General features: G+C 48.7%; 2 protein-coding genes and 1 long non-coding RNA gene across 10 annotated transcripts in view; 2 read left to right on the top strand and 1 right to left on the bottom strand.

Annotated features, from left to right (window-relative positions):
• Positions 1–3547: 3547 nt before the first annotated feature.
• On the bottom strand, positions 3548–7084 carry LOC122483875. The gene is made up of 3 exons (XR_006297487.1): positions 6991–7084; positions 5040–5044; positions 3548–3559 (listed from the first exon to the last, which is right to left on the bottom strand). It is a non-coding gene; the product is annotated as an uncharacterized LOC122483875 (long non-coding RNA).
• On the top strand, positions 5678–34848 carry LOC122483874 (inner centromere protein). Of its 8 annotated transcripts, none has more exons than XM_043581387.1 (20): positions 5681–5863; positions 9496–9646; positions 10041–10154; positions 11017–11819; positions 18264–18315; positions 19122–19179; positions 19282–19399; positions 20530–20581; positions 20972–21089; positions 21174–21308; positions 21858–21869; positions 26445–26554; positions 26685–26805; positions 27047–27169; positions 28236–28324; positions 28355–28444; positions 28655–28718; positions 28907–29014; positions 30454–30604; positions 32328–33966. In XM_043581387.1, the coding sequence occupies exons 2-20, from the start codon at positions 9507–9509 to the stop codon at positions 32540–32542; spliced, it is 2673 nt and encodes an 890-aa protein (XP_043437322.1). In that variant the 5' UTR covers positions 5681–5863; positions 9496–9506; the 3' UTR covers positions 32543–33966. The 8 variants fall into 8 exon arrangements, with proteins under 8 accessions (XP_043437324.1, XP_043437322.1, XP_043437323.1 ...); XM_043581388.1 differs by having other exon boundaries at positions 28385–28444; XM_043581381.1 differs by having other exon boundaries at positions 28236–28444; positions 32328–34848.
• Positions 34849–66207: 31359 nt separating this feature from the next.
• Positions 66208–70265, top strand: part of LOC122482849 (secretoglobin family 1D member-like) — a 10343-nt gene continuing 6285 nt past the window's right edge. Inside the window, exons 1-2 of the mRNA XM_043579141.1 lie at positions 66208–66328; positions 67845–68032. Coding sequence (XP_043435076.1) covers positions 66274–66328; positions 67845–68032 — 243 coding nt within the window. The 5' untranslated portion in view covers positions 66208–66273. The remainder of the gene's footprint in view (positions 66329–67844; positions 68033–70265) is intronic.

Genomic DNA, 70265 nt, shown 5'->3' on the forward strand with positions numbered 1-70265 from the left:
TCACATTAAGAAACACCACCCACATGAAGGGTGTAAAAAGAAAAACAAGACTTTCTGAGACTTTTAAGAAAGTCCATTTTATATTCTCCTAGATTTGTCCTGTATGTACTTTTCTTTCTCTTTCTTTCTTTCTTTCTTTCTTCCTTCCTTCCTTCCTTCCTTCCTTCCTTCCTTCCCTCCCTCCCTCCCTCCCTCCCTCCCTTCTTTCTTTCTTTCTTTCTTTCTTTCTTTCTTTCTTTCTTTCTTTTCTTCTTTCCTTTTTAAAGCTTGTTTATTTACTGTGAGAGAGACATGGGGCACCTGGGTGGCTCAGTAGGTTAAGCGTCCAACTCCGGCTCAGGTCATGATCTCACATCTCGTGGGTTCGAGCGCCTCATTGGGCTCTGTGCTGACAGCTCAGAGCCTGAAGCCTGCTTTGGATTCTGTGTCTCCCTCTTCCACTCTGTCTGCCTCTCTCAAAAGTAAACATCAAAAAAAAAAAAAAAAAAAAACCTTTGAAAAATAGGCAAAGGACTTGAATGGACGTTTCTCCCAAGATCTACAAACAGCCACCAAACATATGGAAAGATACTCTACATCACGATCAGGGAAACATATATCCAATTCGTGACATACCACTGCACACCTGTTAGAATGACTATTACAAGAAACACAAAAGGTAACAAGTGTTGGCAAGGATATGGAAAAAAGGGAACCCTGGTGTGCTGTTGGTGGGAATGTAAATTGGTGCAGTCACTGTGGAAAACAGCATGGTTCTTCAAAAAACTAAAAATAGGTCTACCTTGGGGTGCCTGGGTGGCTCAGTCGGTTAGGCATCCAACTCTCAGTTTCAGCTCAGATCATGATCTCATGGTTCGAGGGACCAAGCCCCCAAACAGGCTCTGCACCAAGAGCAGTTTCTCTCTCTCTCCCCCTCTCTCTGTCCCTCCTCTGCTCATGCTCTTTCTCTCTCTCTCAAAATAAATTTAAAAACTTAAAAAAAATAGGTCTACCTTGTGATCCAGCAATCCTGCTTGTGGGTCTATATCCAAAGGAAATGAAGTTATTATTCCAGAGGTATCCGCACTCCCATGTCCACTGTAGCCTTATTCGTAATAACAAAGATATGGAAACAACCCAATGTCTGTTAATGGTTGAATGGATGAGACAATGTGGCATATGGGGCGCCTGGGTGCCTCAGTCGGTTGAGCGTCCGACTTCAGCTCAGGTCATGATCTCAAGGTTTGTGGGCTCAAGCCCCACGTCGGGCTCTGTGCTAACAACTCAGAGCCTGGAGCCCACTTTGGATTCTGTGTCTCCTCCTCTCTCTGCCCCTCCCCTGTTCATGCTCTGCCTCTCAATAATAAATAAACGTTAAAAAAAAAAAGGAAAAAAAAATGTAGCATATATAGGAGCACCTGGATGGCTCAGTCCATATGCATGTGACTCTTGATCCTGGGGTTGTGAGTTCAAGCCCCACATTGGGCATAGAGCATAAATTAAAAAAAACAAAAACAAAAACAATATTAAAAAAAAAAGAAAATGGGGTATATAGAGAGAATGGAATATTATTTAGCTTTATAAAAGAAAGCTATCCAGGCATTTCTAACAACCTGGATGAACCCGAAGGACGCTGCACTAAATGAAATAAGAAAGACACAGAAAGACACACACTGCATGACCTCACTTATATGTGGAATCTAAAGTAGGCAAACTCATAGAAGTAGAGAGTGGATTGGTGGTTCCTTGGGGCTGTGGAGGGGGAAAGGGTGAGATGTTGTTCAAGGAGCACAAAGTTTCAGTTACGCAAAGTGATTAAGTTCTGGAGAGCTAATGTATGGTTATGGGAACATAGTTAGCAATTCTACTATATTGTGCACTTGGAATTTGCTAAGAAGGTAGATCTTTTTTTTTTTTTAATATTTATTTATTTTTGGGAGAGTGCAAGTGGGGGAGGGGCAGAGAGCACGGGACAGAGGATCTGAAGCAGGCTCTGTGCTGACAGCAGGGAGCCTGATGTGAGGCTCAGACTCACAAACTGGGAGATTGTGACCAGAGCCAACTGACTAAGCCACCCAGGTGCCTCCTAAGAGAGTAGATCTTAAGTGTCCTCACCACGAAAGAAAAAGAAAGAAAGAAAGAAAGAAAGAAAGAAAGAAAGGAAGAAAGAAAGAGAGAAAGAAAGAAAGAAAGAAAGAAAGAAAGAAAGAAAGAAAGAAAGAAAAGAAAGAAAGAAAGAAAAGAAAAGAAAGAAAGAAAGAAAGAAAGAAAGAAAGAAAGAAAGAAAGGAAGAAAAAGAAAATAACCATGTGGGGTGAGGCATATGTTAATTAGCTCGGCTGTGATTACTTCACAACGTGTAAATATATCAAATATCATGTTGTACACCTCGAATATATATGTTTTATTTCTCAATTATACCTCAATACAGAAACAAAGATATACCAAAAAAATGGATCATAGTGGATATTAAATTGCTATGGCATTTTGATGTCCTTAGATACATTTGAAAGGGTGATGCGTGAGTTTTAGAAAATTATATCCTTTACAACCATTTTAATGGTGAAAATAATCTTAAGGTCAATTTAAAAAAATGTGTACCTAGGTTTTAAAATGGTCTTAGTGGATGCTAGAATAAAACTATTCAAAGACTTTGTCTCTCTGGCCTAGAGACCTGGAACTATCAGTTTCCCCTGCGGGGCAGATGTTAAGAGGGCTTCCTAATCTCACAGAGAATCCACATTTCAGGCCCCACCTTTGTCTCCAAAGAATCTGGCAGTGGAGGGCCGCAGTGCTCATCAGGGTGGAGGCTTCCTCATTGCTTTCCAGAACATTCCATCACAGGCATCTTCATGCTAATCTCTACCTATAGTAGAGATTATAGTCTAATCTATGACTTCTTCTTTATTTCACTGTCAAATTCATCTCTAATATCCCAACATTCTAATGATATAAATATTGTCCATCATACTGTAAACTCCACGAGAGCAGGGTTATAGCTGCTAGGCTCACTGCTGGGTCCTCCGCACAGTGCCTGGAACACAGCAGACAGGCAAAAAAATTATTAAATTGAAATAAGAGGGGCAGCTGATTTTGTAGGGGAAGGTTTTTATTTTTTTATTTTATTTTATTTTATTTTATTTTTTAAGTTCATTTATTTAAGTAATCTGTACTACATTCAACGTGAGGCTTGAACTCCGGATCTTGAGATCAAGAGTCACGTGCTCCTCTAACTGAGCCAGCCAGCCGCCCCCAAAGTTATTATTTTAGACGTGCAGTATTGGAGATATGGGATAACAATTCAGGTAAAGCCCACGAGTAAGTCTAACTAATTCATTTTTTGCAGGGTAGCCTTTCTGTGATTTGAAGGCTTTTAAATAAATCTCTTTTCTCACATCTGTCCTTAAATAAGTCTTCCTACAGAGGAGGCAAACTTTTCCAGAGAGACACAAGGTTTGATTCCAGTTTTTTTTTTTATTTTTAATGTTTTATTTATTTTTGAGAGAGAGAGAGAGAGAGAGAGAAGGGAGACAAAGAGAGAGGGAGACACAGAATTTGAAGACAGGCTCCAGCATCTGAGCTAGCTGTCAGCATAGAGGCAGATGCGGGGCTCGAACTCACCAACCGTGAGATCATGACCTGAGCCCAATTCGGACACTTAACCAACTGAGCCACCCAGGTGCCCCGTGATTCCAGTTCTTTTGCTATGGTATCTCCACAGGTTACTTATCCTCTTGTTTCATCAGTTAAAATAGAAAATTCTACAGCTTGTTGGGAGGAGCTAATGCCTAGAAAAGTGCCAGGAACAAATACTGTCACAGAGTGGGCGCTCAGGAAACGGTAGCTGGGAGGTAAGGTTTAGCTGTTACTATCCTGGGTGTTCTTCCCTCGGTTTAACTCCACCGGGCACGGTTCCAGGGTAGACACAGGCCTCTGGGGCTGGGCAGAGCAGAACAAGGCTTCACTCCCCCGTTCACACACTTTCCTTCCATGTTCACACCTCTCAGTTTGCTTTAACAGGATTTGGGGCTTGACACTGGCAGCAGGACATCTCTGAAGGAGGCTAAAGAGAAACATGGGAGCCAACAAAGTATCCGGGAGTGGGGGGTAATTATCATTCCCCTGTGAAAGGAGACAATGGAGCTAGACTGGAACGGAATACATTCCATCAAGGGTCGAAGAAGGTTCAGAAGAAAGTAATGCCACAGAAACGTAGGAACTGGAAAAAGATGACCCAGCTTAACCCTTCTCTCTCTCTCTTTTTTTTCAATCTTGGTCAAAACATATAAAATGTACCATCTCAACCATTGTTTTTTAAGTTTACTTATTTTGAGAGACGGAGCACAAGTGGAGGAGGGGCAGAGAGAGAATCCCAAGCAGGCTCTGCACTATCAGCGCACAGCCCGATGCAGGTCATGACCTGAGCTGAAATCAAGAGTCAGACGCTTATCTGAGTGAGCCATCCAGACGTTCTCATCTCAACCATTTTTAAAAGTTCATTACAACATCACTATAAGCCCATTGTGCAGCAGACTCCTCTAATTTTTTTTTTTAATCTTGCAAAACGGAAACTACCTCTATTGAATAATTCCCCTTTTCCCTCCCCTCCCCAGCCCCTAGCACCCACCACTCTACTTTCCGTGTCTAAGAGTTTGACTGCATGAGACCCCTCTTACAATCAGAATCATGCAGTATTTGTCTTTTTGTGACTGGCTCATTTCACTTGGCAAAGTGTCCTGAAGGTTCATCCATGTTGTAGCCAAAGACAGCATTTTTCTTCCTAAGGGCTGAATAATAATCCATTGTATGCATATGCCACATTTTCTTCATCCATTCATTCATCAGTTGATAAACATTTAGGCTGCTTCCATCTCGGCTAATACTGCAATGAGCACTGGCATATAAATACCTCTTCCAGATTTAACTGCATTCTTTTACAGGTAATGGCAACCCTGACTCAGACTGACTGATTAAAGCAGAGCTTCACAACAGCGGCAATGTTGCCACTGGACAATTTTTTTTTTTTTTTTTTTTTTTTTTGCGGGGAGTGGGTGGGTGACCTGTCCTATGCAATATAGGGTGTTTAGCAGCATGGCCAGCCTGTACCCAGCAGACGCCAGTAGCCCTACCACCCGCCCCCAAAAAAGAAAGCGTATTCATACATTGCCAAATGAGGGTGGGACAAAAGTGCCCGGGTTGAGAACATTGCTCCAAAGAAACACTGAGGCCATTATAGATGGGACCCAGTCTGCTCCCATCCAAGAGATGGCAGACGGCTCTACAGAAATACAAAGTCCGGTGCGATTTACAAAGCATTTGCTTTTTAATTCTCAAAAAGGGCAGAGGGCAAAAGGATGTCGTGCAGCACGGAGGAGAAAGCTAAAGTAAGAAACTTGCAAAGCCGAAAGCTCCGGCGATGCGCACGGATCTAAGGTATCGGCCCGGCGGGGCCTCGCAGGGCATGCTGGGGCTTGTAGTTCCGGCGTGAGAGGCGCTGGGCGCGCATTCCCCACCCAGGGCGACTTCCTCTGGCGGCCGCCTGCCGCCGCTCCCGGAAGCTGAGCAGGTTAAAGTTTCAACGCTTCCTTTCCCCGCCTCTTAGTCCCGCAGACTGCCAACCCGAGTAGCTAATAGGCGGCCGGGCTGGAGCTTTCTCTTCTCTGATTGGCCTAGAGTTTTGTAGCGTCGAGACAAACTTACTGGGGATTGGTCGAGTCTTCAGTTTTGAAATTCGTAGGTTTCGCCGCGCTGTAGCGCCCCATCGCTTCTCCGAAGTGGTGAGCCCTGGAGATCCGGAGCCGAGGGTCTGGGTCCGCGGGAGGCTCTGCTGGGGTGGCCGCCGGACTTGGATCAGAGAAGCACTTAGGAGACGCGGTGCAGTCGAGTGAGTGCGCGCGGGGCGGCCGGCGGGGCTGGGGGTGGTTGGCGAGCTTTTACCCTCCCGCCAACTCTGGACTGGGGGCGTGACACCCCCGGCCCTTTGCCCCGCGGCCTGGGAATGGACGGGTCACCTCTTCCAAGTGGTGACCTGCCTTGGTCCTGGGGCCTGAGGTGACCCCTTATCCTCCACCTAGGTCACGAGGTTCCGAAAACGTAATCCCCCGCGCCCACCTCCCGGGTGCCTGGCATCCTGTTTTGTGCTAGGAAGCCCTTTGTTGACCTGGACGCGCAGGGAGCGCACACCAACCGGGAATTATGCCCGATGACATTTCTGTACAGTTAACCCACGCTCCACACTTCCCCCCCGAGCTGAGCAACGTTTTAAATTGACCATTTCCGGAGGCCAGTGTTGCCCCTCATTTTGTCCCTCCCCAGGGACGTTCACCGTCAGCGGTTCAGTACCATCCGGCGGCCGTGGCCTTTCCTGTAGGCCTTACCTTTCAGAGACTGAAATCGAGGAGGTGATATCCCTTGTGGTTAAGAGCACAGTTTAAATCCAGGCCCCGCCCCTGACATACTGGGTGACTTCGACTTAACTTCTCTTTGTCTCAGTTTCCTCATTTGCACATAGGTATCCTCGAGGTTGTAGTGAGAGTTAAATGGGATGATGCCCCACCTGAGTATGGAGACAGGACTCCGTGGAACAGCTGTTTATGATCATGACCATTTGTCACTAAGGTGTGGTAGACGGTTAAGTCTCCGACTTCCTGCACCTCAAAAAACAGGCATTGCAAAGGAGGCCGGTGGAGCCTCTGGTCTGGTGTAGGGTATGAGGGAAGTATTTGGGGAGGAAAGTGAGCTCCTTTCTCCCTTGGTGGGATGTTGGGTGTTCCTGGTTTGTGCACACAGGTTCTTAGATTGGCCGGAGATTTTTTTGCTGTTCGTTCTTTACAGGAGCCTCCTTGATATGCGGATCCCTCCTTTCTCAGTCACCTCTTTTCTAACTTACGGTGATCGTTTTTATTGTATTTGTTCATGTTTTATTTATTTTTGAGAGAGAGAGCTGCCCGTGCACATGAGCAGGGGAGGGGCGGGGGGAGACAGAGGATCTGAAGCAGGCTCAGCACTGACAGCACAGAGCCTGATGTGGGGCTCAAACTCACAAACCATGAGACCATGATCTGAGCCGAAGTGGGTCGCTCAACAGACTGACCCAGGTGGCCCAGTGACCCTTTTCAAATAGCCAAGCTGAGGTCTCTAAGGACAAACTTCCCCATGGAAGAAGCCCAAACACTTTTTTGCACTTTGCAAAAGAAGCTCTCATCAACTTTGCTGTTTTGAACAAATACTTAAAGGAAAGAAAGATAGCAGTTGTTGCTTGTTGTAGCTCTTTAGTGAACCTTGGTCTGGGTTTTGGCTTCCTTAAAACACTTTTCTCTTTCCTGGCCTCCAGCTGGGGTCCCGCACTTTGCCAGGGCTGAGCTCCGGGACAGAGCGGCGGGGTGGGGTGGGGCGGGGGGGGGGGGGGGAGCGAGGCCATGCCCGTGATTGGCTGGCTTCAGAGCTGTCTCTGTCCAAAGCTTCTGCCGCCCTGCCCAACTGGCCCTGCCCCAATTAGCGCTGTCCCTGTCATCTAACCTGTGTATGGCATGCCCTAACGTGTATAGAATGAACTCTTTTGGTGTCCTTGTGTGTATGCCTGGGAGAAGTACCTGTAGGATGTTTATTTCTAGGTGTAGAGTTGACAGATGGAATTGATTTCATTTAACAAGTATTCCTCTCATGCCAGGCACTGTGCCAGGCTCTGGGCTTTCAGTTGCAAGCAAAACAGACCAGGGTTTGCCCTCAGAGAGCAAATGTTTAGTGGGCAGAGACAGGCTGTAAGCAAAGAGATACACAGTCCCCCAAGTGCTATGCACAGAATTGAAATTGACGGATGGGATGGTGAGTTGCTGAGATCCAGGTGACGAGTAAGCTGTGCAATTAGGAGACAGAAGCTTCCAGATACAGGGCAGACGTTGGCTTGAGGAACAAAGGCTAGTGTGCCCTGGAAATCAGGCCTCCAGAAGTCTTGTGAAGCTGCCACAGGACCTGGTATTAAGCTCTATAAGGTGGCAAGGGATCAGTGACTTAGCTCCTCCTTCCAGGAGCTTCCATCTTAGGTGAGAGGCTGAGCTCTGTCAGCCTGGTTCTTGATTTTCAGGGTGTAGGCCAGGGTGGTGGGTCACTGCCAGGGCATAAGATATGCAATCTGTTATTATGGCTGATGACACATATCCATTCCCCTGTGGGGATATTTACTGAGCCCCTGCTGTGACTGTAATGAATACTTCTTCCTCTGGGGGTGGGGTGGGGGCTTCAATGATGATTTTATAACAACAGCCTTAAGGAGGATGCATGAGTTGCTGGTTTGGGGTTTTTTTGTTTTTTATTTTATATTTTTCATGTTTATTATTTTTGAGAGAGACAGAGACAGAGAGCAAGCAGGGAAGGGGCAGAGAGAGAGGGAGACACAGAATCCAAAGCAGGCTCCAGGCTCTGAGCTGTCGGCACAGAGCCCGATGCGGGGCTCGAACTCACAGACCGCGAGATCATGACCTGAGCTGTAGTCGGCCTCCCGGCCAACTGAGCCACCCAGGCGCCCCTGTGTTTTTGTTTTTTCAGAGGACATTGGTTTTGGGGCCCCTAGGTGGCTCAGTTGGTTAAGCGTCCGACTTTGGCTTGGGTCATGATCTCACTGTCTATGAGTATTGAGCCCGAGCATCGTCAGGCTCTGTGCTGACAGCTCAGAGCCTTGGAGCCTGCTTCGGATTCTGTGTCTCCCTCTCTCTCTCTGCCTCTCCCTGGCTCACCCTCTTGTCTCTCTCTCAAGAATACATAAACGTTAAAAAAAAAAAAAAAAAAGAAAGGAGGATGTTGGGTTTGTAGATTTTGTATTCTCTTAAAAATAAGACATTGCTTATCTACTTCCCTCTGCTCTCTCATCCATTTCTAAGACCTTTCAGCTCAAGGGAGAGGGTTGTGGGGACTCTTAGGAGACGAGCGTGTTTCTAGACCCCTGCTTTCTTACCGACTCCTTTGGAATGCAGAACCCTGTGTTCACTGGCCTCTTGAAGGAGCAGTTGGAACCCATGTTCTTTGGCCTGATGCGAGGGGTCAGCTTGTGTGTAGCTCAGGGTGGCTGTGTCTGGCCTTTGCCCACCCCACACAGGTAGTAAGAGGAGAACCCACAGGCCTGTGTTTGGGCAGGTAGAGAGGGGTCCTGTGCCGGCTGCAGCTTCTCCCTGATCCAGGAGAGCAGGTGGCCATGTCTTGTCACTTTAAGCCCCTGAAAAGGCCACTTGTAAGGACTGTTGCTACCAGAATTGGCTGGGAAGTGTGGACTTCTGGGGGCAGCGTGCTGTGGGTGGGCGACGAGCATTTTCTTTTTTGCAAAACTGACTGCCGGTGGGTTGGCATTTGGAATTCTGCATCTCTGGGTGGAGGGGAGGGGCTGTGGGCAGGAAGGGGCTCTGATTCAGGTACTGGGTGGTTGTGGTCGTCGGCGATGGGCGCTGCGGCCCGGCAGGCCCTTCCCCTGTGCCAGGTTCCAGCCCCCAGCCCTGAGCCCTTGTGCCTCTTGTCTGCTTTCACCAGACAGAGCCACCATGGGGTCCACAGCCCCGGGGCCCATTCACCTGCTGGAGCTGTGTGACCAGAAGCTCATGGAGTTTATCTGCAATGTGGACAATAAGGACTTGGTGTGGCTCGAAGAGATTGAGGAGGAGGCCCAACGCATGTTCACCAGGTAAAGGCAGGGCCGAGCTGGCAGGGGGCGCGGTGGGGACACAGCAGCCTGCTTCCCCACCTGACTTGCAAGACAGACAGGCTGCCGGGCTTTCCCCCAGAGTGCCTGGTGCTGGGGGCCGCCCTCACGTGATGGGAAGGGGAAGGAGAGGTGCTGAGCTGGCCCTCGGGGTGGCGCTGCGGACCCTTGCCTGGTAGCCTTGCTCCCCTCTGTGTCTCCGGGAGGAAGCCCTGCAGGCCTGGCACGGGGCTTCCACGTGGCCTAGGAGACCTTGGTGCTGGTCATCCGAGCTTGACTTGTCACTGCCAGGAAAGGGCTGGGGCCAGGCTGGGTTGGGGAAGTGGGCTGGCGGTTCCTGGGCAGCCATGAACATCACTTGCCTCGTACCAAACAGTGAATTCAGCAAGGAGCCCGAGCTGATGCCCAAAACACCTTCTCAGAAGAACCGACGGAAGAAGAGACGGGTTTCTTACATTCAGGATGAAAACAGAGACCCCATCCGGAAAAGGTGGGAGGAGGGTCAACTAGGCCTGTTGGGTCTGGAGGCTTGGAGCCCACCAGGAGACTTAGATCCGCAGGGGTTAACTGGGAGCAGAGGCCGGCGGGAGCAGTAGTGGGTACCCTGTGGGCCGTGCTGAGGGGTGAAATGCCCCAAGGAAACAAAGTGTGACCCAGGACCGTGGAGTCCAGAGTGTGTGTGTGTGTGTGTGTGTGTGTGCGTGTGTGTGCGTGTGTGTGTGCATGTTCATGTATGTGTGTTTGGGCCTTGGAGTTGGGAAGGATTTTTCAGAGGTGGGAGAAGAAAGAGAATCCATCCTTCCGTGTGGGTCAAAGCAGCCAGAGGTATGGACCAGGGGCTCTGCCTGTTGCTGCACTTGATAACGTCCATGGAAATGGCCGTGGGCTGCCGTGTACTGGGGGAAACAGGCTGGGTCTTGGGGTCAGGGGGTCCAGGGTACGCATTCTAGCTCTGCCCCTACACAGCTGGATGTCCTCGGGTTCATTATCTACCTCTAAGCCTTAGTTTCCTCATCTCTAAGGTGAGGAGGATGGTCCCTGCCTCTCAGGGCCACCTTGTGGAGTAGAGCCTCCAATGAGATGCTTGGCGCAGTGTGACCTCAATCAGCGGGAAGTTTGTAATGACTTTAGTCTTCCCAGCAGTTCTGTGAGGTCTGGTAATATCCCAGTTTATAGGTGAGGAGGCTCAGGCTAAGAGAGGAGCTGCCACGGGTCTCGGCTGGTATTCTGCCTCCAAGCCCTCCGGTTCCTACTTCCTGTAAGCTCCTGGGGAGCTGGTGCCCCCTGCTGGATTTTCGGGGGGTACCCCTTGCCCCGTTGGGTTGTCTCAGCCTCTGCTCTGCTGCCTCCAGCAGGTTGTCCCGCAGAAGGACCCGGAGCAGCCAGCTGAGCTCCCGGCACCTCCGCAGCAAGGACAAGGTGGAGAAGCTGGCCACGGTGGTCGGGGAGAATGGCTCCGTCCTGCGGCGGGTGACCCGTGCTGCGGCCGCGGCGGCAGCAGCCACCGCAGCATTGGCTGCTCCTTCGCCCACCCCCGAGTCTCCCACAGTGCTGGCCAAAGAGCTTGAAAATAGCCTGGCCCAGGGCCCGCTGTTGCCTGTGGTGGAGATCGGCGTCAGCGAGCGCCAGAGTGCGGAGCTGCACCTGGGCCGGCTCAAGTCGGCCCGGGCTCCTTCCCCGACTCCGTCCCTTGTAGCCACGGCTCCCGCCTCCCACAGCATCTTGATATCCGATGAGGAATCAACACCCCAGAAGCCGGAGACTGGGAGACTGGCGTCTGTCACCGTGAGCTCCCTGATGGCTACACCCCAGGACCCCAAGGGCCGAGGGGGCGGAGCCAGCCGGTCCGCCTCCAAGCTCAGGATTGCGCAGGCCTCCCCCGGCCCGCAGGATTTGGCGGGCTCTCCGGCCTCGCCGTGGCAGGAGCGGGTGCTGGCTCCCATCCTGCCCGATAACTGCTCCACGCCCACGGGCGCCCACATAGACCCGCAATCCGTGCGGCGCAGCCTGATTGCCCCGTCCTCCCCGGGCCGCCAGGTCTCGCTGGCCCAGAAGTACTCCCTGGTGGCCAAACAGGAGAAGCCAGTCCGCAGGTCAAGCAGAAGGATTGGCAAGAAAGCCACTGAAGAGCCAGCTGCCTCCGCCCGTATCATCTGTGAGTCTGGGGGCCCAACAGGAGGTAGGGGTGTGGTGAATGGTCCTTGGTGCCTGGCTTAGCTGGAGTGGCTCCGGGGAACCATCTAGCAAGGAGCTGTCCCTAGAACTTTTTGCGATGGGGTAAATGTGCCATATCTATGCTGCCCTATCTCAAGACCACCGCTAGCCGCGTGTGGCTGTTGAGCCCCCAAATGTGGCTCGCGTGATGGAGGAACTGAATTTTTTAGAGTTATTACATTTTACTGAGTTTAGATTTAAACTAGTGGCTATCGTATTGGACAGCGCAAATCTGGCCCAACCCTCTTATTTTACAAATTAGGAAACCGAGGTCTAGGGAGATTGGCCACAGTGTGGTTAATGGCCGTGCTGAGGCTCAGACCGAGGCCTTTTACCCAGGGCCAGCGTGTCTGGCTTTCTTCCTGCAGAGGCTCACGGACATTGGCCGCGTTTGTGGCCTCCTGATAGCAAACTGCTGTGCTGGGGATATTGCGGGGAAGAGATGTAGATTGTCATGGCAGCAGGCTCCTTTAGGGACAGAGAACTGGATTTAGTGCCAGCTCAGCAATTCGCCTGCCCTGTGACCTTGAGCAGGTTACAGAAAATTCTTTGTGTGGGCCTCAGCTGTTACGTGAGCCATTTTTGTCATCCTCTGGTCCCAGCTCAGGGGACCGTGGTTGCGGTGGGAGCAGGTGCGATGAGCCACGGAGGAGGATAGGCAGCTCTAAGAGTCAGGGCTGGCTGTGTGGAGGAGGTGGGGTCTGAGCCGGGAGGCTTTCGAAGAAGGATGGCTGGGCTTTCGGCAGGTGGAAAAATTGTGGGGAAAGGTATCCCTGGCCGAGGGAACAGCTTGTGCGAAGACCCAGAGGAATGAAATGGCGAGAGATAGGGTCTCTTGGGCTCATGTGCCGTACAAGGGGCTTGGGCTTGACCCCACTGATGCAGAGGATGTGGCCCCTTGATGGTCGTTGAAAGGTCCCTGGCACTGTGGGGAAAACGGCCAAAGGGAAGGGAGAGAAGGAGGCAGGGAGACCAGGGAGGAGGCTGTCTCCAGGGTCCAGCCAGAGGACAGTGAGGCAGTGGGGCTGTTGGAGAAGAAGGTCCAGGTTTTAAGTTAGTGGCTATTAGAACAGTAGGCAACATCTGCCTGGCACTTCCAAGATTTATAAAACACTAGGTTCTCATTTGGCCCTTGCGAAACACTGCTAGCCTGTTAGCATTTCCTCACTTGACAGAGGAGGAAGCTGAAGCTTACAGTGGCCACTGAATTTGTAACATTGGGAAACCGGGGCTTGAGCCCCACGATTCATCCTTTCCGGGGTGGCCGGCTGCTTGCCGAGGAGGCCTTGTGGGGAACCCTGGAGTGGGGCTTGGTCCAGTGGGTAAGGACACCTCCCCTCGCCAGATTTCATCCCCACCTGGGGAAGGGCTTGCTCTGGGTCATGGGGCTTGAGGACATGCAGTCCGGGCATCTGGCACACGGGCCATTTTTGGATGCTCAACATGGCTGAGATATTTCTGACTTGCCTTGGTGGTTACCTCAGGCCTGAATCTGATCCTTGGAGAGTATGACGGATCAGGTCAGCCTGGAGCTCCGGAAGGAGGGCGGGGGAGAGACTCTAGACAAGTCTGTCTCACTCCCAGGCCAGGGCTCATCCACCTTGAGGTGGAGGGAAGAGGGAAACTGCGGGGGCGGGGGGGGGGGGGGGGGAAACAGTAAAACATGGCGATTAAGCCCTGGAGTCACACACAGCCTCCGTGACCTTGGGCACACCTTTCTCTGGACCTTGTTTTTCCCATCTGTTAAATGGTGATAACACCTGCCTTGAATATGGGTCGAGAGCCCATCTTAATGCTTGGATGTGGCACAGGCTCAGTCTTAAATTTTTTTTTTTTTTTCAACGTTTATTTATTTTTGGGACAGAGAGAGACAGAGCATGAACGGGGGAGGGGCAGAGAGAGAGGGAGACACAGAATCGGAAACAGGCTCCAGGCTCTGAGCCGTCAGCCCAGAGCCTGACGCGGGGCTCGAACTCCCGGACGGCGAGATCGTGACCTGGCTGAAGTCGGACGCCCAACCGACTGCGCCACCCAGGCGCCCCCAGGCTCAGTCTTAAAAGGTACCCCAAGAAGCCTGTGTTCCCGAAGCTCAGTCTGGTTGTGGCCAGGCTGCCCCTGAACTGAATCGAGCCGCAGGGTGTTTAACCGTGGGGGAGAGAGGCTTCCCGGAGGCCTTCCTGACGCCCAGGTTCCGAGGGCTTGGCTGGCCGGGCAAACTCGGAAGCGGGGTCTTAGTTTGGGTTCCCCCCGGAGCAGCCTCGATGTCAGGATTTGAGTGCAACTTGTTCATTTTGGAGGAGCAGGAAATGCCTGCAGCGGGGTTGTGGGGAAGCGAGACCGGGAAGGCCTGGCGCTGCGGGGGAACCTCCGGAAGTCGGTGTGGAGCACTGCGGCGAGGGGCTGCTGGGAAGGGGCGCTGATGCCCCCGCATTCCTGGCCTGGCGCATGTTGGCCGGTGGGAGCCACTGGGCGGAGAAATGGTGCCGCGGTGGGAGGACAGGTGGGCCCGGAAGCGGCTAGACGGAAGCCGCTTCAGGGTTTTTGGAGGGTCCTGCTGTTCAGGAGGGGCTCCTCTTTGGGGTTCCCCGGCCACCTCTGCATTGGGGAGCCGCCCATCCGGCCCTCTGCCAGGCCTCACGCCATCTCCCTTGCCCCCACCCTGGGCCCGAGGCCCGAATGGCACGCAGATGGCACTTGACATTCCAGTGGAATAGTTGTGTGGTCACACGGGCCTCTCTTCATCCCTCTGCTCCCTCAGCGGCCAGCACGGAGCTGGGGTGGGCCGTGAGGGGAGCCTTTCTGGCTATTGGCCCCCCGCCAGTGGGAGCAGGCACCTCCCTTGATTGTAGGCCTGGACCCAAACTGCCCCCTCCCGCCGGTTCAGGCCTGGCTTCCCCCGACCCCCGGAAGCAGGGTCCTGCTGCTGTTCCCTCTGGGCCTCGTGGTTTGCTGCTCCAGCCCCTTGTTCATCTTCCCTCCTTCCCTTAGACCCTTGGGCCCCAGCCGGCCTCGCCCCAGCTGCCTCTCAGCCTCACCTCGCAAACTCCCCCCGCCCCCCTTCCTGCCTCATGGCCTTCTGCCTAGACCAGCTCTCAACCTTCTGTCTCAGCACCTGCTCCCAGTCTTAAAAATTGTTGAAGACCCCAAAGAGCTCTTGATTGTGAGGGTTCTAGACACTGATAGTTCACTGTATTAGAAATTAAAACTGAGGGGCGCCCGGGCGGCTCAGTTTGTTAAGCATCCGTCACTCGATCTCGGCTCAGGTCTCGATCTCAAGGTCGTGAGTTCAAGCCTTGTGTTGGGCTCTGCCCTGAGCGAGGAGCCTACTTTAAAAAAATATTTAAAACAATTTTTTTAATGTGTTTTTAATTTATTTTTGAGAGACAGAGAGTGAGTGGGGGAGGCTCAGAGAGAGAGGGAGACACAGAATCCTAAGCCGGCTCCAGGCTCTGAGCCGTCAGCACAGAGCCTGACAGGGGTTCAAACTCACAAACCATGAGATCATGACCTAAGCCGATGTTGGACACTTAACCAACTGAGCCACCCAGACGCCCCTAAAAAAATACTAATAAAAATTTTCAGTATTATCTAATTTTATTTTCTCTAGTAATATTATTTTGATATTAAAGATTAAGAGTATTGGGGCGCCTGGGTGGCTCAGTCGGTTAAGCGTCCGACTTCAGCTCAGGTCATGAGCTCACAGTTCGTGGGTTCGAGCCCCACATCGGGCTCTGTGCTGACAGCTTGGAGCCTGGAGCCTTCTTCGGATTCTGTGTCTCCCTCTCTCTCTGCCCTTCCCTGCTCGCACTGTCTGTCTGTCTGTCTGTGTCTCTCTCTCAAAAATGAATAAACATTCAAAAAAAAAGATTAAAAGTATTATTTAATACTCTGATATAAAAAAACAACACACCTATTATCTATCAACGTTAGATTTTTAAAAAACTTTTAATGTTTATTATTTATTTTTGAGAGATAGAGACAGAGCACAAGCAGGGGAGGGGCAGAGAGAGAGGGAGACACAGAATCCGAAACAGGCTCCAGGCTCCGAGCTGTCAGCCCAGAGCCCGACGCAGGGCTCAAACCCACGGACCATGAGATCATGACCTGAGCCAAAGTTGGACGCTTATCTGACTGAGCCACCCAGGCGTCCCTACTTTTTTTTGTGTGTTTTGTTTTGTTTTTATTATGACAAAAATACTTCTTTTCCCAAACAAAACTGTAGTGAGGAGGCTGCTACTCTTCTACGTCTTGCAGATGTTTTTAACGTGTGGCTTGAAAGAGACAGCGGATTCTGCACTCCCTGTGTTGCGTTGTGTTGTTTCGGTTAAAGCATATGAAGAAAACTTGGCCTCACACAGATACGTCGTTGGAAAAGAAAGGAGTACTTTAAACGTCTTTTTGGATAATTGTGCATATTCTTTTTTTTTTTTTTTTCCAGATAATTCGTGCATACTCAACACCACCAGTGGTAGCTTCTTAAAGGCTCATTGCAGGGTGGAATCAGAAACTATCACTGGTCCCACCTGGGACCGTCTTGCACTTTTCTTTTTTTTAGTTTTTCCATGTTTACTTATTTATTTTTGGAAGAGAGAGAGAGAAAGCAGGGGGAGGGGCAGAAAGAGGGGGAGAGAGAGAATCCCAAGCAGGCTCCGTGCTGTGAGTGCAGAGCCCGATGTGAGGCTTAAACTCACAAACTGTGAGATCACGACCTGAGTGGAAATCAAGAGGCGGAGGCTTAACCTACCGAGCCACCCAGCCACCCCTCTTGCACTTTGAATAGAACTTTTCTCCACGTGCAGTTTTGTAGCATCATGCCTTGATCGTTTGGAAAATGCTATCTCACTGAGTTATGCACATCTGCCTAATGTCGACACCCTTCATCATCTATTTTTTAAAAGGAGCACATTTGTTTTCCCATCTCATCAGAAAAGTCTGTAGGTATTGGGAGGCCACGAAGCTTCTGGCCATGTATACATAGTTTTCGAAATTCTATTTTGGGGCGGGAAATCATTTTTTAATTATTGATAGCAGATATTCATGGTTCTTTTTTAAAAATGTTTATTTTTGAGAGAGAAAGTGAGTGCGAGAGGGAGAGAGAGAGAGGAAGACAGAGGGTCTGAAGTGGGCTCCATGCTGTCAGCAGAGAGCCCATTGTGGGACTCAAACCCCCAAACCGTGAGATCATGACCTGAGCTGAAGCCGGATGCTTAACTGACTGAGCTCCCCAGGCCCCCCCTTATTCGTTGTTTTTAGGTGACCACTAACTTTGTTCATTTTTAAAGAAAATGTCTACCAAATATCCAAGATTGAATAACTATGGTTTGTCAGTTGCCTTTTCAATTAAAAATCGTTCCATGAAAAAAACGGCTAGTTGAGCTGGGAATTCAAACATGAGCGCTGTTCAGAGATAGGACTATATAGCAGAGGGTGCCGCACATACTTTCCACTCTACCACACAGAGGGTACTTAAGTTTAGATTTAATAAAATTCATAGTTTTTACTCTTTCATCAAGGACATTCTTAAGTGAATTTGGACTTTTCTGTGCCGAGCGTGGGGTCCAGTCTGGTTTCACAACCTGTTTGGTGCTCAGACTCTGCTTCATTGCTTTTGCGCTCTCAAGGCAAAGCACAGCACAGAGGGGGAAATTACGTTTTCGTGTTGGGGTGGAAATGGTTAAGACCTCATCGATCCCCTGATTGGGCACTTGACTCTCAGGAGTCTGAAAATAGCCTTTGGGAACAATTGGCCTGGAGGTCCTTCTCTCTCTCTCAACTCTTCCCCCTTTGTCTGTGACCGTCTTTTCCTTCACGTCCCAGCCTCTAGACCAGTTCGGCTCCCCGTAGCCTTTCAAAATCTTCTGCTCTTTTCTGTCATCACACATACCACGTGTCTTTTACAGGATTATTGGATGGTTATGTAGGCTACATAGTGGCTCTGTTGGTCTTTCTCACTGTTGGGTCCCCAGGGCCTCAGGGCCTGGTACATAGCAGGCCCTCAAAGAATAATCGTTGAATGAATAAGCTGCTTTGTGTTGGACCCCATGCTGGATGTTGGGGATCTGGAGGCAGACATGGTTTCTCTTCCCAAGGTATTCCCGGCCCAGTGAAGGAGCCAAGGTGTGCTCTCAGATGGGCCCAGGTTGCCAGCTAGGGAATAGGAGACATAAAGCCAACAGCTCTATCGAGGATGCTAGGAGCAGAGGGAATTTGCTCAGGCAGGCAGGGTCTCTGTACCCGGTGAAGGGAAGGGTGGTCTCTGGGGAGGAGAGGTCTGGCTGTAGATGAAGAGTGGCCAAGCTCCAACCAGCACATGGCTCCCGGCACCACTAGCAGTGACACCTGGCCAGTTTCTGAGGCATCATCCATTCCTTTTTTTTCCCCTCAGGTCACAGTTACCTGGAGAGGCTCCTGAATATTGAGGTGCCCCAGAAAGTTGGGTGAGTTCAGTTCCCGGGTCTGGGGAACCTTTCCAGGGCTGGGCAGGGCACATGGATTCCTGTCTAGGTGAGTCCCAGGAGTGGAAGCATTTCCCGTGCCCCAGCGTTCCCTCCTTGTGGGGACTGCCTGGTCCTGCGGCCACCCCTCCCCCCATTCTAACTAGGCAGCAAACGACACAGGCGTCAGCTCTGGCCTGGCCTTGACTCTTCCAAGCCTTACCCTAGGGTGTGGGCTCCATGGGAGTCCAATCCAGAGGCCTGCTGCGAACTTGAGGAGCCACGTGCCTATTGTGGTGGAAAGGGGGCGGCAGTGCTCCCTGCTCCCCACTCCCCAATCACACCCTAGCACCGCTTTTCCTTGAGGCCACATCTTGCCATCACTAAAACTAGGGTCCTCCTGCCCCTGCTTTGGGGCAGAGGGTCAGAGCTTGAGGTGGGGAGACAGGGAAACCGGGTAGGCATGCTGGCTTTGCTGGCCCTCCCGCGAATGGAGAGCAGGCCTCACAAGGGACCAGAGACAGTGACCCATGGGGGCGCGAGGGGTCGGGGTGGAGCCGGCAAACTGCTGACATGCCGAACCAAGCCCTGATGGGGGGAGTGCCACCGAATTCAGAAGCTGACCTCCCTTGTCTGCCCAGGCCGCAGACGCTCCAGGGAGCCCCTGGCTCTGGCTGCTGTCCTCTTGTCCCGGGTGGCGCTGTGGGTTTGTGACCCAGACCAGGGCGTCTGACGGGTGGGGAGGTGCTCCTGTGAGGAGGACTCAGGCTGGCTGGGCGGGTCCCACATACCTCTTGCTCTGCTTTCAGCCCTGAGCAGAAGCGGCCCAGCGAGGAGGCCGAGCCTGCACAGGCGGCTGAGCCAGAGGTAAGGCGAGCAGGCCAGGGAGGGGAGGGCTCAAGGGCCCCTGAGGCCCAGGTGCAGACCCCAAAGCCTCAGTTCCTCCCCCCCACCCCCCGCTTCCCCCAGGGCCCCAAGCAAGACAGGAGTACCCTGTGGCCCCGCAGTGCCACCAAGATCGCCATTAGCACACCTGGCTCGCAGCCTGTGGCTGGTGGCCAGGAGACGCCCTCCAAAGGGCGGCAAGGTGAGTCTTCCTGCCGTGTGCAGATACCCAGGGTCGTGCTGGCCTTGGTGGCCTTGACCTGACTTTCTTTTGGGGGAGAGGGAGGCCCATTTCCTGGGCTCTCCAGCCAGAGGTAAGCGAGACCCGGGGGGGGCGTGGATCTTTGGGTCTGCAGGTTTCATTGCCCACCTTTTGGTTGGAGCTGTCGCCGAGTGCCACGTGAGTGGCCGAGGCCGGTTGGTGTGTGAAGTCGGGTGAGGTGAGGGTGGGGCGCTTGAACTGGGGTAGTGACTGAATGCGCCAGGTCGCAGACTTGGACCCCTCCCCGGGGGGGCAGGGGGAGGAGGTCTGTGCTGGGGTGTGAACACCTGGCCTCGTGTGATGTCTCTGCCGCTGGCTCACTTCTCACCTTCGTGGGTCCCTGGTGTGAAGAGAGCAGGAGAGCTACGGGCTCTGGCACTCCCAGGCCGCCAGGGGTGGCCCAGCATCTGGCTCACGTCTCCTCAGTGGGAAGAGCACTGTGGCCGTGAGGTCTTGGTCCACAGCTTCCCCAGCTTTGGGATGGAGTCAGCGACAAGGGCCGCTCCAGCGCCGTAGCCCACGGGCGAGCTGCAAGGTCCCTGCAAGGTTAAACGGCTAGGGGCGAACTGGTGCTTCCCCCGAGCAGTGAAGCAAAACAGACTGACCCCATGCCCCATGTGTGGACCCTGTACAGGAAGCCCTCCCCTCCTCCTGTCATGGCAGCCTCAGCTGATAGGCCTGGAGGGGTGGGATTTTGAAGCCTGTTGAGAGGTCTGTTAGAGTCTACAGTTTTCCGGGCTTCTGCTCCTGAAAGGTGCCCCCTAGCTGTCAGTGTTAGAGGTGGGGCGGGACACGGTGGGGCCACCTCAGTGGGATCGTCCTCCTGTTCTCATCCCAGAGGCCAGGCATGGGGGTGAGGGGTCCACGGGCTGGGGATCGTATGCTGGGCTCCGGACTTCCACAGATTTCTCAAGGCCGGTTGGTGCTAAGGCTGATGGCTTCTGCCGCTGGCCACCCTGGGATCTGCCAGGAAGAGAGCCTTCCCCCCGCCATGGCTGCCGCTGGAGGACACTTTCCCCCGACCCCTCCGAGCTGTTCCTGCGGCCTCACCAAAATTCCTCTCTTCACAGAGCCCAAGACTGACCAAGCAGATGGCCCCAAGGAGCCACCCCAGAGTGTCAGGTTTGCATCCGGGTAGGGGCGTATAGGCGACTCTTCTGAGGGGCCCAGAGGGGGATGAACCTCAGGTCCTTGTTCGGTGGTGGGGTGGGGAGGTGGGAATGTGGTCAGGGGCGGGGCCTAGTGCTGGAGGTGGCTCGCAGCTATGAGACAAAGCGGGCCTGGGAGTGGGTGACCAGATCCTAGGCCCCACCCTCTGCATCCTCCTGGCCGTGTGACCTAGGACTGGTCACTTGGTCAGGAAGGCCCCACCTCTGCAGCGCCTCTCAGTCTGGTGCCCTATGAGCTGGGCCCAGTTCTGTTCACAGGGTGACCTTTTATGGGGTGTGGCCAGGGCCCTGGGGAGGGTACCGGGGTCGGCCCCGTGACGCTGCTTCCACCCTGCTGCGGCAGGAGGAAGCGCAGCTACAAGCAGGCCGTGAGTGAGCTGGACGAGGAGCCGCAGCTGGAGGACGAGGAGCTGCAGCCCCCCAGGAACAAGACCCCTTCCCCACCCTGCCCGGCCAGCAAGGTGAGTGGGCCTCTGCCCCCCCCCCCCCTTGGGGCCCCCGCCATGCCCAGGAGTCCTCACCCTGCACCCTTACCTCCTCTACAGGTGGTGCGGCCCCTCCGGACCTTCCTGCACACTGTGCAGAGGAACCAGATGCTCATGACGCCGACCTCGGCCCCCCGCAGCAGTGTCATGAAATCCTTCATTAAGCGCAACACTCCCCTGCGCGTGGACCCTAAGGTGAGGGAGCCCGGACCCCTGGCCGTGCTTTGCTAGAGCCGGGCAGCATGGCTGAAGGCTCCGGTCTGTCCCCTAGGCCGCTGGGAGTGGTGTGGATCTGGGCCAAGGCAGCTGGGACCTGGCACCGGTCAAGGGCCAGCTCCAGCCTCTACGGCCTTGGGCCGCCTCAACGTTTGAGGACTGTTCTGGCTTCTTGGGCTCTGCAGTGCAGCTCAGAGGCTCGGCCGGCTCAGCGTGACTCCTGGGTCTTGAGCCCTGAGCTGGTAGTAGAAATGATGTGGCTGGCCATGGCCGTGACCATCCATCCCCACACCCCCCACACTCCCCACACCCCCTCTGGAGGCTTGAGTAGTTAAGGCGAGGGACACCCGTGGACGCTGTGCTCGCTGAGGATGAGGGCTGGTGAGATGGGAGGGGGTGGGGGGCTGCCGATGAGAGGGCACAGGCCCCACGCAGACTCTGGCGTAGCCAAGAGGGTGGCCTGCTTTCCGGACGTCCCCAAGCCTGGCATTAACTCCTGGCTTTTTCCTTGTCTCCTCTCCTCCACAGTGCAGCTTCGTTGTAAGTAAAGCCTTCTCCTGTCCTTGTAACCTAGCTCCCCCTAGCACTTACCTGCCGTAGCCCTGTTCCTGCAAACCCACCTGCACCTGTAGAACCACTAACACCAAAGGTGGAACGGGACCGGTAAAGGGGGTGGCTGCCTGGAGGCGCGCAGCCATTCTGGCTGCCCTCCCTCTGCGGGGCCGGTCCTCTCTGCCCTTGTCTCTGCCCCCAGGAGGCCGAGTCTCGATCTCAGAGCCTCCCTGAAGCAAGAGGAGGCAGAGGGGGTGCGGCCTGCTGCTGTTTACCGGGGCCACAGCTTGGATTTCCCCACAGCACCTCCCTCCCCGGCCCTGGGTTTCCCCTCAGGGTCTGGGGCTGCGAAGAGAACAGACAGGTGGTCTCTGGTCCCCAGAGCCACTGAGGTTTATTGGGTCACAGACCTGAGCTACTGCCTTGAGGTGCAGAGCAGCGGGGGGGAGACCATGGTTGTAGGCTGGGTCCTGTGGGGTAGCGGTGGAACTACCACCAGCAGCCTCTGGAGAGAAGGCCACAGAAGCTGTTCTCTTCTCAGATACCTCAGAGCTGAGCCAGGCCACGGGCCCTGAGGAGGGAGCCCCACACGGCTGGGATTTGCTCAGCCTGCAGTCTTGGCTCCCCGGGGTCTCCCAGGTTACAAGGCTGCAGCCCCTGGGTTCCTCTGTTCCCACTGGTGCTTTGAAGGGCCTCCTATTAGGAGGGCTTCTGCCTCTAGCCGAGGGCCTGGGGCTTGGCGGGTCAAGGGGCTTCTCAGCCGCTAGACAGGTAGGCCTTGAACTTGCCTGTGCTGCAAGGAGGCTGGTCCCCTCTGTGTGAACGAGGCACTGGCATGCCTTCCAATATGCGAGCAAGCAGGCTATGTGGCCTTACACACCTACTTGTGTGCTAGGCCCCTGCTAGGCACCTGGGCCCACAGCAGTGAACTTGCTCTTCCTACAGAGAACTCCCATGTCGCACACAGACTGATGGGAGCCTGGCCGGCTTTATGGGGATGACCAAGAGGTCCAGGGAGCTGCGTTTTCCTGCTTTGGGGAACCCAGATCCCTGCACAGGGCATCTGGTGGCAGTGGGACAGTTCTTAGTTAGGAGACAGGGGCCTAAGTAGATCGCAGGGACCTTGAGACCTTGGACTAGTTTCCTAACTTTTGGCTGAGTTTCCTTGGCTACAGAATGAGATCAGAGGTCCGTTCATAGAAACGAGTGAACCAGAGTCATGTCCATCAAGCACCTAGCACAGGACTCAGTAGGAGGTGGTTTTTAGTGATTGGTAGAGAGACTGCTCGATCGAGGCCCCTGGAGGCCGAAGGGACTAAATAAGCTTTTGGTTTTCTCATCCACCGCCTTGGCCTTGATGGTGGCCTCTGGGGAGCAGCGTCAACCCAGCCCACCTTGGAGGGTTGGGGCAGAGGGTGAACTTGGATTCTATGACATGAACAAATCTTGCTTCTACAAAACTTCCAATGCGCAGGATCATTTCTCTGACCTGTGCTGGGAAATTTTAGCACCCAAACATCGGGGGTAAGACACATTTTGCTGAGCCCAATTGGAAGCAGGAGTCTGGTGGGCACTTGGGGCAGAAAGAGAAGGCAAAGTGCTTTCCCCACCGCAGAGCAGTGGGTGGAAGTCGGCCCCCTGCTGGTTGGGTGACCAGTCAAGTTATACCTTCTGCCAAACTTGGAGCGTTTTCAGCCATTATTTCTAAGAAATTCTGTTTCATTGTTGCATTCTTTCCCCTCTATCATGGGTGACGATGACACCCACGCCGGTGGTGGATCGTTCTGTGTCGTCACAGTCCTTTGGGCTCTGTTCATTTCTCTTCCATAGCTTTTTCTCTCTGTTGGGATCAGATACATTTTATTGATCGATCTGTACGTTTACTGACATCTGTCTGTCTTTTCCATTCTGCCCTTGGACCCATGCACTGAATTTCTTATTTCCGTTATTGTCTTTTGAGTTCTGAAATTTCCATTTTGCTTTTTTCTAGATCTTCTTGCTGAGATTTTCTGTTTTTTTGTTTTTCTCTCCAGCTCCTGCCACCCAGTAACCTTTATTGCCAGAACAGCTCCCAGGACCCCACGGCGCTGGGAGGGGGCGCTAAGTCTTTATTGGGAAGGACGCCCGCCCGTCTTCCCTCACTGCCGACTGTAGACGCACTCAGTGTCAGGGTAGGGTGGCAAGTTCAGCTGCTACTGCTTTTCCAGAGCAGGAGGCACAAAACGGCCTCCCAGGTAGTGATAGCGACCGCTGAAGTGGCTTGCAGTGAGATTTTCTGTTTCGCCAATTGTCTGAAGAATGTATTACTGTTGAAGTATTTCTATAATAGTGGCTTTGATGTCTTTGTCAGATATGTCTAACAATCTGTCACCTTGATGTTGGTGGCTGCTGATCGTCTTCACGTGGGAGTTGAGATTTTCCTAGTTCTTTGTGTGCTGAGTGGTTTTGGATTATATCCTGGCCATTTTGCATATTGCGTTATGAGGCCGCATGTTGCCAGAGAGAGAATGTTGGTATCTTGCTCTAACAGCGACCCACCTGGTTTGGTTCAGGCTGCAGGTCCCACCCCTCCTTCTGTGGGACATGGTTCCAGTGTCCCGATTTCAAAGCCTTTGTGGTACTCTTGGATCTGCCCTGGGTGTGCTGGTCAGTGGTCAGGATGGGATCTGGCAGGTGGTCTGTGAGTTTAATTCTCAGAGTTTTTGGTATAATAGTTAGATGGTCAGATCCATGCATCTGCAGCTTGGGGCTGAGCCTGGGAGCTCACAAACAACCACAGGGTGTCATTTTCTCCACGCATCTAGTACATTTCACTTCTCCGGGGGCTCCCGCTCTCCATCCTCCAGCCAGGAAGCTGGGGCTTCTGTCACCCTGCTCTACCGCGTGTTTCCACGACCACATCTGGGGTCACCTGGTAGGGAGACAGAAAAAAGCAACAGCATTCATCACCTTCGGGGATCACAGCTCCGTAGTGTGGAGAGGAAGCTCCCCCCTCCCCCAGAGTTTTGCCTCTGCAAGTTCTTGTAACTGTTGCTGTCCCATTGCCACAGGGTTGTTTGTGGCCTGGGGCACGAGAGGAAGAAGAAAAGAACAAACAAAAATTGGGGTTTTTGCATACTCTGAGCATGAGACTCCCCCTTCCCACTCCTTAAGTGAGATTTAAAGGGACTTTCCCAGAGTTCTGTCTGTCTGTACCCCTCAGATCCCTTTGGGGTTTCCGACTTCATTGAGTTTAGGCTAGAGGAGAAAACAATGGTAAATTTCTGCCAGCCCAGTGATGCTTCGCAGCCTGGTCTTCCCCTCCGCCTGCTCACATCGGCCTCACACAGCTGTTCTATGTAGTCCAGTTTTATGGCCACCTTCAGTGGCAGAAGCAGATGTGTCTTCCTCACAACCAGAGGAGCCCTTCTCTCCATCTTTAGGGTTGTATTCCCTTGGGGCCAGACTTCTAGGTGGGAAATCTGCAGTCAAGGTCAGAGGCCAAGGAGAAATGGACAGTCACTAATGCAGGGAGAGGGACAGAGCAGAGCACAGAGATGGGTGCTCTGGGTGGCAGAGCACAGAGATGAGAGTCTGATGGGAGCCAGGTGAGGGTGATGGGGGGGGGGCTCTGGCCCAGGTCCCAGCCCCCACCTCATGCCCTGGCCATCAGGGCGAAAGTACCAGTCTTGTCCTTAGCCAAGAAAAGCTTGGAGCCCCCACCTATGCCCTCTGGCTGCCGTGCCCGTGGGGCTTTCTGGGCATGCAGAGGGGTAGGGTTCCAGCACTGATCTGCTAAACAACCAACGAGTACTTTTAAGAAGCTGTTAGAAACGTTAGGTGCCTGTATCACAGGAAGTTAGGAAAATGAAGGAAAATATACCATCCTTTTGTTTTTAATGTTTGTTTATTTTTGAGAGAGATAGACCATGAGCGGGGGAGGGACAGACAGAGAGGGAAACACAGAATCCAAAGCAAGCTCCAGGCTCTGAGCTGTCAGCACAGAGCCTGATATGGGGCTCGAACTCATAGACTGCGAGGTCAGGACCTGAGCCAAAGTGGGAGGCTTACCCGGCTGAGCCACCCAGGCACCCTGAGAAAATATACCATCCTTAACATATCTCGCCAGCCTATAGTAATCTATGTTAGCATTTGGCCATATTTTTTTCCATATATTGAGAAACATAAAAGTGTGTGTACACGAAGTATAAAAGTTACAACGCATAGAAATAATAAATTAACGCTCATGTACCCAGCACCCCTTTATAGATGTTAACCACAACTTTTACAGCTGTCTGTCCCTCTATGATGTCAAATCTTCCTTCTCTTCTCAAGTACACTTCAATATAGTTATAATCAGAGCATCTGTCCAATTTCGAACCCTGATTTTTGTGCCGCTGCGACTTGGCAGGGCTCAGTCAAGGGTGCTTGGGAGGCTGCCCACCAGAATGACCGAAGCCCCAGGCCACAGTCTGGTTGGGAAGGAAGGCATGTTTTGGGGGTGACTCTGCCTCTGTAACAGTCTGGCTGGGGCCTGTGGGCCTCGCTCACCCCCCCCCCCCCCCCCGGCCCCGCCCGCCTCAGGAGAAGGAGCGGCAGCGCCTGGAGAACCTGCGGAGGAAGGAGGAGGCGGAGCAGCTCCGCAGGCAGAAGGTGGAGGAGGACAAGCGGCGGCGTCTGGAGGAGGTGAAGCTGTAAGTGGTCCAGCTCCTGGCCCCGCCCCCAGGCCCTGGCCCCGCCCCCAGGCCCTGGCCCCGCCCCCCGGGTACGACCGCCCCCAGGCCCTGGCCCCGCCCCCCGGGTACGACCGCCCTGTGTCCGCAGGAAGCGGGAGGAGCGCCTCCGCAAGGTGCTGCAGGCCCGGGAGCGGGTGGAGCAGATGAAGGAGGAGAAGAAGAAGCAGATCGAGCAGAAGTTTGCTCAGATCGACGAGAAGACCGAGAAGGTGCGCGCCTCAGGCTTGTGGGCGGCCAGGTTTCGGGGTAGGCTGCACCCTGGCGGGCCCCAAGCAGGTCCCACTCGGTGGCTGTGGTTTCTGGGTGTCCCCCCCCTTCCCCTCTCCCCCTCCTCCCCGGGCTGTGGGAACAGGCCCGGCTCGCAGGGGCAGGGGGTGCAGTTCCGGGCCCCGCGCTGCAGGGCTGAGTGAGGAGGGTGCTCTAATGGGCACATGTGGATGGGCCCTGTAGGTTAAGGAGGAGCGGCTGGCGGAAGAGAAAGCCAAGAAGAAGGCAGCAGCCAAGAAGATGGAGGAGGTGGAGGCGCGCCGCAAGCAGGAGGAGGAGGCGCGGAGGCTCAGGCGGCTACAACAGGTTCATGGGCAGAGGGGCTCACATATCAAGGACGCAGAAGGCCCCCCGAGGGTCGCCAGACACGCCCCACTTTGTTGGGTTGGTTGTGGCGGCTCTTGTTGCTTTAAGTCCTGAGGAGTTTCCACAAATACCCTGGGGATGTGAATGGCGACCGTAACCTGCCTCCTGCAGGTGGCAGTTCAAGGGTCAAGTGGATGGACTCCAGAGCCAGACCTTCAGTCTCAGCTCTGCCACTTCCCAGCCGGGTGACCCTGGGCGGGTTCCTTGACCTTTCTGGGCCTTGATTCCCTCGGGGAACCTTAGCGTCTACCTGACAGGGTCAGTGTGAGGGTTGAATGTTTTGCCTGTGAGAGTAGGGATCTACCTCTCCCTGGGAGTTGTCTATCTCAGGACGATAGGGAACACAGATGTGTCATTAGGGGATTATAATACTAATAACCAAAATTTACTTAGTGTTTTCTGTGTGTCAGATACCGTTCTATGTTCTGTGTACGAACTCGGTAACTTCATGAGGTGTAGTCGTTACTGTTATTCCTGTTTTATCAATGAGGAAACTGAGGCCAGAGAGCTGAAGCCACTTGCCTGGTGTCACACCGGCTGGTGAAATCTGGCTCCAGTCTCTACCCTTGACTACTGGCTTTGCAGCTGCATATAAAGCAGTTTTCTTTCATGGGGCGCCCAGGTGGTTCAGTGGGTTGGGCGTCCGACCCTTGATTCCGGCTCAGGTCATGATCTCACGGTTTCATGGGTTTGAGCCCCGCGTCGGGCTCTATGCAGAGCCTGCTTGGGATTCTTTCTGTCCCCATGTCTGTCCACCCCCCTCCCCTGCCCGTGCTGACTCCGTCTCTCTCAAAATAAATAAATGAGCTTAAAAAAAAAAGGTAATTTTCAAGAGATGCCTTTTCATGGCGATTCTTGGGGAGCCTGGCTCGGGGAGGGGGGGCAGGCATCGCTTCTGGGAGGGAGCAGGCCCTGTGGCCTCTCTTCCCTCCTTCCCAGACCTCCTCCCTGGCTTCACCAGCCCAGGGCTGGCCTCAAGGGCCCTGACCTGGCGCTCCGTTCACAGGATGAGGAAGAGCGGCGGCACCAGGAGCTGCTGCAGAAGAAGAGGGAGGAGGAGCAGGAGCGGCTGCGCAGGGCGGCCGAGGCCAAGAGGCTGGCGGAGCAGCGGGAGCAGGAGCGGCAGCTGGCGGAGCAGCGGGAGCACGAGCGGCAGCTGGCGGAGCAGCGGGAGCACGAACGCAGGAGGGAGCAGGAGCGGCTCCAGGCCGAGAGGTGAGGGGCCCGCTGCCCAGCTGGCCGAGGCGGCACCCTGCCGTCACACACCCGCCTTCCTGTGAGCACGTGGAAGGGGCACACGTAGCCGTCGCCAGGAGGCAGCTCCCTCCTCCACTTGGGGGTTTGCAAAAGGACAGGCCCTTTTCTTTTTGGGCTCTGGGCCAGGAGGCGGCTCCCTGGGCTGACAGGCTCTTGCTTGGTCCTCAGGGAGCTGCAGGAGAAGGAGAAGGCCCTGCGGCTGGAGAGGGAGCTGGAGGAGAAGAAGAAAAAGGTAAAGGGGAGTGGGCCTGGGGCTCCTGCGGGGTCTGCTCCGAGCTCCGGGCCAGCCTGGTGGCTCCCGGTCCGGGAGCAGCCTTGCCTGCCCAGCCGTGTGGGGGGTGGGGGGGGGGGGGGGGGGGGGGGAGGCGAGGGGCTCACACATGCACCATCTCTAATATCCGGCCGCCCCCGGGGCCCCAGGAAGAGCAGCAACGCCTGGCTGAGGAGCGGCTGCTGGAGGAGCAGCAGAGGAAAGCCAGGGAGGCCGCGGCGGCCAGCAAAGGCCTGAATGTGACCGTGGACGTGCAGGTGAGGCTGGGCAGCCAAGTGGAGAGGGCCCCTCCAGCTCTGGTTATTCACTCCCTGCTGGTTGGAGCCACAGATACAGATGAGGACCATGCGAAAGGAAGGATACGATTGGCCCAAGTGGTTTTACCCTTTTCAAAAGGTGTATTTCCTTGCTGTAAAAGTAGAATTTGTTGTTAAAAAAAAAAAAAAAAAAGAAACTAAACTTTTTTAAAGAGTGTAAAGAAAAGGAAAGGTACCCTTAGAGGAAAAATCTAATCTGGTGTAGATCTTTCTGTATGTTTACCCATATAAACCTACACACACGCACGTACACACACAGGCCCAGTTTTAAATGGGCACTGTCTACACGTACTGTCTTAGTCTGTTCAGGCTGCCATCACACATTGCTACAGACTGGCTGGCTTAAACAGCAGTTCTGGAGGCCAGAAGTCCAAGGTCAAGGCAGCAGCAGATTCGGTGTTTGGTGACAGTCTTCTCCCTGTGTCCCCTGTGGTAGAGGGGGCTCTCTGGGGTCTCTGTTCTAAGGGCACTAATCTCACTCATGGGGCCTCCAGCCTTGTGACCTAATCACCTCCCCAAGGCTCCACCTCCTAATACCATCACATTGCGGGGTCGGATTTAACAGAAGAATTTGGGGGGGGTGGGGGGTACCCACACAACATTTAGTCTGTAACATATGCCATTTGGCATTTTGATTTTTTTTCTCCCTATTTTCCTTTTCATTTAGTGAGTTGTGGACCTCTCTGTTCCAGCACTTGTAAATCTCATATTTGATGGCCGTGCAGTTGATGGCAATTACTTACACCAGAATTTCTTTAACAAGCCCTTACTGGTGAACATTTAGGCTACTGCCAGCTTAACGCTTGTTAACAAAACGTATGCAGGAGAGTTTTCAGGGCAACGTAGTTTATGACGTTGAGAACTCGGAAGGGAGCCGAACGTTCATCTCTAACGGATGGTTAAAGTACGAATCATGGGGTGCCCAGGGGAGTACCCTGGAGCTGTTTGAAGGAGAAACACTGACCTGGAGGAATGTTTGCAGCATACTTTAACTTGAAAAAGGAAGATACAGGGGCGCCTGGGTGGCTAGTCATTTAAGCGTCCAACTTCGGATTGGGTTACAGTCGCACGGTTTGTGAGTTCATGCTCTGAGTTGGGCTCTGTGCTGACAGCTCAGAGCCTGGAGCCTCCTTGGGATTGTGCGTCTTCTTCTCTCTCTGCCCCTCCCCAGCTTGTGCTCTCTTTCTCTCTGTCTCTCTCTCTTAAAAGTAAATAAACATTTAAGAGAAAAGAGGGGCACCTTGGTGGCTCAGTCATTTAAGCGACTTTGGCATGGGTTATGATCTCACGGTTTGTGAGTTCGAGCCCCACGTCAGGCTCTGTGCTGACAGCTCGGGAGTGTGGGGACAGGAGCTGACAGCCATGTTTATCTTCTCCAGTCTCCAGCTTGTACCTCCTATCAGATGACTCCACAGGGGCACAGGCCGCCCCCCAAGATCAACCCGGATAACTACGGGATGGATCTGAATAGCGATGATTCCACCGATGACGAGGCCCATCCCCGGAAGCCCATCCCCACCTGGGCCAGAGGTAAGCAGGGCCCGGAATTCCCCGGGAGACCTGGCTCCTCACTTGCAACATCTGGGACCCTGGAGGTGGTGGGTCGGCAGCTGTGGGTATCAGGAGGCTGTTGTCGTCATGGGCTGGCAGCTTGTATTGGGCTTGTATTAGGCCTTGGGATGCACCCAGGGAAGGGTGGGCCCTCTGTGGCCAGTGGGTTGAACTGGGGACCAGAACTACGGTATTGGGTGCCTCTGTTCTCAACAAAAGTGTTAAATTGTGGCTGGCTGCCGACAGGCATGGGGCTGGGTGTTCCAGCTCAGACTCTACGCCGCCCCTTGGAGCCTCACCCAGTGGGCCAGATGAGAGTTGGACCCAAGTAAGCAGCTTGGAGTAGGAATACCGCCAAGAGTAGTCACCGGTTTTAGGCAGTGCGCTGAGAGCTGGACCTGGGGGTTCCAGCAGCTGGGGAGGAAAGCCCTGAGGCAGGGCCACTTGAGCAAGATTTGACCCCAGTTTACAAGCCCCAGCATTTAAACGGGAGCGTGGGTGTGTGTGAGCAGGCCACCACAGACCTGGTGACAAGGAAGCGGGGCCAGTACGTATACGGTGGGCACTTCATAGAGTTTACAGAGCTGGGGGTCAGCTTGGTGCCCACTCACTCCCCAGACGGAAGGGCCCAGAGGCCCATTGGGGAGCAGCACTCTGCAGAAGACAGCTACTTTGGTGTCACCTCACTTGAACTCCACGCTAGGCAGAATCTTAGTCCCCTTAACTATTGACATCAGGGCATTTGGGAGGTAGCAGCAGGCAGGGGTCAGTATGGCCAGAGCCACCTAGTGGTGATTGACCGTCACCAGCTTCCCTAAACTCCCTGCGTTCTCATCTGTGAAATGGGGGTGTTACTAGGACCCAGCTGAGAAGGGTTATTTAGGATGAAGAGAGTTTAGGATGAAGAGAGTTGGTGCTCGTTCCTAAGGCCTGGTGCAGAGCAATGCTGGGCACCTGTCCTACGTCCTGACCTCCAGGGTCCTCCTGAGGCCTTGTCGCCAGGGCTGTGTGCCTCGGTCCAGGGATCCCCTCAGCCTGCACCCTGTGCCATAGGACCTGGGAGCCGGTGAGAGAAGTAGCCAACCCCAGCAGTCAAGGATGGCAGCGTATGAAGTTTCGGAGCTGGACGGTCTCCAGACCCCAGCTCCCCCAGTCATGAGCTACGTGCCTTTGGGCAAGTCCCCCCCCGCCCCGCCCCGCCTTCTGAAATGGGGAAAATAAAGGAGCTGCCTCCCTCGTGGTTGTGGGGTTGTGGTTGCCTGGCCCAGGTGAGCACTTGAGGACCTGTGTTCAGGCTAAGCTGCTGGAACATGGCAGTAGGAACAGGCAATAAGAGCATTTTCACGAGGGCGCCTGGGCGGCTCGGTTAAGCATCCGACTTGGGCTCAGGTCATAGTCTCACGGGTTGTGAGTTTCAGCCTCGCATCAGGTTTGCTGCTGTCCGCGCTGAGCCTGCTTTGGATCCTCTATCCTGTCTCTTTCTGTCCTTCCCCTGCATACGTGCTCTCTCTCTCTCTTTCTCTCAAAAATAAACAAACATCAAAAAAAAAAAAAAAAGGCTTTTCAGGGAAAAGGGGAGAGGAAGAGGGCTCTGAGAGAGGAGCTGATGTGGCTGCGGTGGGGAAGGGGACAAGGGGTCAGGGGATGGGGAGGCTCCTGAGGAGCCCAAAGGCAGTGACTTGACCCTCCGTGTCCCCTGCAGGCACTCAGCTAAGCCAGGCCATCATCCACCAGTACCACCACCCCCCAAACCTGCTTGAGCTCTTTGGAACCATCCTCCCGCTGGACTTGGAGGACATCTTCAAGAAGAGCAAGCCTCGCTACCACAAGCGCACCAGCTCTGCCGTCTGGAACTCGCCACCCCTGCTGGGCCCCAGGGTCCCCAGCAGCCTGGCCTATGGCCTGAAGAAGTACTGAGGCCCCTAGGCGTTCCCAGCAGTCTCCACCCCTGCGTGTGTCTGTGTGTCCGCCTCTCTGTTGGTCTGGGGCCATCCTGCCTGGTGTTCCGTCTCCAGGGGTTTGGCTGTGTGTATATAAATGTCCTCTGTGCGCCGGGGGTTGCAAGTCGCGCAGGCCTGTTTGGAAGCTGCACCTGGCGGGTGGTTGGGGAGAACCTGCCCAGCCCCACCTGGCCTGCAGACAGCGCTCTGTAAATAGACTGTTAGAATTCAGCTGAATTTTAGCCTCTAGTGTTTGAGAGCTAGATTAATAAAGTCTGTTCCTTTAAGCCTGCTGTGGGTATTGTAGAGGTGGGGGCCTTGGCAGGATGCCCCTGGCCCCCGGCCCCGCAGCCGTGTGTCTCAGGCCACCGATGGGCCGGGGACCAAGGCGCTGTTCCTCTCCCTGGAGTATGCTTCTGGCTGACGCAGCGGGTGACTGTGATGCCGTCTTTGGGCCACGCTGAGAAACACTTGAGTTGCTCGCGTGATGGGGCAAGCGAAGATACTTCTGATTTTCGGGGGAGCTCCCTGTTTGTAAAAGGGAGCTTGCCCAATGGGAAAGACGTGGGGTCGAGGTCAGGAGGACTGGGCTCTTGACACAGCTCTGCCACCTAAGACAGTCCCTCGGCCCTGCAGGCTCCACGCTTGCCGCATGGACGGTCAAAGGACCTGAGAACGCGTGCACGCTGCTGAAGCAGGAGCTCTGATTACAAAGATGTCTCCTGAAACCACCTTGGGACCAGTGCTTGCAAGCAGTTGGAATGTTTCTCCGACAAAACCATGTAGCTGCTAAGTAAATGCTTAGTGTCCGTGGAAGCTGGCCCAGGGCCCGTCCCATGGCTGCATGCTGTGCTCTCAGTGTGCGGTGGCTAGTTGCTTATCATCCGCTCCAGCCCCCAGAGCGAAAGTTGGCGAACCGTGGCCTCAGGGGCCAAATCAAACCTCAGTGTGTTTTTATAAAGTTTTATTGGAACCTTCCCAATTGCAGCAAATGCCTCGTCTCTGGCTGCTCTGCCGAGGGCAGAGTAAGTAGTTGCAAGCAAAGCCTGACGGCGCACAGAGCTGAAAAGATTTACTAGGACGCCCTACAGAAAGTTTGCTGACCCCAGCTTTAGGACAAAATAAAGCCTAAGTTCAAGAATGTCTGAAAATGAGGAACTGGTGAACACAGACAATAGACTGAAGTTCAGAGGAGTCTACCCATAAAAAAAAAAAAAACCATCTGGAGTTCTGGGTGCCTCTGTCAGTTAAGTCTGACATCGGCTCAGGTCATGATCTCACGGTTTGGGAGTTCAAGCCCCGCAGGGGCTTTTCGCTGATTAGGATTCTCTGTCATTCCCTCTCTCTCTGCCCCTCCCCCACAATCTCAAAATAAAAACGAAACCTTTGACAGTTCATTCATATATGGTGCACGATCCCAATTTGTTCTGTATGCCCTGGAAGCTGTTGTGGTGAGTTCATTGGTGAGTGTGTCTCCACCTAAAATCACATTGTCAAAATACTACTTTTTCTGAGCATTTTTGTGTTTGAGAGGAAGTTGTTCAGCCAAAAGGTAGTTACAGTTGCCGCGACCTTCACCAGCACTTGGTGTTGGCAGTATTTTCTTATTTTAGCCATTCTGATATGTAGTGAAATCTCATCATGGTTTTAAAGGGTTTTGTTTTTTGGTTTTTGTTTTTTGAGAGAGACAGTGGGGGATGGGCAGAGGGAGAGGGAGAGAGAGAATCCCAAGCATGCCCCACACTCCATGCTGAGCCTGACAGGGGAGGGGGGGCAGGAGGCTTGAGCCCACCTGAGCCAAACATCAAGAGTCGCTCGCTCAATGGACTGAGCCACCCCAGGTGCCCCTCATCGTTGTTTTCATTCACATTCTGCTAATGGCTGATGATGGTGAACATTTTTCCACGTGCTTATTTGCCATCTGCATATCTCTGTTGAAGTGTCTGTTCAAGGCTTTTGTTCATTTGTCAGTTGGGTTGTTTTCTTACCGTTGAGTTTATCATCTTTATGTATTACGGGTGCAAATCTGCTGTCAATATGTGCTTGGCAGTATTTTCTTTCTTGGTCCGCACCTTTTCTTTTCATTCACTTATGGTGTTTTTCATAGAGCAAAAAAAATTTAATTTTGGTGGAGTCCCAATTTATCATTCTTTTTTTTTTTTTATGGATTGTACTCTTTGGTGTCACATCTAAGAAACCTTTGTCTAGCCCTGGTTCTCAAAGCTTTTCTCTTATATTTTCTGTGAAATTTTTTAGAGTCTTATAAAAAGTACATTTATGTTTGTGATCTACTTGAGTTAATTTTTTTAAAGTGTGAGATTTCTGTTTTTCGTCTGTTTGGTTTGGGGGGCATATGGATATATATCCAATTGTTCTAGGACCATTTGTTGAAAAAACTTTTGCAGTGGGTTTCCTTGGCAACTTTGTCCATCAGTCAGCCATATTTGTATGGGTCTACATCTGGACTTTGTTTTTTTGTTGTTGTTGTCTTTGAGAGAGAGTGAGTGAGTGGGGGAGGGCAGAGGGAGTGGGAGAGAGACTCTTAAGCAGGGGCTCTATCTCACGAGCATGAGATCATGACCTGAGCTAAAATCAAGAGTCAGAAGCTTAACAGACTGAGCCATTCCGGCACCCCTATGTCTGGACTTTGTGTTCTCTTCCATTGATCTGTGAGTCTCTCCTTTTACCAATACCACATCATCAAGGTTACTGTAGTTTGTATCCATCTGAAAAATCTGTTAGTGTGATTCCTCCAACTTTAGTCTTCTTTTTCAAATTATTCTGACTTTTCTATCAATTTGCCTCTCCATATAAATTTCAGAACTAGCTTGTTTATACAAAAACCTTGCTGGGATTTTGATTGGGATTGTGTTAAATGTATAGATAAGTTTGGGGGATTGCTTTAAATCTATAGCTAAGTTCTTCACATACGTCTCAGCATACACATCCTGTACAGGTTTTGTTGGATTTATAGCTAAGCATTTATTTTCTTGGAGCTATTGTAAATACTATTGTTTTTCTAATTTTGGTTTCCAGTAGTTCATTGCTGGTATGTAGAAACACAGTTGATTTTTGTGCGTTGACCTTGTATCTTGTGCTGCAACTAAAGCAGTACGTAGAGGGAAATTTAGAGACTAATATGCCTGTGTTTGATAAAAGGTGTTAAATCAATGGCTTCAGCTTCCACTTGAAGAAACTAGAGTGGCGCCTGGGTGGCTCAGTCAGTTGAACGTCCACCTTTGGCTCAGGTCATGATCTTGCAGTTCATGGGTTCGAGCCCTACGTTGGCCTCAGTGCTGATGGCTCAACCTGGAGCCTGCTTCGGATTCTGCGTCTCCCTCTCTTGCTCTGCTCCTCCCCCACTCCTGCTCTGTCTTCCTCTCACAAAATAAAGTAAATAAATAAATAAATAAACAAACATTAAAAACTGGAAAAAGAAGAGCAAATAAAAGTACGAGCAGAAGAAGGGAAATGACCAAAATAGAGCAGGAATCAATGACTTTGGAGAGAGAAAAATAATAGGGAAAATTTAAACCAAAAGCTGATTCTTTGGGACCTCAAAAAATTCATCTCTAGCTTGATAAGGAGAAAAAGAAGAAACAAATGGCCAGTGTCAGGAATGAAAGAGGTAATGCCACTATAGATTCTATTGGTATTAAGAAAAGAGTAAGATTATTATGAGCAACTTCTGGTAATAAATTGGACAATTGACATGAACACAAATTCCTTGGAAGATCCAACTTCTTGCAGTTCACTCAACAAGAAACAGAAAACGTAAATAGCCCTATTTATTGTTGAAAGAAATTGAGTTTGTAGTTTAAATCTCACGAATACTCTAGGCCTAGATCACGTTAGTGGTAAATGCAACCACATATTCAAGAAAGACATAATACCAATTCTATGTAACCTCTCGCAGGAAATTAAAGAGGAAAGAATACTTTTCCACTGCATCTACGAGACAAACATTGCCCTGACCCCAAACCAAACAAACCCACTGCAAGAAAGGACAATTAGACAATTATCTGTCATGAACCTCAATACAAAATCTTAGCAAACTCATAACAAATCCAACAAGTTATGTAAAAAGGATAATACATCTTAGCCAAATAGGGTTTACCCAAGAATATAATGTAGGTTTAACATTCGAAAGTCAACTAATGTAATTTTCATATTAATACAGGAGGAAACCATGTGATTAATGGATGCAGAAAGTACATTGACAATTCAACACTAATTCACAATAAAAGTTCTAAGCAAATTAGAATTTTTTTTGTCTCATCTTCAACTCTACCTCTCTCTCTCTCATTAAGCCTAAGTGTGACCAATAATACGACCTACATAAGTAGTTCCAAACATGGATGAGTGAATGAATTATAACACATGCAAATTAGAATTTAAAGTTGAATTTGGGGTAATGGGGTGGCTCAGTTGGTTAAGCATCCGACTTCCGTTCAGGTCATGATCTAGTGGTTTGTGAGTTTGAGCCCCTCATCAGGCTCTGTGCTGGCAGCTCAGAGCCTGGAGCCTGCTTCAGATTCTGTGTCTCCCCCTCTCTCTCTCTGTCCCTCCCCTGCTTGCTCGATGTCTGTCTGTCTGTCTCTCTCTCTCTCTCAAAATAAACATTAAAACAAATAAAGGGAATTTCCTCAGTTTGAGAAGCCACCTCTACAAAAAAATCTCCAGCAGACATCATGGTGAATGTCTTCCTAACAGGTCCAATGCAAAGATGTCCACTGTCATTACTCCTGAACATTTTACTGGAGGTTTTAACCAGTGCAATAGGAACAAAAATTTAAAAGGCAGGAGAGAGGAAGGATTACAATTATGTTCAGAGATGAGTTGTAGAAAATCTGGTAGTGTCTACTGGATTAATAAGTGGGTTTAGCATGGTTTCCTGGATACAAAATTAATACAAAACATCAATTATATTTCTATATACTTCCCTTGCACAATCAGATATCAAAATTAGGGGCACCTGGATGGCTCAGTTAGTTGAGCATCCGACTTCAGCTCAGGTCAGGATCTCATGGTTCATGGGTTCAAGCCCCTGTCAAATCCCTGCTTGGGATTCTCTCTGTCTCTCTGTCTCTCTGTCTCTGTCTCTGTCTCTCTCTTTGTCCCTGCCCTGCTCACATACTCTCAAAACAAATAAACTTAAAAAAGTCTTTTTGAAGATAATAAAATTAATCCAATTCATGATAATGTCAGAAATTATCAAAATCTCAGGAATACATTTGATAAGTGATGTGAAAAACAGTAACAACTATCAAAACATTGCTGAGAGCAGTTAATGAAGACCTAAATGGTCTACATTATAGTATTCACGGATTGGAAGCAATTTTCTTAAGATGTCAATTTCCTCCAATTTGATCTATAGATTCAATCAAAGTCCAAATACGATTTTTAGTTTGGGGTACAACTTTATGAAATTGTGGTTTCACATGTCTATTTAAATGCAAAGGGCCCACAATAGCCAAAACAACTTTGAAAACTACAAACAAATTTGGAGGGGCTATCTACATGCCTTCAAGACTCACTACAAAGTTACAATAGTCAGAATAGCATGGCATTAATGTAAGGATAGATGAGTGGAACTATCCAGAGTCCAGAAATAGAACTACATCCACATGGTCGCTTCGTTTTTGACAAAAGTGGAAAGGCCATTCAGTGTGGGAAGGATGATTTTTTTCAATAAATTGCCTTGGAACAATTGGCTATGTTAAAAAGTCTGCAAACCTTCCTCACACTGTGTGTCAGATTTAATTCATGATGGATCATAAGCCTAAATGTACAATTCAAGGAAGAAAACAGGACAAAATCTTACTGTGTTTGGCACAGATTGCTTATGCAGGACACAAAACTTATGAATTAGAAAAAGTCCACCAGTTAGATTGGTATGAAAGTGAAAATCAAAATTAAACCTTTTTGTTATTTTATTTAAAAATATTTGTTTTATGTTTATTTTTGAGAGAGAGAGAGAGAGAGAGAGAGAGACAGAATGTGAGCAGGGGAAGAGGCAGAGAGAGAGGGAGACACAGAATCTGAAGCAGGCTCCAGGCTCCGAGCTGTCAGCACAGAGCTCAATGTGGAGGCTCGAACTCACAGACTGTGAGATCATGACCAGAGCCAAATTCGGACGCTTAACCGACTGAACCACTCAGGTACCTCCTGTTTTGCTATTTAAAAGTCACTATTATTCAGGGTGTCTGGGTGGCTCAGGCTAGTTGCCTGTCCCGTGAGGTTTTCTCTGTCTCCCTCAGGTAGGCAAAGGCACAGCTTCTTTCTGGTTCATCTGGGCTGCTGGGACCGGGACAGGCCTCAGTCCCTGTGCCGCAATGAGGCGTGAGCCGCGGGGCTCCCCCTTGCAGCTTGGTCTGCTGAGCAATGGCGAATGCCCGGTAAACTTGGCTTGGGCACAATCCCCAGCAGCTTCTGCTTCCTCTGGGCTTCCACGATGCAAACATTCTTCCTGAAGGTTAAGAAAAGAAGGAAGAGCAGGCATGAGGAGGGAAGTTACCCATAGCCTGTATTACAAAAGTTTGCAATCTCTACCCAGATCTCAAGTTCTTGTCCTGTCTGAGCCGCTCCCTTGGGGCTCAATTGTGAGGCTCCCTTGGATACCTACAGAGCTGGGAGCGGGGCCCAGAACCACAGAGGCTGAGTTCCTCAGGGGCTTTATATTCCTCACTGAGAAATACAACCTCCCTTGGCCCTGAATAAGCAGCAAATAGCTTATGTGGCCAACCCCTGCCAGACCCCCACGCCTTCTCAATAATTTCGAATGTTCTCAACCAAAGCAATCTGCCTAGCATGCTGCAAAGGGGCAGTGAGCTCATTTTCTTGCAATGGGGAACTTGTATTACAGTCATACCTCCGTTTGGCACTTGCATAGGTTGCAGTCTATTAAGCCTGAAAAAGTTAGGTGTCTAAATTCAAGGATCTTTAATATTTGCCCACACATACACACGTGTGCACGCGCACACACGCACACATACACATACACATGCACGCTTGCCTGCCTACATTACTTCTGTCTTTAAATAGTCCTCATTCCTCTGCTATTATGATATAGGAAAGTTGGCCATATGAGATTAACTTCAGGAGAACCGCTCTGGGGTTACATGTCAAGGAAGAGGAGACGATGACCCATGAGTGCTTTAACATTTCTTTGGGTCCCTGTGGTTCCTGCAGACGTCTGTAGGGATGGGGATGCCATCCCCGGAATCACAGCAGGGGGCACCCGAGGAGCATGTTTACGTCTCTGAATTGCACTTGGAGAATTTGGAGAACAGCAGAGGCAGGGGCCCTGTGAGGGTCTCCGGTCACACATGTCCCCTGGGATTACATAACGAAGCAAGCGTAAGATCACCTCTGAGGGCTCCTGTAGCTTCTCGAAATCAGATGGCTCGAGAGGAGCTGGAAGGGTGCAGCCAGCACTGCATGAATGGTGGGGAAACAGACACCAGCTTAGAAGGCTGTCTCTCGCCCCGGGTACCCCGTCCTGATGTTATTTGCATGGTTGTGGTCCCAATGGACTAAAGTGGTTGACAGCAAGCACCGTGGCCAAGGGGAAGAGGTTGGAGGTGATGCAGGGAATTACAAGCTCAGGGCAGTGACAGTAGCTTCATCTGGTCAGGGTTTCACCAGAGATCCCCTCAGGGCTACAAGGACCTAACTTAATAGCCTCTTGGGCAACCCTGGCTTGATCCAGGTGCCCACCACATTCCCCCAATGGACAACCTGTGTGGCCCCCAAACCTCTTCCTCTTACCCCAATACCCCTTATTATTTCGGTCTGCATGCCACCCTCTTCCACCCACAGCACCCAGCCCTCCCTGGGTCCCCCTTCCACAGCGTCCACCTCTGTCCGAGACCCCAGCAGGGGGGGGCCCACCAAGAAAGCAATTGCAGTGCTTTTATTGAGAGGAGCCAAGAAAAGGCGGCAGTGGAGTGGGTCCAGATAAAGATGGTGGCGCTCGAGGGAGCAGGACCGTGTCCCCACCCAGGCCCAGCTGTAGGGTTCCCGTGGGAAGTGCGTCCTCAGCAGAGCCGCCGTCCTCATGAGCCACTCTGTCTCATGTTTTGCTGAAACAGGTCAAGAAGAACAACTGAGGCAGAGAACACAACATCGAAATAACCCACCCGGTCAACTCCCTTTGTGGGGGTCAAGGATATGGGGCTTGTCAGTCAGCCCCACCTAACCACTTCCTGGGGGATAGTTCAGGAATGTGGATAATAAAGCACCTACTGTGTGGGGGGCACCTTGCTGTGTTCTTCAACCACACCTGCTCTCCAATTTGGGGGTGCTATTATTTTCATCTTCGTCTTAAGCATATGGAAAGTGAAATGGAGCACGTCAGTCACTTGCTCAAGGTCATACAGTGGGTGCAGTGAGGTAGGAATCACTGACTGGCCCCGAAGTGCTGCCGTAAGTCAACTCTGCTGCAACATCTGTCCAGACGTGAGGGATCCAAGTGGATTCCCACCATTGCCTTTTGTTGGCCTAAGGCACCCAGACTTTTCTGGTGCCACTGGAGATGGTCCAGTCCTTGCCCTGGCCATGCCGGGCCGTCTCCCCAGGCTGCTGTGGCTTACCCAGAGTTTTGACTCACCCTGGCTGCAAGACATGGTATCCAGTATCACCAACAAGGCTGGACATGTGACCTAGGCCAGAAATGCAGGGAATGTCTTCTGGGGGTGAAGTTATAAGTAATGGGAGACAGGAGGCAAGAGGGAGCTGGGCAGATGAAGTCAGCTCTGCCCCTGTCTGTCATGGCGGACTCCTTGCTTGCAGGGCAAGGAGCCACTTCTAGATCTTTCACCCAATTCACTGTGCAGGTCGGAGCCCCTGTGCACACACATGCCGCTCCCCACACTTGCCACCTGATAAAGTCCAATGCATCCTTCAAGCTTCCACTCAGGTAGCTTCTTCAAAGCCTGCCTTGACCCACCCAGGTGGGTCGAAGGGGACAGGACACAGGGCGTAGGACTGGCCAGCCTCACCTTTGTGTCCACACTGAAACCTACACCTTGCCCAGGGCATGCCCAGGTTCCCAACGGGAGTCCAGGTGAGCTGTGTCAGGTACGCTGAGACTCCCTGCTCTGGTCTTTTTTTTTTTTTTAATTTTTTTTAACGTTTATTTATTTTTGAGACAGAGAGAGACAGAGCATGAGCAGGGGAGGGTCAGAAAGAGAGGGAGACACAGAATCTGAAACGGGCTCCAGGCTCTGAGCTGCCAGCACAGAGCCCGACGCGGGGCTCGAACTCACGGACCGTGAGATCATGACCTGAGCCGAAGTCGCCTGCTTAACTGACTGAGCCACCCAGGCGCCCCTCCCTGCTCTGGTCTTTAAACACCAACCACTGCCAGCTCAGCCAGAAAGGTGACGACCCCACCAGAGTGTCCCTACTCTGGAGGCTAGAAGTCTGAAAGCAAGGTGACAGCAGGACTGCTTTCTTCTGAGATGCTGAGGGGGAATCTGCTTCATGCCTCTTTCCTGGCTTCTGGTGGTCTCCACTGCAATTTCCGCTTTCATTTCCCATAAATACACCCCTGCGTGTGTGTGTGTGTGTGTGTGTGTGTCCAACTTTGTCTCCTTTTCTAAGAACACCAGACCTATGGATTAGGGTCCATCCTAATCACCTCTAAAACAGTCATTATTGATTACCTCTGTAAAGACCCTATCTCCAAATGAGGTCATATTCTGAGGTACTGGGAGCTTAGGATTCCATGTCTTTCTAAGGGACACAATTCCACCCAAAACCCACCTTATAGTCACAATTGCTCCTCTGAGGGAGGTTCTGGTTTAATCGTCTCTATTTTAGAGGTGAGGAAACTGAGGGTCAGAAAACCTTGGTAACATATCAAGTTCACACAGCTTCTATGGGCTGGATTTGACTCCAGCTGGCCCACTCTGAAATCCAGGCTCCCACTCACTTCCGTGTGCCATATTGGCAGAGTCACTGGAACAGCAGCATCAGTGGCAGCAGTGAGGAGTGAAGGCATTTTGGGTGGGTGCCTGGGATAAGCATGGGCATAGCAAGTGCGGGGGGAGTGAGGAGAGTGGACTATCTGGGGGGCTGAAGGGGGTAGGCAGTGTGGCCATGTGGTATGCATGGTTTATGGTGGTCTGTAGGGCAGGTGGAGTTATTAGGGTTTGATGAATAGGGGGCAAAGTGCTTTAATCGGAGCCCAGATGAGAGGTGATCCCAGGAAGCATAAGTTATATCAAACCAAAGATCAGGTCTGCTTCATTCATCTCTGTCTCCTCAGGACTGCCTCCTGGGGCTGGCCCAAGGAAAGTTCTCAATTAATTCTGTTGGATGAATCAAAGAATACAGACACAGGATCAGAATGGGTTGGGACACGAGGCAGGAGAAGGCCATCCAGAGATGCTGTCATGTGGAGACACATGCCGCCATTTTTGTTTTCCCGCCAGGATCTGCACACTCAGCCCCCGCCCACACCCCCACTCTCAGAATGGTTCTCCTGGGACTGGCACCAGTGCTGGCTTCCAGGACGGGCAGGGAGAGCCGGCCTGGGGCCTGGCCAGTCTGAGCACCACATTGTCAGTTGGCACCATGCATGATAAAGCCCACGGGACTTAAACCACATATATTTGGGGTGCCTGGGTGGCTCAGTCTGTTAAGCATCTGACTCTTGGTTTCAGCTCAGGTCATGATCTCACAGCCCCTGGTTTGAGCCCCACATTGGGCTCTGCACAGATGGCAAGGAGCCTACTTGGGATTTCTCTCTCCTTTCTCTCTACCCCTCCCCAGCTTGCTTTCTCTCTCTCTCTCTCTCTCCAAAAATAAATACATAAACAGAATTTTAAAAATTTCTTGTCTTTTACTAAAATGTATCTAATTTTAACAAATTCACATCTTTTAATTTACATTAATGCTTCTCTAATCTGCACATTGTGAGAATAGTAAGGTTGATATTTTTATCCCTTTCCTGTGGCCCTCCGTAAGTATACTTTATATGCTAAATCAATGGTAAATTAATAGAATCAAGTCGGAGACTCAATAATTCTGCTGAGAGAGATGGAGAAGTTACATTTTCTAACCAGAACTGTTCATCTCTCTCACTACTCATCCTCCCCAGAGATTAAACACACACAAAAAGTGGGACACTGATCTCTGTTCTTCCTTTCCAGGGAAAAGAGACAAAGAGGAATGGAATAATGGAACGCACAATCTGAGGTCACTTCTGGAGACGATTCCTACATGTGAGTTCAAGGAACCCCGGCACCAGGGTGGAAGGCACGGGTCTAGGGCCTCTAAGCTATTTAGCTTCAGTCAACTTGACATCCCATATCGCAGAGGCAGTGATCATTGATCTTGCCTGATGTCCACGGAAACCTAACGCCACTTCTGATGCCTTGGCTGCTCACTAACACCTTCAAACATCTGATTTCTGTATTTTATCTAGATTTCTACTTGTTCTTGGAGGAAGTGTTGGTCTCTACAAGCTATACCATCATAGGCAAGAGTGAAAGTCTGTAGGACTTTTTTTCTAGCCTTCAGTTTTCCTGTCTGTCATAACTTTGGGTCTTTCTCATGGATTATCACTTCAACTATTTATTATCCTATTTCTTTCACTCATTTCCTTTGTGGGTTATAATTATTCGTGTGTTAAACCATTTAAGTTTATCACAGAGCAAGGAGTGACACAGTCAAGTCAACCCGCGGGAACTGTTCAGTGAGATTTTCTTAAACGCTAACGTTTGAACACAACTCTAAGGTTTGAACCTCCAGGTGGCGCCATTTCATGAGGAATTCGGAATCTCCTGGCACATGTGCAGAATACCCTTGGCCGCTAGGAGGAGCCCTTACGTGCCACTCCTGGACTCAGTGGTCCAAGTGGCCAAAAAATGAGTGTCACTTGGATTTGTACTTGTTCATGACAACTGAGCAACTCTTCTATTTTTGACAAAAGAGGGCTCTGCACGATCATGCCCAGTGTATTTAACGGCCGTCCTTCAGATTTCACACTCACGGAGGAGGAGACAGAAATTGAGGGCAACACAGGCTGACGAAATTATGAGACCAAAACAGAGTTGAGGGGTGACTCTTGAGGGCCAGAGGTAACAGATAAATGATCACGTTGATGGTGTGGGGGGGGAAATGGATGGAAGAATTAGGGGAGAGATTTAGAGGAGGTAAAGATGACTTAAAGTGCTGTGCTTGGAGAGGAATGACACTCTCTGGATCTATGGTTCCTGTTAAAGGGATGATCCGAATAAAGCACTGTGCTGCGTGTTTTACATGAATACATTATTTAGTTTCTAGAATTTTCTTTTAAAGAAAGAGTGGTGTCCATTTACTGAAACTTAGATAGATGACAGTCCCAAGCCCACATAATCCATAAACTCCAGAGCTGGAGAAGTAGATCATGCCTCAAATCCTTGTTATTACTCACCAATCTCCCTGCCTCTGCCCTCTTGGGAAGGCATCAGAACACCCAGCTTGGGATGTCCCATGAGTAGACTGATCCAAAGCTGGAAGGATGGATCCATTTTCTCCCTTAAATGGTAGTAGACGTATTTCCCTGCTATTGCTACAACTCCTGTCTCTGGAATTATCTTTATCTTTGTCACTACCATCAAGTGTGGGAAATTAGGATTTCTTAGTACAGAGACCAATGTCAGATGTCAAGGAGTTACGTATGCTCTGAAAAAAAAAATAACTGTTTGTCACCACGAGCTGACAATCATCCCAGGTTACCAGCCAGTCAAAGCACCATCCACAATGGAAACCAAATATATCACCTGAGATTGGATCAAACATAGGCTGAGCATGAATTTAACCACTGTCTACCCTTTAAAATCCCCCCAAATAAAAAAAATGATATTAAAACAACAATAGGGAGTGCCTGGGTGGCTCAGCCGGTTGAGTGTCCAACTCTTGCTTTCGGCTCAGCATGATTTCATAGTTCCGCGAGTTTGAGACCCATGGTGGGCTCCATGCTGACAGCACAGAGCCTGCTTGAGACTCTCTCTCCCTGTCTCTCTGCCCCTCCCGCTCTCTCTCTCTCTCTATTAAAATAAATAAATAAACTTTAACAACAACAACAACATCAACAACAATAGAAGAAAGCAATAAGCCCAACACTATTGGGGGGAAGTTCACAACTTTTAACTACAAGTGTTTAAGACTTCCTGGTCGATAGAAAGCCGATAGATAGGATGAAGTCTACCGAGAAATGAATTCGGAGGAAAACTGAAGTCCAAGCGTGTGCTGGAGAAAACCCCTGTAGAGTGAGGTCCTTTTTGTACAAAAGAGAAATTGAGACTTTGAGTGGGACTTAAACAATTGTTAAAGCTGAAAATAGGAAAGGATGAGATTAGAAATACATAACCAGATTGGGAGCTACCTCATCCCCATTCTCCCTGTGTTTCACCATAGAAGACGGAAGTAAAAAGTTGTACAGCTTTGTTTAGGTAAATATTTTCTTTAGGTACATTAATTACAAGGACAGCTGAGGAGGCTGAAGGGAGACGATATCATAAAAATATTATGTAGGATCAGTATCCAATGAGCCAAAAATTAGCAGAATTTCTGGCCCCTGGCAATGGTGTTGATGACATGCTTTTGTAGATGTCAAGAGTATTTGTGAAGAGGATGTAAATTATTGGGACTTTAGAGTTTGTTGGCACTTTAATTTTTTTCTCAGTATGACTCAGAGTCCTGTCTACAATAGGGCTTCTCTCTTCCTTTTGTAATTCTGCAAGTTGTGCATTTTCACCCATACAATCACTTAGTAAGCAGTCTCTTCTAGTGTTGATCCGTGTCCAATAAAGGAAATAGAAACCATTCTAAGTATGTTGGGCAGGGAGAATTTCATCCAGGAATTGGTACTAAAGGTGTTTCTTTGAAGGGCCAGCAAGTAGGGAATACATTCCCCAAAAAAATATGAAAACACTAACTTGAAGGGATACATGCACCCCTATGTTTGTTGAAACATTATTTCATTATTCATAAATAATGTAAACATTATTTACAATAGCCAAATTATGCAAGCAGCCTAAGTGTCCATCAATAGATGAATGAAGAAAGAAGATGTGGCATATATATATGTATATGTACATATATATATATGAATATTATTCAGCCATGAAAAAGAAACATTTTGCCATTTTTAACAAAGTGGGTGGAGCTAGAGAGTATTATGCTAAGAAATAAGTAATTCAGAGAAAGACAAATACCATAGGATCTCACTCATGTGTGGAATTTAAGAAACCAAAAAAATGAACAAAGGAAAAGAGAGAAAGAGAAAGAGAAACCACAAAACAGACTCTTAACTGTAGAGAACAAACTGATGGCTGCCAGAGAGAGGTGGATGGGGAGTGGGCGATGGGTGAAATAGGTGATGGGGATTAAAGAGCACACTTCACGCATTGAGCACTGAGTAATGGATAGAATTGTCGAATCACTATATTGCATACCTGAAACTAATATAAGGCTGTATGTTAAGTATACCGGGATTAAAATTAAAAACGTAATTGAAAATTTTAACAAAAGGAAGTAGGGAATACAAAAAGTACCCATTGATTGAAAATTGCAGGAAGACACTTCCACCCCTAGAATTGGAAGAGAGAAAGAAAAATGGTGTTGCCCAGATCCCACGACTGCAGTTGAAGAATATCACTGGAGGGAAGTCTCGTGAGCCCATGACAACTTCATATGGATAGAGCCCTGCAGTCACTCGAATGAAGCCTGCATGCCATTGTGACATTGAGAGGGCTTTAGGCCACACGGGGCCCGTGCATAGCAGTTGTCTTAGCTTTTGTTTGCCATTGATTTGCGGATGACTTTGACAGAGCTCTGGAGTTGGGGTGGAACATATGGTTGTAAATGGATGTTTAAGAACTTGTGTATCTATTAGAAAACTTGCCCCATAAATTGAGACCCACCCGAGTCATTGCTGAGTAGAATTCTCCAGAGGAGACTGTGTACTAAAATAAATGGAGTAACACATAACAGTAAGAGGTTCTGGACAAAGGCGTAAGGTCTTCTTCTAGTGGATGCATCATTGCAATGTTTCTGTAAGTTTGAAAATGAAAAACTGTGTTCCCGAGGTAAAATGTATTGTGTTGAACACAGCTTCTTAGCCCATCCACAGAGTGTACATGATCTAGCTGGGTCCTGGGGGTGCCTGCTGATTGGGAGTTGATGCGTGCAATTTCCAGGTGGACATAGGGTCTTCAAACTCTGGTGTGTGTCCCAGATGGCCCCTGGACCGGATTCCCAGCGCTATGAGCTGAGCAAGTAGGGCAGTGCACACAATGAGGAAGTGTTATGGAAAATTGAGGAGCATCTCAAGCATTTCTGATGTTTTCCTACCTTCTTCGTTCTAGGTAAGGACACAGAAAAGAGATGTAGACATCACAGGACCATCACTTCATGGCAAGAGTTGGTGAGTAAGGGGGAAAAAATACAATCTCTGATGTCCAATGGCCTTTTATGCCCAGGGTGCTCCCAGCTTGTAGCAGGATGTCTGAGCATGCGTGGGTACGTGGGTATGTGGTCTGCAGGATGTAGTCAGTAGGGGTACATCAGGTGACACATTTCTTTGATGAACCTCAACCCATCAATCCTGTAGGCTCCACTGTGAGGCAAGAAGTAACAAATGGCTTTGAGAAGTTTACAACATAGAGTACATTGGTGTTTCGTGTTCCAATAGAGATGTTTACAACTTGGGATAAAGATCCAACACAATTGTTTAACGCTTCTTTTTTTTTTTTTTAATTTTTTTTCAAAGTTTTTTATTTATTTTTGGGACAGAGAGAGACAGAGCATGAACGGGGGAGGGGCAGAGATAGAGGGAGACACAGAATCGGAAACAGGCTCCAGGCTCTGAGCCATCAGCCCAGAGCCCGACGTGGGGCTCGAACTCACGGACCGTGAGATCGTGACCTGGCTGAAGTCGGACGCTTAACCGACTGAGCCACCCAGGCGCCCCTGTTTAACGCTTCTTAAACATATGATGTAAAATATTATTAATAAGTCCTCTTAATGAGCAGAAAAAGCCCTACTTTGATTTTATGTATCTACAGATACCATTTATTGCTAAAGGGAGGCAATTTTATTACTGCTTTTCATCTTTATAAATGTGAATTCTGAAGATACTTCTCTCTTTTCACAGATGAGAAAAGAATGAGTATGTGGTAGCTATGTCATTCTATTCTTTGAATTGTTTTGAGCTATAGGCTAAAGATGCCATTGTAATTTATCACGTTGTATTTATACAGTTTATCATTGTAATTATTTTTCATGATTTTTCAGCCCCAGCTAAATTAGTGTGATTTTATGCAAACAGAATTAGAAACCACTTCATATATTAAACATTTTGTGTCCACAAGTTACTTTAAATTATTAGGGTTCCTTTTTTTTTTTAAGTCTGCATATCTTCACATGCAGAGTCCAGGCTCTGTGTGAAGAGTCTGATGGAGGCGTGCCTGGGTGGCTCAGTTGGTGGCTTAGGTCATGATCTCAGGGTTCGTGAGTTTGAACCCCGCATCCGGCTCTCTGCTGTCTCATCAGGCTCTCTACTATCAGCCTGGAACCCGCTTCAGATCCTCTCTCTCCCTCCCTCTCTGCCCTTCCCCAGCTCATGCTCTCTTTCTCTCTCTCAAAAATAAATAAAGCTTTTAAAACAGAGAGCGAGTCTGATGGATGAAGATATGTCTTCTGTCTTTGGTAATCGGAACAGGAGGGATCATGTAAATCAACGTGAGAAGGAGGGTTCAAGTGACCACATGTATGGTAATAGTATATGTGGATGTTATGATCTAGAAGTGACCCCTTACAAGTTTCGTCCCCCTAGTATGTGTTTGCCAGTGAAGACCAAAGTTCTAGAGACTCCCTGGGACTTCACGCTGGGCCAGAAGGGACATGTATGACCAGCACATCCTGCTGAGGATGAGGACAGGAGCCCAGGGACTCTGTGGGCCTTGGGGATAACTACTATCTAACCCCATCCATCACCCTCCTGTACCATTTGTTCTAAGAGTCACCGTTTAGGACTTTAAATCCCAATAATAGTCACTTTGATGAGACCATAAAACAATGAATGAATTAAGCGACTGAAAACCAATGGTGTTAGGTAAGAGACATTTCAGGTGAACTGGAGTCTTATGCTGAAGTAACACTCTGTTCCCACTTAGGACAAATAAATATTCCTTGTTGGCAGAGTCCATGACATTCACTTTCATATTTGATTTGGGGAATCAGGTGGTTTAGTTTGTTTGACATGCTGCTTATATTTTCCCCTTTCTGTTACACAATCACAACAGCTGACATTTACTTCCAGACACTGTGCTGGGCATTTTTCCTGCATTCATCTGTTTATCCTAACACAGATAACTTTTCTGATATCCCCACAGGTAGAAAGTGCCAGATCTGAGCTTGAACCCGGGTGGTCTGGGCCCAAAGTGGAACTCCTCCCCACTACTCAATAAATGAAAATATGCAAATTCTGAAAGATTGAAACAGTATTTCAGATTCAAAGCAGAGCATAAGGCTATCACGTTATGATTCTGGTTGGGACAGCACTGAATTTTTAAAAATAATTTGAAAGCTGTCAACATCTCTACATTTTTTAAATATTTCCTTTCAAATACCATGTGCTTCTGCTTAAGGACTACCTTTTATACCTGTGAGTCAAGTCTGATTTTATCCTTCAGAGTTTGCATATTTCCAACAGGTACATTACATGTCCATGTTGCCATCACGGTTCCTGTTGCCAGTGGCATCATTTTGTCCATAATGTCATGTAATCCTAATAGCTGTTTTGTAGGAAAGGAGTAGGTTTTTATCGCTGACTCTATGTTCAGTTAACTTTATGAATTCTCACCAGTTCTAAAAGTTTTACTCAGTAGATTCTCTGAGATTTCCCTCACTGTGGGGGGGGGGGCTGTGAAAGCTCCCCATGTGGGCTCTGCAATGTGGTGTCTCTCCCGATCAGATGGAGGCCACCACATGTGCAGTGTCCCAATTGGGTTGCAGCCACTGGTGTGGGCAGTGAAAGAATTCACCCAAGGCAGAGCAAAAGACATACAAGTTTGTTAAGTGCACTGCAAGGGAGGGTGGGCAGGACAGCCAAGGAGAGACTGCCACAAGGCAAGGGTTGGGGTGGGGGGTTCGGGGGCAGCTGTAGTTAAAGGGCAAAGTGAGAGAGTATGGGAACATCTGGAATTGTCCAGCTTTTGGTACCTGTGCTTCGTTGTAAGTAGCCCATTGGTTAGTTAGGGCCTCTGGCTATTTCAAGGTGAGTCACTTAATGAGCCTGTTTTTATCCAGTTCAGTGGCCAAGTTGCCATTGCTCAAGCCTATTGCCTAAAAGCAGACTCTACACTGACAGTTGATCAGCTGTCTATAAATAGTGACCTATCCTTTCATTTGTTTTTCTTATATGGATGTTTTACCTTGTTTGAGGACAATAGTCTCCACAACGTGTTTTCCTCCTATTTGTCTTTACTAGAGCTTATTTTGAGAAGAGTTTTAGCTTCACAGCAAAATTGAGCAGAAAGTACAGAGAGTTCCCATAGATCTTCTACTCACACATATACACAGCCTCCACCAGCATCAACATCCCCACCAGATGGTACATTGGTTACAACTGATGGGCCTCTATGGATACATCCTTGTCACCCAGTCCATAGTATACATTGGGGTTCATTCTTGGTGTTGTACACTCTATGCCTTTTGTGAAATGTACGTGATGGGCACCACCCCCCCCCCATTATAGTGCAGAAGAATTTCACTGCCCTTAAAACCATCTGAGCTCTGCCTATTCGTTCCTTCCTCTCCCCAACCGCTGAGAACCACTGCTCTTCTCAATGTCCCCATAGTTTTGACACTTCCAGAATGTCTTCCACTGAATGCAGAGGTCCAGTAAGGCCCCAAGTCCCTTGGAGAAGCTGGAGCCACTCAATGGGAGAAGTCTGGGCTCCTGAATGACTGGATGTGATCAGGATGTGTCATGGACAAGCTACTCGGAGCACCCTGCCCTAGGTCAATGTAACAATTATTTAGAACATCCAGCAAGGTAGAGCAAGTTACCTATGATACTGTCTAGAAACACTAGCTCATGGTGATCATTAAAAGCAGTTGACTTTTATTCCGTTTCATGGTCATTCTTTTTAAATTTTTTGATGTTTATTTCTTTTTGAGAGACAGAGACAGAGAGAGACAGAGTGCAAGCAGGGCAGGGGCAGAGAGAGAGAGCAGACACAGAATCCGAAGCAGGCTCCAGGCTCAGCTGTTGCCACAGGGTCTGATACAGGGCTTGAACTCAGGAGCCACGAGACCATGACCTGAGCTGAAGTTAGACACTTAACCAACCGAGCCACCCAGGCTCCCTGATTTCAATGTCATGTTTAAGTTCTCCACACATTGTGTGCCCATTCCTTGCCCACACCCTGTGGGGACCCTTCCTCCTCACCACTCTTGGACCTCCAGCACGTCACGGAGCATCTTCCCTGTCCAGGCCAAGTACATTGCACTGAGATGTGCTAATAAGAAACCATCATTTTAATCCACTGATATAATAAAAAATAAGTAGAAAATTAATGATATGTAGCCTTTTTGGAGATAAAGGAATATCAGAGACTCAGAAATGACTTCTGCAACCAAATAGAATAGATTGCCACTTGGCCCTATCTCTGAGCAGTGTCTTTTCCAAAAATACACAATCCAACCACTGAAAAATGGTTTCTAAACAACTACAGTACTTGTAACTGTATTTTTAATACATAGGAATATTCAGTGTGAAATAGTTCTTACATCCTGTTTTACTCTTAATCAGTTTCTCCCACCTCTTGGGTTGTTACTCAAATGTCTCTTGCTCAGTGAGAAGAATAGCAGTTTTAGATTTTTCCAAGTCTCCATGTCAGGCTCAGTAGAAGACAGCTGATTTTATATATTTGCTTCAGTCTTTTTTTTTTTAATTTTTTAATGTTTATTTATTTTTGACAGAGAGAGTGAGAGACAGAGCATGAGCGAGGGAGGGGCAGAGAGAGAGAGGGAGACACAGAATCCGAAGCAGGCTCCAGGCTCTGAACTGTCATCACATAGCCCGATGCAGGGCTCAAACTCACAGACCGCGAGATCATGACCTGAGCCAAAGTTGGACGCTCAACTGACTGAGCCACCCAGCCGCCCCTATTTGCTTCAGTCTTAAATGTTGCAACATCACATGTCATGTAGCCTCTGAAAAATTCCACTGTCCATTTATGAGAGAGTGAGAGTAACCCAGGAAAATGGAACTTAATATTATTATCAAAATAACATTCCTCTCAGTCCCACTGAGTCTTGGGCTCCCCTCAGCAGTCCCTGAAACCACAAAAGTGTGTAAATGTGTGTGTACATATAGTACGATTTCTCCTCTGTGTACCAAAAAGACAAAAACCAGAGAGGGCTCTTAACTTGAAAGGTTAAACACATGTATGGGATTCCAGAAAATACATCAAAATTCATAATTAGCATTATTATTATTACCTCAGCAAATGAATAGAGAAAACCTCATAATTAGATGAGTAAAGTTAATTTGATCAAATCTTTTTATCATTGTTAGTAGAATTTCTAAGTGAAGAAAAAACAGAAGAAAACTATTTAGAACTAAGAAAAAAAAAATCCATTTTCAAAGTCAACAGCAAACCTCACTCCAAAAGAGTGAGTGTCAAAAATACTTCCATGAAAATCAGGGAAACAGAATGTCTGTTAGATTCATTGTTAGTCAATGTTGATTTGTAAGTTCTAAACGTCATGTTAAAATAAGAAGAGGAAATCAGCATAAATATTTCCAAATGAGATAAAAGACTTTCTTTTGCAGGCAGTTCTATTCTTACACCAAGAGACATGAGACATGTCACAAACTATCCTGGAAGATTAAAATAATAAGATGAGATACTTTGTAAGTGGCTGTATATGTGCTCAACATATAAAAATACAAAAGTTTCTGTGCGGTATGAGATAGCCGGTGAGAATCATACACGGCCAAAGGCATCCCATTTGCCAAAGGAACAAAATCATAAAATACCTAAGAACAAATCAGAAGTAAGATACACACCATGTCTTTGGATGTTAATTATAAAAGTGCCTATCGTTCCAAAATGGATATGTAAATGTAATATACTTTGGATCTGGATCCCATTGGAGCTTTCGCAAGGAACTAGATAAAATTATTTTAAAATTCGTATGGAAGAATACTTGTCTGACAATGGCCAGAAGATTAGGATGAACATGACTGGTGACTTGCTGTATAAGATACTGAAACTTACTGAAAAAGAAACAAACACAATTTACCTTGACCCACACTAGTGTTGGCACAGAAATAGACAACCATATGTGGAACATAATAGAGCGTTCAAAAATGGATCCATATAGGGGTGCCTGGGTAGCTCAGTCGGTTAGGCATCTGACTTCAGCTCATGATCTCGTGGTCCGTGAGGTCAAGCCCCACATCGGGCTCTGTGCTGGCAGCTCAGACCCTGGGAGCCTGCTTCGGATTCTGTGTCCTCCCTCTCCTTTGGTCCCTCCCCCACTCATGCTCTGTCTCTCAAAAATGAATAAATGTTAAAAAAAATTTTTTTACAAACTCTCTTTAGGACAGACATTGCTAATAACCGTCTGGAAGAAAGAAAACATGACCTCTACCCCTTATGCTATAGAAAATTGAACCTGCCTTTAAGATTAAAATATAAGACATTAGGAGCTTTAGGTAAATTGTTAGGGTGGAAGCCACATGGCTTCTGGATAAGGAGTGAATCCAAAGTGAAAAAATGAACACTCTCGAGGATCTTGTCATTATTAGTCCATAAGTTGGTGAACGGAACAGGTGTGTTGTCTCCTGGAACACTGCTCCCTAGGTTAATTAAGGACAATATGTGTTTATACAAGGACTAAGAGAGCTGTCTGGCCAGACCTTGGGGAGGTGTTCCACAAGGAATGCCCATCCGCCAGACACCTCACACTCTCTCCCTCACCTCGTTCACCTGAGCTCAAAGGTCGTCTCTTCAGGGAGTCCTTTCCTGTCCACCCAAATTAAAATAATGATTCCTACCTTTACTTCCACTTTTCTCCATGGCACTTACCGCCTCCTCACATACCATCTAATTTACCTCCTGGTTTGGTTTAACGTTTCTCTCCCTTCAATAAAATATAAGCTTCATGAGGGCACAGACTTTTGCCTGTTTTCTTTACTGATGTCTCCTCAGTGTCAAGAACAGTGCTTGACATAAAATGAAGGGAAGGAAAAAATTTTCTCTACCTTCAAGGACTTTAGGCGGGGCTAATAAATACATTTCCATAAGACGGATTAATAGGAGGGAAAAAAAACCATGGAGTTTTATTATATATGCATAATAAAGAACGCCCAAGAATAAAATTGGGACCTAAAGAAATGACCAAGGTAGAAAGTTTTTGTGGTTTTTTTTTTTTTTGCCTAAATATAATTTATTGTCAAGTTAGCTAACACGCAGGGGTGCCTGGGTGGCTCAGTCGATTGAGCGTCCGACTTCGGCTCAGCTCATGATCTCATGGTCTGTGAATTCGAGCCCCGCAATGGGCTCTGTGCTGACAGGTCAGAGCCTGGAGACTGCTTCGGATTCTGTCTCCCTCTCTCTCTGCCCTTCCCCGCTCATGAGCTGTGTGTCTCTCTCTCTCTCTGTCAAAAATAAATTTAAAAAACATTAAAAAATTATTTTTTAAAAGTTAGCTAACATGCATTGTATACTATGTGCTCTTGGTTTCAGGAGTAGATTCCCATGATTCATCGCTTACATACAACAACAGTGCTCATCCCAAGTGACCTCCTCAATGACCATCACCCATCTCCCTTCTGCCCTGTTCCCCCCATCAACCCTCAGTTTGTTCTCTGTATTGAAGAGACTCTTATGGTTTGCCTCCCTCTCTGTTTGACACTATTTTCCTCCCTTCCCTTCCCCCGTGTTCTTCTGTTAAGTTGCTCAAATTCCATATTTGAGTGAAAACATATGATATCTGTCTTTCTGAATGACTTATTTCACTTAGCATAATACTCTCCAGTTCCATTCATGTTGTTGCAAATGGCAAGATTTCATTCTTTCTCATTGCCAGGTATTATTCCATTGTATATATAAACCACATCTGTTGTATCCATTCATCAGTTGATGGACATTTAGGGTCTTTCCATAATTTGCCTATTGTTGATAGCACTGCTATAAACATTGGGGTACATGCCCTTATGAATCAGCACTTCTGGATCCTTTGGATAAATTCCTAGTAGTGCTATGGCAGGGTGGTAGGGTAATTCTATTTTTAACTTTTTGAGGAATGTCCACACTGTTTTCAGAGTGGCTGCACCAGTTTGCATTCCCACCAACAGTGCAAGAGGGATCCCTTTTCTCCACTCCTCACCAGCATCTGTTGTTTCCTGAGTTGTTCATTTTAGCCACTCTGATCGGTGTCAGGTAGTATCTGGGTGTGGTTTTGATTTGGATTTCCCTGATGATGAGCGATGTTGAGCATCTTTTCATGTGTCTGTTGGCCATCTGTATGTCTTCTTTGGAAAAGTGTCTATTCATGTCTGCTGCACATTTCTTCACTGGATTATTTGGTTTTTGCTGTTGACTTTAGTACGTTGTTTCTATACTTTGGATACTAATCCTTTATCACATATGTCATTTGCAAATATCTTCTCTCATTCCGTAGGTTGCCTTTTAGTTTTGTTGATTGTTTCCTTTCCTGTGCAGAAGTTTTTATCTTGATGATGTCCCAATAGTTCATTTTTGCTTGTATTTCCCTTGCCTAGGCCGGAAGTTTTTATACATTTTAGACAAAGAGACCATAAAACTGTGCGGAATTGATAAGAGAAAGAAAACTTAATTTTGAGACCTATAATTACTAGGAAGTTCCAAACAGAATTTGGGCTGCAGTGATAAGTCAGTAAAAAGTAACAAAAAGAGTCTTCTGGGCTCTCAATTTTCTATCTCTGGTGATAAGGATGTCTCTTGACTTCCCAATATAGGGAAAACAACTTATATGGGGAGATTTATTTCCTGCTTTCAGGGCAACAGAGGACAGTCTGAGTGTCTGTCTTGAACCGATTGTCTCTCAGTTCAATTTATTTCAGATAATCAATACGCCAAAGTGGCAAATTTGGGTGCAACCTACCCTAGGGCCCTACAAAATGCATGTTCAGTAAAAAATTTATGAAGATGAGTGTAAGAACTTGGTCAGTGGGAGGACCCAGTGGAGGGACTATCAATGAGAGAAAAGGTTTCCCGGGCAGAGACTTGATGGTGAGGAAGTGACAATGGAATTGAACAAAAGATAATTCCAGACTACGGTACAAAATCCAAGAATCATCAGCAAAGATATGGGAGCCCCAGTACGGTCTGACTTGCATTGCATCATGTGTTTACTCTCTGGGCTACCGGAGATTATTGCAAGATGTGAGGGTGGGGGGGGATTGAAACCAGAAACACTGGGGGCCGGAAGCCTGTGAATGATTCTCTTCAATGGGGCAGCAAAGCCTTCCCTGTGAGGGGACCTAACAATCCCACTGACCCTGAAGTGCAAAGCAATATCACTCCAAGAACTTGTATCCCACTGGGGATGGAGATCCTAAGTGGCTTATGATACAGGAAGGAATTCTGGAATTTCACTTAAAAGTCAACATGGGTGGAGAAGCGATAGACGTGCGGGGTATTAAAGGGATGAAACAGATGTGTCTGAGTCCTGTTCATCGGTTTGCGCATAAGTGAGCATACTCAGGGGAACACAGACAGACAAGTGTTTTCCCAAGTTTTAGGGCTATGGGCACAGAGGAGTATAAAAAAAACCCAAAGATAATTTGAGCTCACTTCCAGGGAGGATTCCTGCTTGTGGGTTCAAGGAACCCAGGCATTGGGGTGGAAGGAACTGATTCAGAGCACCGGCAAATAGCTACAGCCAACCTGGGTTTCACCTGATTGCAGTTTTGCCTGCTTCCCCAAAAGTCCATGTTGTTCAGGTCCAAGCATGCAGTGAGTCCAGGCCTTTCTGTTTTGACTCTGTGCAAAGTTGTTGAAGGTTGGCTGTTACTCTAGCATACATACTTTCTTTATCTTCTTGTCATACCCGCCAAGAAGCCTCCCTGAATATCATCTGGTAAGGGAGTCATTTTCCATGATCCCATAATTTGTAAAGCACGGTCTTTGCTGGGCCTCTGTGGGTAAGGTAGACCCTGTTTCTACAACTACTGCAAGAGGTGACGTCAAAAGCTGAGAAACTGTGACGTTTGCTCTCTTCCCACCTTCAAAGTCCCATCAGTGCCTTCCACTAGAGAACCTAACAAGGCAGCACTGGCAAGAGAGTCTGGGATATGTAACTCACAGGCCTTCAGTTCTAGCGACAGAGAGATGAGTAGACAAAGCAACTCTAGAGCTAAGAAAATATAGAGCCTATCTGGCACACCGTGATGTAATCTACAGAGACTTGGTTTAGCTTTCAGCCTGCTGGAGACCACTTGCCTGACTTATAGAAAAGTGAATCGCTGGTATGTTTGTTGCCTACAACATGATAACATGACTTATTATCATAATAAACACATTAATTAATCAACACAGAAGCTTTATTGGTCAATATCTGTGTACTGGCTAATGCTGGCATAAGAAAACTTCCTTGAGGTCTGATGTCTTAAACCCAGGGTGGCAGATCTACAGTGAGAGATTGGGGAAGATGCTCAAGCTATGTGTACATAAATATTAGAGTATAATGGAGATTAAAGAGGATCAATACTGGGGTGCAGCCCATTGAGTATCTGACTCTTGACTGTGGTTCAAGTCATGATCCCAGGGTCATAGGATCGAGCCCCATGCCCAGCATGGAGCCTGGTTAAGATTCTCTCTCTCTCCCCCTCTCTCTGTCTCTGTCTCTCTCTGTCTCTGTCTCTCTCTCTCTCTCTTCCCCTCTCTCTGCCCCCCCCCCCGCACCTCTGCCCTGCTCGTGCTCTCTCTTTCTCTCCGTCTAAAATAATGATAATAATTATGACAAAATTATTAATAATATTGTGAAGATCAATACTCACAAGGAGCCAGTTACCTTTACTGTCCACTTCACTACAAAAGACTACTCAAGAAGAAAGGTCTTTCTGATAAGCAAAGTATAAACGTAAGCAAAGGATAGTCTTGAGATGTGTACAGTGAGTATTAATTCATTGGTTTCCTGGCACACCTCACAAGTCCTGAGGTGATTTGGCCCCCTTCTTCATGCAGCTCTTCCAAAATTTATAACCAACTTCACTCAACCTGTTAGTCACGCCACAGGGAAGCTGCTATAGTCCCTAGGCTAAAGGTGGAGACTATCTGTTTATTTTCATCATCCTAAGTGGCATCTGAGTGCCATTTACTTAAGTGTTGGCAGAAGACTCAAGTTCCCCCTTATTCAATGGTACATTTGATGAGGTTGTGACCTGCTGTCTTCAAGTTTCTCATTCACATGTGGGGCCCGACTTACAATGAAGAGCATGTATGTCAGGGATGGACCAGCACACCTGACTGACTGTGGGGATGGTCATGAAGAGTGGGGAGCACTTGTCCTTGAATGCTGCAAGACCTCCCCTCTGGGATTGCTCTCTGTAACACCAGTCGCTCATATAGAACACATATATTCTAACAGAGTCTCACCTTGGTCTGGTAGCCTTGACTCCAACTTAAAAGGAGATCGGGATGAAGGGAGAGTCCTTGACATTCAAGAGTCTTCTGTTGGCAGAAGAAAAATGCTGGCATTCTCCCTGGAAATCTCATGGGCCCATGACAATTTCATGTGTGAAGTGCTTCACAGCTCATTTAATTGCAGCCTGTGTGTTTCTTGTGTCATGGGGGGGGGCATGGGACCACTGTACGCTTGTTACATGTAATCGGTTTAGTGTGTAATTTGCCAGTGGATTTGTGTATGAATTTGCCTGAGTCCGAGAATGGGGTATGATATAAGGTACTAAGTTGATGTTCAAGACTTTGCCAATCTGCGGAAAATTTTGTCTCATGAGTTAACACTGTTCGTCTTAGTCTTATTTTGAACAGTATTGCCACAGAGAAGGTGCATATGGAGCAAAGGGACTAACTCATCCACAACCCATGGAGCTGGGTAAATGTGTATCTATTCTTCTTGGGTACATAGCAAAGCATCATCATCTATGAGTTGGTGGCTATTTTCAAATACAAAGTTAACACTTTATTGCTGAAGCAGAATGGGATGAACAAAACTCTGCCTCCCCAGGAAGGAAGGAAGGAAGGAAGGAAGGAAGGAAAGAAGGAAGGAAGGGTCATGCCATCCAGGGAGAGTGCATGACACAGCTGAGTAAGAGGAGGACCCCAGTAACAGGTGGTAATGTATGAAGTCAATGTGAAGTTGGAGGAAGGGTCCTCAAACTCCAGATCGTATCTGAAGGGGCGCCTGGGGGCACCTGGGTGGCTCAATTGCTTAAGCATCTGATTTGGCTCAGGTATGATCTCATGGCTCATGAATTCAAGCTCCGCATTGGGCTCTGCACTGACAGTGGAAAGTCTGCTTGGGATTCTCAGTCTCTCCCTCTCTGGCCCTCTGCCCCCTCTCAAAGATAAATAAATAATAAAGTGAAAAAAAGAAACAAAGAAAGACATGGTACCTGGACTGGATTCCCAGCATGAACTGCTCAAGTAAAGCAGTGCACACGATGAGAAACTTTTATGGAAAATTCTGTACCAAACTGAATATTTGTGATGTTTTCCTTCATTCTTTCCCCCTGTGTGTGACTCAGAAAAGAGATTCGGACACCATAGGACCATTGAGTTCTGGCAACAGTTGGCAAATGGGTGAAGGAAACCATCTCTGATGCCCAGTGGCCTTCTCCATGTCATGGGCTTCCTTTCTGCAGCTCACAGCTGGTAGCAAGAAGTCTGAGCACGCTTTCGGGGTATGAGGGTTGCTGGCAGGCAGTCTGTGAGAGTAGAAAGGAATGGCTTGGTCAGCTCACATATAGCCCTGAGGAAACTCAGGCAAAAATCTCATGGGCTCAACAGTGCACAATGCCAAGGGAAAAAGTAATAAAATGGCTTTGTGGAGTTTGTGAGATCCAGTACATTGGTGATTTGGGTGCTATCAAAGATGCCTGAAGCTTTGCATAAAGACATACATATCTCAGTTTTGGATCCTTCTTGAATCTATGATGTAAAATGTATTGGGAAAAACATCTCTTTTAAGGTAATGTATTTCTTTTTGAGAGAGAGACCAGGAGAGGGGCAGAGAGAGGGGAAGAGAGACATTCCCAAGCAGGCTCCACACTGTCAGTGCAGAGCCGGATATGGGGCTCAAACTCATGAACCGTGACATCGTGACCTGAGCTGAAATCAAGACTCACACTCTTAAGCAACAGAGCCATCCAGGCACCCCTAACTACATCTCTTGAAGATCTGAATGAAGCCTTTTTTAGTTTTGTATGTCCATGAAGAGCATTTATTGCCAAAATGAGACAGTTTGGTTCATGTTTTTCATCTTCACAGATGTAAATCCTGAAAATGCTCGTCACATGGACGTACAGATGTGAACAGAGTGAGTCTGTGGGAGCCATGCCGCTCGATTCTTTGAATCCCCCTGGGTACCAGCTAAAGATGACATTGTGACCTATCACTCAAAATTATTTCTAATGACTTATCATCCCCAGTGAAAATAAGTCCTTTGATTTCATCCAAAGCAATGAATCAGAAACACTTCCCATAGAAAAGTTTGTGTTCCGCAAAATATTACTTCAAATGACTTTTCTGGAGTCTAGAGATCTGTACACACAGAGTCGGTGCCGTGTAAGATCTGATGGATGACATACACACCTCTGTCTTCATAGATTGGAGCCAGAATACGTCTCGGGGGAACATGGGACATGAGAACCAGTGTGACCACATCACACACCCATCGTAACAGGATCTGTAGCCCTAATGATCCAGAAGCGATGTCTTAAATCTTTCCGTGCCGCGTGTATATGTTAACAACTTATGGACAAACTCCAGAGAATCCCTGGGATCTCAACCTCAACCAAAGGACACGTGTGCCCAGCACATCCTTCTGTGAAGAGGGGCCCCGAGACCCTGTGTGCCTTGGAAATACCTGATATCTATCGCCACCCACCACTCTCCTATGCCTTTAGTTCCAGTATTCGGTGTTTAGGAATTGAAAAAATCACAACGGCAATTTCAATGTGGTCATAAAACAATACATCAAGTGACCGAAAAGTAATGGGGGGAAATGTTCACTGAGAGAAATCCCACGTTACCGGAGAGACATCCCAACGGAACCGAAGCCAAACTCTGAAGCACACTTTGCTAGCCTTTAGGATAAATAAACATTCCTCGTTGGAAGAGTCAGTTCGAGTCAGTTCGAGATCTACTTGGGAGTGAGCTGGTTTATTTGGCTTGATATTCTAGTTCCACATTTTCCTTTCTGTTACATACTGAAGTAGCTGCCATTTACTGCCAGACCCTGTGCTGAGCATTTTCCTTTAACACTTCGTTTACCCTAACGTCAATCCGATGAGGTAGGCACTATTATTCTCACCTAATTGTACAGATGAGGCACCAGGCTAAGAGGGTTAGTAACTTGCTGATGTCCCCACAGGTAGAAAGTGCCAGAGCTGAGCTGAACCAGTGGTCTGGCCCTAAAGTTGGGCCCTTCTACACTGCTCACACCGCTCAAAAGATGAACACATTCTGCTCTGAAAGATCCAAACAGCTCCTGTGAATTCAAAATAAAGGGTAAAACTGCCCAATGTGGGGCTGGATTGGATTTATAAAATAATTTGAGAATAATGGGCTTCCTTAAGTGTTCTAATATTTCCTTCAGGAGGAAAGTGTTTGCCTCTGTTGTGATTCCTTTTATATGTCTGTAAGTAAAATTTCTTGATTGTATCCTTACAGTTTGGCATATTCCCACTTACATTTCAACATATTTTTGTTGCTGCTATTGTTCTGTTCCCAATGGCATCCTTGTTTTTCATGATGTCATGTCATGAGGAGAGCAGACTGATCAGAAAGTGATTGATGTTTACATGCTAATCTTATATTCAGCTACATTAAGAACTTTTATCAGTTCCAATACTTTTTTTCAGTTGATCAGCTTAGATTTTTCCTGACAGGTGATCAACGATCTGTATGTGGCGACAGTTCCATTGATTCATTTTTCTTTTTTCTGATTGTTTTCTCGCTTGAAGGGAATTTTTTTAACAAGATGTTTCCCTTTTTCAAATCGCGTTTATTGTTTTAGAGAAGTTTTAGGTTCACAGAAAACTCGAGCAGAGCCCGCGGAGTTCCAATGTGCTCCTCACCCCCACACATGCACAGCCTCCCCCACCATCAACCTGCCACACCTGGTGGTATGATTGTTACCATCGGTGAACCCATACAGACACATCACCAACACTCACAGTCAGTAGTTTGCAGTAGATTTCACTCAGGTTTTACATGTTTGATGGCTTTTGACAGATCCATAATGACATGTAGCCAGCACCATAGTCTCATACAGAGCAGCGTCACCAGCCTGCAAATCCTCTGCAGTGTGTATACTCATCCTTCTTTCCATCCCAACCAACAGACCCCGCTGTTGGTTACCTTCTCAATAATTCTGCCTTTCTAGGATGTCATATAGCTGTAATCATATAGTACACAGCTCTTCAGGTTGGCTTCTTTTCTTCGGTAATATGTATTTAAGGGTCTTCCATGCCTTTTCATGGCTCACAAACCAGCTTTAAGAGCTCAATGCCACATAGTTTTAGAACTATATTCCAAGTCCGAAGGGATCACTGTTTCTTTAGCCATTGACCTACTGAAGGACATCTTAATTGCTTCCGAATTCTGGCAACGATGAATACAAGTGCCAAAAACATCATGTGCAGGTTTTGTGCAGACGTGTCTTCAGCTCCTTTGTGTAAATACGAAGAAACACAAGACTATGTTCACTTTCATAGGAAACTCCCAAACTGTTTCCCAAAGTGGCTGTACCATTTTGCATTCCCACCCGCAATGAATGAGGGTTCCTGTTGCTCCACATCCCAACCAGCATTTGGTGTTGTCAGTAAATTATCCTTTTTAAAGAGTAGTAGAAGAAGAGAGTGGAGACAGAGAGAGAGGAAGAAACTAGCATGAGGATCATCACCCAGAAGAAGTCAACTGAGTCAGAAACTGAGATGCAAGCAGAGCATTTCAATGCCATCCACCTCCGTTACATCTGACGTGTCACCACCCCCACCCACCTCAACAAAAGGTACCATTTTGTTACTTTATCATTCACAAGCCACCGTGCCTGCGCGAGACCTACTGTCTTCTAAACTGAATGAGCTTGAGCAAGGTCCTTGCCTTCTGCAAGTTAGTTGACTCAAGTTAAAAGAGGAAATGTAATCGCATGGAAATTTGTAGCGATCATCGGAGATGATCAATTATGTTTGCGCATTGTCCGGCCATAGCTAGCAGGCAAAAAGTCCTGCTGCTCTTTTCATTGCCACTGTTATTGGCCACAAGAGGTTTTGCAACCCATTTGCACCTACAAAACCTAGGTTTTGCACCTACATGTCAGGCAGAATCAGCTCACTATGACTTCGAGGACTGGACTTTTATGGAACATGATATTTTCCATCCCTCAGCCCCTGCCAAGCACCATTCTGTTCTCCGTTCCTATGAATCGGACTACTCGAAGTACCTCATATTAGTGGGATCATGCAGTATTTGTCTTTTCTAATGGCTATTTTCCCTTAATGTACTGTCCTCAAGGTTCACTCATGTCGTAGCACGTGACAGGGTTTCTTTGCTTTAGAAGGGTGAATGTGAAGAATATTACATGCATGTACCATATTTCATTGATTGATTCATCTACCCATGACCACTGGGTGGTTTGCACCTCTTGGCTGTTGAATAACGCTAATATAAACATGGGTATGCAAATATGTCTTTGAGACTCTGCTTTCAATTCTTTTGCATATGTCCTCAGAAGTGAACTTGACTGATTGACTCTACTTTTAATTTTTTGAGGGACGTCCGGCTCTTAGCCTCAGAAGCTGCATCATTTTACATTCCCCCCAAAATTCACAATGCTTCCTTTTGCTCCACACCCTGGCACACTCTTATTATTACCTATCTTTTTTTTTTTAATGATAACCACAATAATGGATATGAAAAGCCCGTGTGATTTTGACTTGAGATCTGAGACCCAGCATGCATGCGCTGGTGCAAATGAACCCACAAGTGTCTCACCTCACCCACCCGTTCTGCTCCCACATCACACAGAGTCAAATGGAAACTCCCCTTGACTTGGCCCATCCTGCCTCTCCAGTCACAAAGCCTTCCCTCTCCCACCGGTGCTCTTGCATGTATTACATGTTTTGGGGTAACCTAGGTACCTGACATTCCCAAGACACGTGGTTTATGCCATGTTGTCTTGTTTCATGCCCTTCCCTCGGGAGCCCCCCTCCAGCTATTCCTTTACGTCAGAATTCTATATACCCTGCAATGGCTCTCACAGGGGCTCCCTCTGTATAACAAGACTGATGTCCTAATACCTTCGGTAAGAAGTTTACATGCCTCCCCTGTGCTGCCAGAGAGCACGCTGCTCATAGCTGGGGAGAGGCCAAGGATGAGCCCCTTGGGTATCTCTATTGCCTGGACCCTGATGACTCAGAAGATCTGACCCTTCCAGTGGACAAGAAAGCTAACAAGGAGCTTCTTTTGGTCAATGGAGAGCCTGACTTGATTTGAAATATCTTTTGAATAAGTCACACAGAGAAAGACAGATACCATATGTTTTCACTCTTATGTGGATCCTGAGAAACTTAACAGAAACCCACGGGGGAGGGGAAGGAAAAAAAAAAAGAGGTTAGAGTGGGAGAGAGCCAAAGCATAAGAGACTCTTAAAAACTGAGAACAAACTGAGGGTTGATGGGGGGCAGGGAGGGAGGGGGGGGTGGGTGATGGGTATTGAGGAGGGCACCTTTTGGGATGAGCACTGGGTGTTGTATGGAAACCAATCTGACAATAAATTTCATATATTGGGAAAAAAAGAAATATCTTTTGATACTTTTAAACATCTGAGCTTAGAATGGGAAATTAGTTGGGGAGGGAGTCTTCCCGGTGGCATCTTGGGATACCGAAAACCACTCATTTCTTACTCTGATTCTGATGCTACTGACCTTTCTGCCTCTCACCTGCCCGGAGGCAAACCCGGCCTAGCAAGCATCATTTCACATTGAAGATATACCCTAACCAAGAGCAGTGGTTTCTTGATTCAGGTCCTTCACTTATTCAAAGAATATTTGATTTTCTTCCCCGGTGTGCCGGGCACTACGCTTAAGTAAAGATGAACAGAACCAGAGGCTGCATCTTCAGTCAAGGAGTTAATGTCAAGGGCGGTGTGCATCAACTAACCGACTATACACTTGTAAAACTACAACCTCAGTTATTGCTACAAAGGAGACGTGCCTGGTGCCAGCAATGCCTGTATACAGGAACACTGACCCAGGCATTGAGGTCTGTGACACCGATAGATCGCACGAGCCCTGACTAAGGAAGGGAGGGCTGAAAGCCAGGCCCGTGACGTAACCACATGTTTATTTGGGCAGCACGAGGGAGGCCCTCTAGCTATATATACTCCTGGGCCCCTCAGGCTCCTGAGTTCAGTGACTAACTGCTCACCCTTCACTAAAGCTGAAAACTCAAAGCAAAATAAACCATGAGGCTGTTCCTGAGTGTCCTGCTGGTCACTCTGGCTCTTTGCTGCTATGAGGGTGAGTATCATTTCTAATCAGACCAGCACCAGCCCTGGTGAGTACCCTTCTCTGAACTAGGTCAACTTAAGTGGCTTTCTTTAAAAAAGAAGAAGAAGGGGCAGAAGAGCTAGTGTTCTCTGAGTCTCTAAATAATAAGTCTTCAAGGGGGCTCTGGGAAGCAGCAGCACTCACTATACCTACTAGTGAGTAGATCGCACTGTATCTGCCAGTCTCCCTGCTTTTCCACGAGTACTACCAGTTCTGCGAAGACTAGAGCTAGGACTAGTAGAACTCGTGCAATCGTGGGATTTCTGTCCATCTGGATCAATTCGAGCCATCCATTCAACAATATTTTTGTAAGTCTTCTTACCCGTGATACGGACCCACATCTTCTTGAGTCATTCTGTTTCATCTGACTTTTTAAATACCCTCCTCTTTCCCCACGTTGCCTCTGATTGAACCTCTCAACTTCTATGATCAGGGCTCAGATCAGAGCCTAGTAGGGCACTTCCCAGCTGCAGCATGCTTACAAAGACAGGGGGTGGGGGATAAAGAGCCCACACCAGGAACCAGTGTTCATTTCAGGCTTCTGCAACATCCCACTGGGTTCAGGAAAGAGCCTCAGTTCCTGTCACTCACCCTCTCTAAGGAATTCTGTACATCACTGCAGGGAAAATAAAACAATCATAACTTTGTGTATAAGATTTAAAGGTGTTCAGACTGGTGACCTGAGGGTTCTTTTGTATGCGTGTGTTTAACTTTTTACCATGCCTGCATCCAATAACAATCTTATTCTTTGATTTAGTCTCTAAGTAGCATCCTCCAACATATATATATAGTTTGATGTACTCTTCTCCAGATTACCCACACTTCTCCGCTCTCTGGTAAGGTCTCACTCTGCTATTCACTTACAAACTTGATACTCAGGGGCACTTGGGTGGCATAGTCGTTGAAGTGTGGGACCTCGGCTCAGGTCATGATCTCACTGTCCGTGTGGTTCAAGCCCCACGCCCGGCTCTGTGCTCACAGCTCAGAGCCTGGAGCCTGCTTCGGAATCTGTGTCTCCCTCTCTCTCTCTCTCTCTGTAACCCCTCTCCACACCACACCCCGTTTCTTGTGCTCTCTACCTTTCAAAAACAAATGAACATTAAAACATTTTTAAAAAATAAAAAATTCATACTCAAACCTCCTCTTCTCTGATATTCAACACAAAAACAAGGTGTCATCCTGTATAGGCAAAACTTAATTGTTCAAATTATAAAGAAAGTGAATGTCAGCAAACCAGGAGAGTCCTGGAGACAAAGGGATGTGCTTCAAAAAGGATAAAAACTGAACTAAGGATTAGTAAGCCAGTATTCTAGTCCTGGCTCTTCTGTGCTTCCTCTGAGATCTGAGGAAGCCCCAGCTGCCATGTTGGGACCGCTGTGGGATGAGATCATAAAACCCCTGGGGTTCCTGTCTAGTTCTAACCTCAGGGAACCACAGGAAATGCGTGATTTTCCTTATATTGATTGTATTTCTTTTTCTTCGCTAGCCAATGCGTTGCCCTGTCCAGCCTTTGTTGAAGATATCTCAGGCTTTCTCGGGAAACCTACAATAGTCTTCAAGGCATCACTTGCAAAATATGGAGCACCTCCAGAAAACGTTCAGGCCGTTTTGGATGTGAAGAGCTGCACAGATAACATCTCCGATTCCAGAAGACAGGCACTTAAAAATATTTTGGTAACTTCTTTCTTCTTTGTGCACAGGGGCTTCTGCTCAGCTGAGTAGCCAGGAAGGCAGTCAGGGTGCTGCTCTGTCAGGGGCACAGGAGGCGGAGCCTCACAGCTTGCTCCTGAGAGGGTGATGGGTGGCCACAGGGTGCATGGTGTTACATGTGGGAGCTACACTAAGTCTGGGCACATTCCTGCTCAGGTCACTTCCCTGGGCGCCAGGTGCCCCATAGTGCCCTGAGGAGGAGGACAACTGGGACCCCACGCAGTGGTGTTAAAGGGTCAAAGTGTGGCTGCCCCCCTGCCTGGGAGCTCTTCTGAGGGCGAGCTCCCCTCGCCCAGTGGACACAGTCACTGGGGAATCTCTTGTCAGGTGTTGGGATGTTGAATAGGGAGACAGCTGGAGGGAGGGAATCAGCTCGGTGCCCTGACAGCATGGAGGGCAGCTGGTGCGGGCAGAAGGGGGACACCGAGCCAGCTCCTGCAGAGCCAAGGCCTCTCCCCACCACAACTCAGCCCACTCCGCCACTCCCCACCTCCCATTCCGTCCCTTATGGAGCCCACAACCACACGCCTTGCTCGCTGTGCCTCCTGTGTCCCCGTGTGAAGGGGACACACCGAAATTACATCTTTGTCAAAAAATAGGATACTTAAAGGAGACCCTCAGCACATCGACTGCTGGATTGAGGTCACGAGTTTCCGTCACAAATGCCCGCAGGGACCGAATTTTCAGTACCCAGGAGATGTGCCATCGGGTTGAGTTGCCACACCATGAGCCTGGGAATCTCCAGGCAGTACCCCCAAAGTCCCCTCCCACCCCTTTTCCAGTCTTTCACCCTTGTATCCCCTTTGCAGTGAAAAAGAAGAGTCCTCTGCCCTGGCATATCAGAGGAAAGATTCCAGGAGGCTCCTCCTTCCACTAGAAACCTCACCCTCACTCTCAGTCACCTCTGGGTTTATCTGCCAGACTGTGGGAAGGGTTTCCTCACGACTTGCATGGTTTGTTGTAGTCACCTCAGGTATATTTAGTTGACCGGCCTCCCCAGCTTCCTGTCTTGTGCCCATTCTACTTGCCTTTTGTCCGTTAAAACTTTACTGACAACTTCTTGTGACTGACAGTCTATGCTCATGTGTCATCCCCAGGGGCAGTGTGACTAACCTTCTCTCTCTTTCTTTATCTATTTCAGGGGAAAGTCACGGCAAGGTGTGTACTTTTAAATCTTACATCGTAGTACCTCTGTCTTGCAGTGATTACCTGATCTTCTGGAAATGTAAAGGTTTCAACATCTTGCTTCAATAAATCATTTGCCCTGCACTTCTCTATTTGTCTTCTTATTATCCAACACATTCCGGCCTTGAGTGGATGGCTCTTGCTGCAAATTGGCCATTGGGTGTTGTCAATAGTAAAGTTCAGAGCGCTAATGTCCACTTACCTATGGGGGCCTGAGAAAGCAGGATCACAGGAGGAAATGTTTGTGCAGGAATCATCCTGCATCATTTTATACATCTCCCATTCACATGGCCTTGAGTGAAAACAGAGTTTCAGGGCAAGGAGCAATGAAAACATTCCTGCTACGGTTTTGTACTGAAGGATGCCCACAGCCCAGCTCCCAACCAGCAGCATCACTAATGTTTTGTCCTCATCACAAGCACAGCCAAACTGCTTGGTCCTCACACCTTCGATGTGGTTTCCATCCTATGAATTGCCCCGTGCAATTTGTCTTATGTCCACTTCTGAAGCGTTAGTGACTCTCCAGAGTTCCTCCTTCAGTTAAGTCTTTTTTCACTTTGCACACACACGTTGCTCATCAGGACTAGACCACTCAACGACACCTGGAGCTGATGCTTTTTCCCACACATTCTCCCAAGAGCTCCAGAAACGGCATCCAGCTGCCATCGAAGCATCCGCATTCAAAGCGCCACAGTTACTTCCAAAGAAATATATAAAACTGTACACCCTGTCTGCCTACAACCAACTCTCCCTTTCCTGAACCCCCTTTCTGGCTAATGTCCCAAGCAAAGAGGTACCCAATGCAGAAAATGTGGATACATCCTAAGCTCCTGAATTCGTTTCCAGTGGCTGTTGAAAAATACTACCACACGCTTGGTGGTTTACACCAATTATTTTCTCAGACTTTGGGTGACAGAGGTCCTCATTCTGTAACACTTGGCAGTAGTCGCGTGTCAGCAGGGCCACATCCCTCTGGGAGGTTGAGGCGAAAATCTATTCATGGCTGCTTCCA

Source organism: Prionailurus bengalensis, chromosome D1 (genome assembly GCF_016509475.1).
Source record: "Prionailurus bengalensis isolate Pbe53 chromosome D1, Fcat_Pben_1.1_paternal_pri, whole genome shotgun sequence".
Taxonomy (NCBI): Eukaryota; Metazoa; Chordata; class Mammalia; order Carnivora; family Felidae; genus Prionailurus; species Prionailurus bengalensis.

Coding starts and splice junctions, on each gene's coding strand:
- LOC122483874 (XM_043581381.1), top strand. CDS start 9,507: ATGGGGTCCACAGCCCCGGGGCCCATTCACCTGCTGGAGCTGTGTGAC. Junction 19,180..19,281: donor CACAGGCGGCTGAGCCAGAG/GTAAGGCGAGCA, acceptor CGCTTCCCCCAG/GGCCCCAAGCAAGACAGGAG. Junction 26,555..26,684: donor CGTCTGGAGGAGGTGAAGCT/GTAAGTGGTCCA, acceptor CTGTGTCCGCAG/GAAGCGGGAGGAGCGCCTCC.